Genomic DNA, 72,089 nt, shown 5'->3' with positions numbered 1-72,089 from the left:
CTTCCTTCTGTGATATCTGACTCAGTCTCACTCAAGATGTTGCTTTCATTGTGGTTGCTGTTGGAGATGTTGATATTGGGATGCTGGGATTGACTTCTATACAAATGGTCATACTTCCTACTGAAGGTGAGAATCCTTCCACATTCGTAATCGGCATAGTCTCTGTTCATTTTCCTTTGTTTTCTGATTTTAATTTCTTCCTCATATTTGTTAAGACGTGCCTTCATATTATCTTGCATTTTATTCAACGCATCTTTGTCCATAGCTTGTGCTAATTCCTCTACAATTTCCTGGATCTGTTTCAATAAGTCTTCTCTGTCAGACCATGCAAATTTGATTAGAATTTCCATCATTATGCGTGAACTGGCAGCCGAATGATCAGACCACTCCTTCAACATTATAGGGTTTGGTGCTTCGTATGTGGGGGTTATAAATATCATGAGTCCTCGGGGTGCCATGGCTTGGTCCACGTAATTTTGGAGCGAGATTGCCTCCCACCATTTCGATACTTCCTTGCGCTTGAGTTTTTCTAGTTTCTTGATCTTTTCTTCTAAGCTTTGTTTTTGTGGATCTTGGCTCTTTGTTCTGTTCATGTTACTGGAATTGGTGGGTTTTCTGCTAAAGAGAGTCAGGGCAGCCGCCCTTCTCTCAGCTTCTTCCTCCATATTACTCTCTGGTTAATCCAAGAAAACCTGTGTTTAAATAGTCGTCAATCTCGTGTTGAACTCGGTGTCATATGTGACTCACAATCCCCTCTCCTAGAATAGGGAGTTCACCTTGCCTGGTAGAATCCACACGCTGTCGATTCGAGTTGACGCTGTTGATTCTAAGAAACACACGTACAAACTGTTTGTTGCGGCTGTAACCCAAATTGCTGTAAACCGGTCAGCGTCTTCTCACTCAAGATATATTGCCGGTTATACATGGTTAAAGTCAGCCGAAAGTACGTATCAGCCGATCACCCCTCACTAGACACACAGTCGTCCCCACAAGCAGTCTCTACCCGCACCCGGACCGTTAACCCCAGAGGCAGAAAAAAGAAATGAGCACGGCGTGCGTTCCCAATCTCTACCTCAGAAGGGACAGATCAGAGCGCGACAAGGACTTACCAGGGGGTTGACTTTGCCGTACGTGGTTTCGGGTGTAGTCGGTCGTGTTTTCTTCTTCAATGTCAGCGTCAGCGGCCGGTCCAATGTATCCCTCGTTATGCAAAATAAAACACGAGAAGGCTCCTGCCGAGATACTGGGACCCAATGAGGGGTGGCGTACACTCCGGCGGAGCGTGCCGGTGATCGTGTGTCAAAATCCTTTAGCAAACTTCACTCGTACGCTCTCAGGAAAGGAGTCCAATGACACAAATGCTGGAACACAGGTTTATTCCACACAACGCGTTTCGCTTTGCGGCTTGTTCACGTGTAGAAATTGCAGAGACCAACACACCGTGATAAAGTAAATAGTGAACATAAAAGAGGGACCAACAAACCGAAAGTCAAAATAAACGGTGGCCATCTTAAGTTAGTCAAATGCCAAGGACACACGATCCCAAACAGAAAAGTTTCCATGACTATCACAATATTTACAGTGTTCTGCATGACAGAAAAGGAAAATACTGCAAAGGAATGTAATCAGAATGTCCCAAAGTAATGGCAAGTGCCCCTGTCTAATGAGAGAGTATCAAACATTAATCATATCTCGTTTGGCAATATGCATCACTCTAACAAATGATGGTAATATCCATATGAATTTCAGTGACTTTCAACACAGGTCAAGTTTCTGCTGGCATGGTGCCAAATCACAAGGACAATGTCTAAAAGTACTTGCTGGTTATCCCATCTGGAGTGTTCACAGATAGTATAAAAGTGAATAACATACAGGGTCTCAACTAAGGAGTGCAAAGGTTAGGTGCGCCCGTGAAGGTGAATGTTCGTGAGAGGGCCCCTTCCTTTCCTCCTGTAGAGAAAAGAAGAAAAGATAAGGTAAGAATTAGAAAAAACTAAAAATAACAAGAAAATTTCTACTCTGCTGTTGTATCACGCAGTCAAATTACAACATGTCTCAATATGTTCTTAAACACATTTAGAAAACCCAATTAGAATAACAGTAATCCACAGAACCTCATGTGAGTATGGTCATTCTTTCAGGTGTACTGCCAATTCCTCATCCATGTTAAGACCACCCGGGGTCTTACTCTGAAAATCAATTATGTACCGTGATTCTTTCTTTCTCAGAGCCAAAATCCTATTGCCCCCTCTCGGATGCATAGGAACATGTTCCAAAATCATGTAGCTACACTCCGAGATGTTAGAAAAATGTTGCTGTTCAAAGTGTCTAGCCACTGGGTATTTAGGATCATGATTAGTAATGGCTCGTAGATGTTCCAAGACACGTTTCTTAGCAGCACACGTAGTGCTGCCAATGTACCACAGCCCACATGTGCACATAATAACATAAATGACAAAAGTCATCCCACAGGTGAGGAATTGAATCCATTTTTTAGTTACACCATTGTAGGTCACCGTGTTTCTATATGTGCTGTTTTTACAGGCCTTACAATGGCCACATGGGTAAAAGCCAACTAAACCATGGTGTGTGCTAGGTGTAACGCACGTCACATATGTCCTCCATATCGAGTGTCGGGGAACACATTTCCAAGTATGTTGATTTTTTTCTGAGAGAGTATGTTTGCCAGTTACCCAGTTACATCAGGGATACAAAAGATTTCTTAGGTCGCATTGAGAATCTTGTTTGGTGCCCCAATTATCTGTTTGTAGTTTTTGATGTTCATTCATTATACACCAACAAGGCATTGAAGCATGTGAACATTTTTTGTCCAATCGTGCTCTTAGATACAGGGAACACACCAAAATGGTTGTAGAGATGATACTTTTTTGTCTTCAAAACAACATTTTTTCTTTCAATGGCGCCCTCTACAGGCAGATCAAAGGTACTGCGATGGGGTCGTGCTTTGCACTGAGCTTTGCGAATCTCTTTATGGGATTCTGGGAACAGGAGATTTTCAGAAGCACGACCCTGTCAGGGGATCTCTCCAAAATCGTCATGTGGCTTCACTACATTGACGATCTGTTTATTGTGTGGAGTGGCACCAGAGAAGAAGCAGAATCCTTTATTGAGAGATTAAACACCAATAGCTATAACATCCTCCTAACTGGTAACATCAGCAGCACTACAACCAAATACCTTGATGTCAAATTGGAGATTGTAAATGACACTGTTCGTACCTCCCTTTTTCGGAAAGCCACCGCAGGGAACAGCATCCTGCATGCCCTCAGCAGCCACCCTGAATCATTAAAATGGAGTATTCCATATGGCGAGCTGCTGGGGGCTAAGAGGAACTGTAATTCCAACATACCCTTTGTGGTGGAGACTGGCAACATAGTAGAAAGATTCTCCAAAAGGGGGTATCCACAGTGGGTGTTGAACAAAGCACTCAAACGGGTAGCAGATGTTGATAGGAGTGATACCCTTGGTGAGAAATCCGTTGTTGTTCCAACTCAAGAAACTGATGTCACACGGATGATACTCACTTACAACTCTGAGTCTGAGAAAGTCAAGAGGATAATCACCAATAACTGGGATATCCTGAAAACTGATGTTATACTGGGGAACTCGATACTTGAGAGACCTAATATAACGTACAGACGTAGCAAAAACATACGGGATTTTGTTGTGAGAAATGATGTGACGTGCGTTACACCTAGCACACACCATGGTTTAGTTGGCGTTTACCCATGTGGCCATTGTAAGGCCTGTAAAAACAGCACATATAGAAACACGGTGACCTTCAATGGTGTAACTAAAAAATTGACTCAATTCCTCACCTGTGGGATGACTTTTGTCAATTATGTTATTATATGCACATGTGGGCTGTGGTACATTGGCAGCACTACGTGTGCTGCTAAGAAACATGTCTTGGAACATCTACGAGCCATTACTAATCATGATCCTAAATACCCAGTGGCTAGACACTTTGAACAGCAACATTTTTCTAACATCTCGGAGTGAAGCTACATGATTTTGGAACATGTTCCTATGCATCCGAGAGGGGGCGATAGGATTTTGGCTCTGAGAAAGAAAGAATCACGGTACATAATTGATTTTCAGAGTAAGACCCCGGGTGGTCTTAACATAGATGAGGAATTGGCAGTACACCTGAAAGAATGACCATACTCACATGAGGTTCTGTGGATTACTGTTATTCTAATTGGGTTTTCTAAATGTGTTTAAGAACATATTGAGACATGTTGTAATTTGACTGCGTGATACAACAGCAGAGTAGACATTTTCTTGTTATTTTTTGTTTTTTCTCATTCTTACTTTATCTTTTCTTCTTTTCTCCACAGGAGGAAAGGAAGGGGCCTTCTCACGAACATTCACCTTCACGGGCGCACCTAACCTTTGCACTCCTTAGTTGAGACCACGTATGTTATTCACTTTTATACTATCTGTGAACACTCCAGATGGGATAACCAGCAAGTACTTTTAGACATTGTCCTTGTTATTTGGCACCATGCCAGCAGAAACTTGACCTGTGTTGAAAGTCACTGAAATTCATATGGATATTACCATCGTTTGTTAGAGAGATGCATATTGCCAAACGAGATATGATTAATGTTTGATACTCTCTCATTAGACAGGGGCACTTGCCATTACTTTGGGACATTCTGATTATATTCCTTTGCAGTATTTTCCTTTTCTGTCATGCAGAACACTGTAAATAGTGTGATATTCATGGAAACTTTTCTGTTTGGGATCGTGTGTCCTTGGCATTTGACTAACTTAAGATGGCCACCGTTTATTTTGACTTTCGGTTTGTTGGTCCCTCTTTTATGTTCACTATTTACTATATCACGGTCTTTTGGTCTCTGCAATTTCGACACGTGAACAAGCCGCAAGGCGAAACGCGTTGTGTGGAATAAACCTGTGTTCCAGCATTTGTGTCATTGGACTCCTTTCCTGAGAGCGTACGAGTGAAGTTTGCTAAAGGATTTTGACATACGATCACCGGCACGCTCCGCGGGAGTGTACGCCACCCCTCATTGGGTCCCAGTATCTCCGCAGGAGCCTTCTCGTGTTTTATTTTGCATAATGAGGGATACATTGGACCGGCCGCTGACGCTGACATTGAAGAAGAAAACACGACCGACTACACCCGAAACCACGTACGGCGAAGTCAACCCCCTGGTAAGTCCTTGTCGTGCTCGGATCCGTCCCTTCTGAGGTAGAGATTGGGAACGCACGCCGTGCTCATTTCTTTTTTCTGCCTCTGGGGTTAACGGTCCGGGTGCGGGTAGAGACTGCTTTTGGGGACGACTGTGTGCCTAGTGAGGGGTGATCGGCTGATACGTACTTTCGGCTGACTTTAACCGTGTATAACCGGCAATATATCTTGAGTGAGAAGACGCTGACCGGTTTACAGCAATTTGGGTTACAGCCGCAACAAACAGTTTGTACGTGTGTTTCTTAGAATCAACAGCGTCAACTCGAATCGACAGCGTGTGGATTCTACCAGGCAAGGGGAACTCCCTATTCTAGGAGAGGGGATTGTGAGTCACATATGACACCGAGTTCATCACGAGATTGACGACTATTTAAACACAGGTTTTCTTGGATTAACCAGAGAGTAATATGGAGGAAGAAGCTGAGAGAAGGGCGGCTGCCCTGACTCTCTTTAGCAGAAAACCCAATAATTCCAGTAACATGAACAGAACAAAGAGCCAAGATCCACAAAAACAAAGCTTAGAAGAAAAGATCAAGAAACTAGAAAAACTCAAGCGCATGGAAGTATCGAAATGGTGGGAGGCAATCTCGCTCCAAAATTACGTGGACCAAGCCATGGCACCCCGAGGACTCAGGATATTTATAACCCCCACATACGAAGCACCAAACCCTATAATGTTGAAGGAGTGGTCTGATCATTCGGCTGCCCGTTCACGCATAATGATGGAAATTCTAATCAAATTCGCATGGTCTGACAGAGAAGACTTATTGAAACAGATCCAGGAAATTGTAGAGGAATTAGCACAAGCTATGGACAAAGATGCGTTGAATAAAATGCAAGATAATATGAAGGCACGTCTTAACAAATATGAGGAAGAAATTAAAATCAGAAAACAAAGGAAAATGAACAGAGACTATGCCGATTATGAATGTGGAAGGATTCTCACCTTCAGTAGGAAGTATGACCATTTGTATAGAAGTCAATCCCAGCATCCCAATATCAACATCTCCAACAGCAACCACAATGAAAGCAACATCTTGAGTGAGACTGAGTCAATATCACAGAAGGAAGTGTATCAGGAGATGAAATCACCACTAGGAAACAAGTCAATTTTTTAGACGAGTTCAGGGTGATGCAGCAAGATCGTGAGAATGCAAGAGAGCATGCGTCACCAACACCGAGGGGAAGAGGACGCGGACGAGGGAAGACAAGGGGAAACGCCGCAACCGCAAAAAACGACTTAAACAACGCTGGGAATACCGACAAAACAAAAGGCGCCATGGGAAATCGAACAACGCGCTCAAACAAAACATACTAATGGATGCTACAATGGTAAATAAAACAATTATGAACTCATCAAAGAAACATTTGACTAACTTCGAAAAAAGAACTCTGTCCTTCTACACATTTTAATTATACTGACACAAGGATCGATACCTTTAAGTTTGTGCGTAAACTTAAGCTTAGGAAATGGCACAAACTTAAAAGATTGGGGCAACCTGCTAGAGTTGTGTCACATGCCGATATAGATGGCACCAACTTGAATTTTGAGATTGGTGATGTGGACGCTTTGATCACTATAGCGGAGTTGGATACCCCTGAGGCAACTGGAGACACACACACTAGCACGACACAAGTATTACATGACATGCGATTAGAACAGAGCGCACCAGCCAAAACCGATTTCAGAGTGAAATCTACTTTTATGCCTATACTTCCCCATGACAGTGTAGACACCTTCCATGAATGTGTAATTAAGGGGCTCACTGATCTGAGACACAGGTGTGGGAATAATAATGAGAGGAACCACAACAACATGTCCATAAATCAACGTAAATTTTTGAAAAGCCTCCATGATGATACCTCCATAGTCATCCGCCCCGCGGACAAGGGGGGCAATATTGTGATTTTAGAAAGGGATGACTACATCAGTGAAGCTATGCGTCAACTGAGCGATAGCAATTTCTATATACCTGTGTCCACTCAGATTTACAACCAGAGTATCACTTCTATCTGGGATAAACTTGTGAACTGGAAAGATAAGGGTTTACTCACATGGGAGGAATATTGTTATCTCAAAAGAGACTATCCTAAACTCCCAATCTTGTATCTTTTACCAAAGATTCACAAGCACGCTACCAAACCTCCTGGGCGCCCATTTGTGTCCTCCATAGGGAGTGTCGGGGAACACATTTCCAAGTATGTTGATTTTTTTCTGAGAGAGTATGTTTGCCAGTTACCCAGTTACATCAGGGATACAAAAGATTTCTTAGGTCGCATTGAGAATCTTGTTTGGTGCCCCAATTATCTGTTTGTAATTTTGGATGTTCATTCATTATACACTATCATTGATCACCAACAAGGCATTGAAGCATGTGAAACATTTTTGTCCAATCGTGCTCTTAGATACAGGGAACACACCAAAATGGTTGTAGAGATGATACTTTTTTGTCTTCAAAACAACATTTTTCTTTCAATGGCGCCCTCTACAGGCAGATCAAAGGTACTGCGATGGGGTCGTGCTTTGCACCGAGCTTTGAGAATCTCTTTATGGGTTTCTGGGAACAGGAGATTTTCAGAAGCACGACCCTGTCAGGGGATCTCTCCAAAATCGTCATGTGGCTTCACTACATTGACGATCTGTTTATTGTGTGGAGTGGCACCAGAGAAGAAGTAGAATCTTTTATTGAGAGATTAAACACCAATAGCTATAACATCCTCCTAACTGGTAACATCAGCAGCACTACAACCGAATACCTTGATGTCAAATTGGAGATTGTAAATGACACTGTTCGTACCTCCCTTTTTCGGAAAGCCACCGCAGGGAACAGCATCCTGCATGCCCTCAGCAGCCACCCTGAATCATTAAAATGGAGTATTCCATATGGCGAGCTGCTGAGGGCTAAGAGGAACTGTAATTCCAACATAACCTTTGAGGTGGAGACTGGCAACATAGTAGAAAGATTCTCCAAAAGGGGGTATCCACAGTGGGTGTTGAACAAAGCACTCAAACGGGTAGCAGATGTTGATAGGAGTGATACCCTTGGTGAGAAATCCGTTGTTGTTCCAACTCAAGAAACTGATGTCACACGGATGATACTCACTTACAACTCTGAGTCTGAGAAAGTCAAGAGGATAATCACCAAAAACTGGGATATCCTGAAAACTGAGGTTATACTGGGGAACTCGATACCTGAGAGACCTAATATAATGTACAGACGTAGCAAAAACATACGGGATTTTGTTGTGAGAAATGATGTGACATGCGTTACACCTAGCACGCACCATGGTTTAGTTGGCTTTTACCCATGTGGCCATTGTAAGGCCTGTAAAAACAGCACATATAGAAACACGGTGACCTACAATGGTGTAACTAAAAAATTGACTCAATTCCTCACCTGTGGGATGACTTTTGTCATTTATGTTATTATGTGCACATGTGGGCTGTGGTACATTGGCAGCACTACGTGTGCTGCTAAGAAACGTGTCTTGGACAATCTACGAGCCATTACTAATCATGATCCTAAATACCCAGTGGCTAGACACTTTGAACAGCAACATTTTTCTAACATCTCGGAGTGTAGCTACATGATTTTGGAACATGTTCCTATGCATCCGAGAGGGGGCGATAGGATTTTGGCTCTGAGAAAGAAAGAATCACGGTACATAATTGATTTTCAGAGTAAGACCCCGGGTGGTCTTAACATGGATGAGGAATTGGCAGTACACCTGAAAGAATGACCATACTCACATGAGGTTCTGTGGATTAATGTTATTCCAATTGGGTTTTCTAAATGTGTTTAAGAACATATTGAGGCATGTTGTAATTTGACTGCGTGATACAACAGCAGAGTAGAAATTTTCTTGTTATTTTTTGTTTTTTCTAATTCTTACCTTATCTTTTCTTCTTTTCTCTACAGGAGGAAAGGAAGGGGCCCTCTCACGAACATTCACCTTCACGGGCACACCTAACCTTTGCACTCCTTAGTTGAGACCACGTATGTTATTCACTTTTATACTATCTGTGAACACTCCAGATGGGATAACCAGCAAGTACTTTTAGACGTTGTCCTTGTGATTTGGCACCATGCCAGCAGAAACTTGACCTGTGTTGAAAGTCACTGAAATTCATATGGATATTACCATCGTTTGTTAGAGAGATGCATATTGCCAAATGAGATAAGATTAATGTTTGATACTCTCTCATTAGACAGGGGCACTTGCCATTACTTTGGGACATTCTGATTATATTCTTTTGCAGTATTTTCCTTTTCTGTCATGCAGAATACTGTAAATATTGTGATATTCATGGAAACTTTTCTGTTTGGGATCGTGTGTCCTTGGCATTTGACTAACTTAAGATGGCCACCGTTTATTTTGACTTTCGGTTTGTTGGTCCCTCTTTTATGTTCACTATTTACTTTATCACGGTGTTTTGGTCTCTGCAATTTCTACACGTGAACAAGCCGCAAGGCGAAAGGTGTTGTGTGGAATAAACCTGTGTTCCAGCATTTGTGTCATTGGACTCCTTTCCTGAGAGCCTACGAGTGAAGTTTGCTAAAGGATTTTGACATATATAACTTTTCTTCAATAGCGTTTTGAACAGTTCAAAGTCCGCCTTGGAGCCCGGGGGAATCACGTTGGTGGTGACGAGGGTATTCAGACCTCGCTTTGGGCTGCCTGCACTGTCAGTGTAGTCCCCGCCGCAAGTACCCCCTGAAAACCGAGGCTGAGGTGGTACAGGGGAGCTGAGGAGGACACTTGATGGATTACAAACCTGGAAAATGTAAACCGTCACACTTTATTTTTTTTAAATTTTTTTTTTGGGCACACTTTGCTGTAACTCTGCCGAGCACAGTGGATCTCTACTCATCGATCCCTCCCCCCAAGCAACACCCCCGGGGACTTTCTACACAGGACTCTGGGACTGGTAGTTTCCTTCTACGCATGGGACACTGCACAGGTGTGCTGCACTGTGAAGGGGGCGGTGCGAACTCGTTACCACGAGTTCTGATAAGGCGGCGCTCAGCAGCAGAGTGCATCTCATCAATGGAGGCTTGTGGCGCTGACGACGGCCAAACATCGGCTAGAAATGCATCCACCAAATCTGTCCATTAAAGAGCCTCCAAATGTTCCCCTGGGTCTCTGCTCTTCTTTGCTGGGAGGAGTTCTGTGGCAAGTAATTATGCGTTGGCCAGTGATGCATTCCAGAGATCCCTGCCTCGTTTGGGCTTGAACATCTCTGGCACACGTTGTGGCAGTTCCCTGCTACAATAACTTTTCTTCAATAGCTTTATGAACAGTTCAAAGTCCGCCTTGGAGCCCGGGGGAATCACGTTGGTGGTGACGAGGGTATTCAGACCTCGCTTTGGGCTGCCTGCACTGTCAGTGTAGTCCCCGCCGCAAGTACCCCCTGGAAACCGAGGCTGAGGTGGTACAGGGGAGCTGAGGAGGACACTTGATGCATTACAAACCTGGAAAATTTAAACCGTCACACTTTGTTTTTTTTTTGTGTTTTTTTTGGGCACACTTTGCTGTAACTCTGCCGAGCACAGTGGATCTCTACTCATCGATCCCTCCCCCCAAGCAACACCCCCGGGGACTTTCTACACAGGACTCTGGGACTGGTAGTTTCCTTCTACGCATGGGACACTGCACAGGTGTGCTGCACTGTGAAGGGAGCGATGCGAACTTGTTACCACGAGTTCTGATAAGGCGGCGCTCAGCAGCAGAGTGCATCTCATCAATGGAGGCTTGTGGCGCTGACGACGGCCAAACATTGGCTAGAAATGCATCCGCCAAATCTGTCCATTAAAGAGCCTCCAAATGTTCCCCTGGGTCTCTGCTCTTCTTTGCTGGGAGGAGTTCTGTGGCAAGTAATTATGCGTCGGCCAGTGATGCATTCCAGAGATCCCTGCCTCGTTTGGGCTTGAACGTCTCTGGCACACGTTGTGGCAGTTCCCTGCCACAATAACTTTTCTTCAATAGCGTTTTGAACAGTTCAAAGTCCGCCTTGGAGCCCGGGGGAATCACGTTGGTGGTGACGAGGGTATTCAGACCTCGCTTTGGGCTGCCTGCACTGTCAGTGTAGTCCCCGCCGCAAGTACCCCCTGGAAACCGAGGCTGAGGTGGTACAGGGGAGCTGAGGAGGACACTTGATGGATTACAAACCTGGAAAATTTAAACCGTCACACTTTGGGGTTTTTTTTTCTTCTTTTTTTGGGCACACTTTGCTGTAACTCTGCCGAGCACAGTGGATCTCTACTCATCGATCCCTCCCCCCAAGCAACACCCCCGGGGACTTTCTACACAGGACTCTGGGACTGGTAGTTTCCTTCTACGCATGGGACACTGCACAGGTGTGCTGCACTGTGAAGGGGGCGGTGCGAACTCGTTACCACGAGTTCTGATAAGGCGGCGCTCAGCAGCAGAGTGCATCTCATCAATGGAGGCTTGTGGCGCTGACGACGGCCAAACATCGGCTAGAAATGCATCCGCCAAATCTGTCCATTAAAGAGCCTCCAAATGTTCCCCTGGGTCTCTGCTCTTCTTTGCTGGGAGGAGTTCTGTGGCAAGTAATTATGCGTCGGCCAGTGATGCATTCCAGAGAACCCTGCCTCGTTTGGGCTTGAACGTCTCTGGCACACATTGTGGCAGTTCCCTGCCACAATAACTTTTCTTCAATAGCGTTATGAACAGTTCAAAGTCCGCCTTGGAGCCCGGGGGAATCACGTTGGTGGTGACGAGGGTATTCAGACCTCGCTTTGGGCTGCCTGCACTGTCAGTGTAGTCCCCGCCACAAGTACCCCCTGGAAACCGAGGCTGAGGTGGTACAGGGGAGCTGAGGAGGACACTTGATGGATTACAAACCTGGAAAATTTAAACCGTCACACTTTGTTTGTTTTTTTTTCGCACACTTTGCTGTAACTCTGCCGAGCACAGTGGATCTATACTCATCGATCCCTCCCCCCAAGCAACACCCCCGGGGACTTTCTACACAGGACTCTGGGACTGGTAGTTTCCTTCTACGCATGGGACACTGCACAGGTGTGCTGCACTGTGAAGGGGGCGGTGCGAACTCGTTACCACGAGTTCTGATAAGGCGGCGCTCAGCAGCAGAGTGCATCTCATCAATGGAGGCTTGTGGCGCTGACGACGGCCAAACATCGGCTAGAAATGCATCCGCCAAATCTGTCCATTAAAGAGCCTCCAAATGTTCCCCTGGGTCTCTGCTCTTCTTTGCTGGGAGGAGTTCTGTGGCAAGTAATTATGCGTCGGCCAGTGATGCATTCCAGAGATCCCTGCCTCGTTTGGGCTTGAACGTCTCTGGCACACGTTGTGGCAGTTCCCTGCCACAATAACTTTTCTTCAATAGCGTTTTGAACAGTTCAAAGTCCGCCTTGGAGCCCGGGGGAATCACGTTGGTGGTGACGAGGGTATTCAGACCTCGCTTTGGGCTGCCTGCACTGTCAGTGTAGTCCCCGCCGCAAGTACCCCCTGGAAACCGAGGCTGAGGTGGTACAGGGGAGCTGAGGAGGACACTTGATGGATTACAAACCTGGACAATTTAAACCGTCACACTTTGTTTTCTTTTTTGTTTTTTTGGGCACACTTTGCTGTAACTCTGCCGAGCACAGTGGATCTCTACTCATCGATCCCTCCCCCCAAGCAACACCCCCGGGGACTTTCTACACAGGACTCTGGGACTGGTAGTTTCCTTCTACGCATGGGACACTGCACAGGTGTGCTGCACTGTGAAGGGGGCGGTGCGAACTCGTTACCACGAGCTCTGATAAGGCGGCGCTCAGCAGCAGAGTGCATCTCATCAATGGAGGCTTGTGGCGCTGACGACGGCCAAACATCGGCTAGAAATGCATCCGCCAAATCTGTCCATTAAAGAACCTCCAAATGTTCCCCTGGGTCTCTGCTCTTCTTTGCTGGGAGGAGTTCTGTGGCAAGTAATTATGCGTTGGCAAGTGATGCATTCCAGAGATCCCTGCCTCGTTTGGGCTTGAACGTCTCTGGCAAACGTTGTGCCAGTTCCCTGCCACAATAACTTTTCTTCAATAGCGTTTTGAACAGTTCAAAGTCCGCTTTGGAGCCCGGGGGAATCACGTTGGTGGTGACGAGGGTATTCAGACCTCGCTTTGGGCTGCCTGCACTGTCAGTGTAGTCCCCGCCGCAAGTACCCCCTGGAAACTGAGGCTGAGGTGGTACAGGGGAGCTGAGGAGGACACTTGATGGATTACAAACCTGGAAAATTTAAACCGTCACACTTTGTTTTTTTTTTTTTGGTTTTTTTGGGCACACTTTGCTGTAACTCTGCCGAGCACAGTGGATCTCTACTCATCGATCCCTCCCCCCAAGCAACACCCCCGGGGACTTTCTACACAGGACTCTGGGACTGGTAGTTTCCTTCTACGCATGGGACACTGCACAGGTGTGCTGCACTGTGAAGGGGGCGGTGCGAACTTGTTACCACGAGTTCTGATAAGGCGGCGCTCAGCAGCAGAGTGCATCTCATCAATGGAGGCTTGTGGCGCTGACGACGGCCAAACATCGGCTAGAAATGCATCCGCCAAATCTGTCCATTAAAGAGCCTCCAAATGTTCCCCTGGGTCTCTGCTCTTCTTTGCTGGGAGGAGTTCTGTGGCAAGTAATTATGCGTTGGCCAGTGATGCATTCCAGAGATCCCTGCCTCGTTTGGGCTTGAACATCTCTGGCACACGTTGTGGCAGTTCCCTGCCACAATAACTTTTCTTCAATAGCTTTATGAACAGTTCAAAGTCCGCCTTGGAGCCCGGGGGAATCACGTTGGTGGTGACGAGGGTATTCAGACCTCGCTTTGGGCTGCCTGCACTGTCAGTGTAGTCCCCGCCGCAAGTACCCCCTGGAAACCGAGGCTGAGGTGGTACAGGGGAGCTGAGGAGGACACTTGATGCATTACAAACCTGGAAAATTTAAACCGTCACACTTTGGTTTTTTTTTTGTGGTTTTTTTTGGGCACACTTTGCTGTAACTCTGCCGAGCACAGTGGATCTCTACTCATCGATCCCTCCCCCCAAGCAACACCCCCGGGGACTTTCTACACAGGACTCTGGGACTGGTAGTTTCCTTCTACGCATGGGACACTGCACAGGTGTGCTGCACTGTGAAGGGAGCGGTGCGAACTTGTTACCACGAGTTCTGATAAGGCGGCGCTCAGCAGCAGAGTGCATCTCATCAATGGAGGCTTGTGGCGCTGACGACGGCCAAACATTGGCTAGAAATGCATCCGCCAAATCTGTCCATTAAAGAGCCTCCAAATGTTCCCCTGGGTCTCTGCTCTTCTTTGCTGGGAGGAGTTCTGTGGCAAGTAATTATGCGTCGGCCAGTGATGCATTCCAGAGATCCCTGCCTCGTTTGGGCTTGAACGTCTCTGGCACACGTTGTGGCAGTTCCCTGCCACAATAACTTTTCTTCAATAGCGTTTTGAACAGTACAAAGTCCGCCTTGGAGCCCGGGGGAATCACGTTGGTGGTGACGAGGGTATTCAGACCTCGCTTTGGGCTGCCTGCACTGTCAGTGTAGTCCCCGCCGCAAGTACCCCCTGGAAACCGAGGCTGAGGTGGTACAGGGGAGCTGAGGAGGACACTTGATGGATTACAAACCTGGAAAATTTAAACCGTCACACTTTGGTTTTTTTTTTCCTTCTTTTTTTGGGCACACTTTGCTGTAACTCTGCCGAGCACAGTGGATCTCTACTCATCGATCCCTCCCCCCAAGCAACACCCCCGGGGACTTTCTACACAGGACTCTGGGACTGGTAGTTTCCTTCTACGCATGGGACACTGCACAGGTGTGCTGCACTGTGAAGGGGGCGGTGCGAACTCGTTACCACGAGTTCTGATAAGGCGGCGCTCAGCAGCAGAGTGCATCTCATCAATGGAGGCTTGTGGCGCTGACGACGGCCAAACATCGGCTAGAAATGCATCCGCCAAATCTGTCCATTAAAGAGCCTCCAAATGTTCCCCTGGGTCTCTGCTCTTCTTTGCTGGGAGGAGTTCTGTGGCAAGTAATTATGCGTCGGCCAGTGATGCATTCCAGAGATCCCTGCCTCGTTTGGGCTTGAACATCTCTGGCACACGTTGTGGCAGTTCCCTGCCACAATAACTTTTCTTCAATAGCTTTATGAACAGTTCAAAGTCCGCCTTGGAGCCCGGGGGAATCACGTTGGTGGTGACAAGGGTATTCAGACCTCGCTTTGGGCTGCCTGCACTGTCAGTGTAGTCCCCGCCGCAAGTACCCCCTGGAAACCGAGGCTGAGGTGGTACAGGGGAGCTGAGGAGGACACTTGATGCATTACAAACCTGGAAAATTTAAACCGTCACACTTTGGGTTTTTTTTGTGTTTTTTTTGGGCACACTTTGCTGTAACTCTGCCGAGCACAGTGGATCTCTACTCATCGATCCCTCCCCCCAAGCAACACCCCCGGGGACTTTCTACACAGGACTCTGGGACTGGTAGTTTCCTTCCACGCATGGGACACTGCACAGGTGTGCTGCACTGTGAAGGGAGCGGTGCGAACTTGTTACCACGAGTTCTGATAAGGCGGCGCTCAGCAGCAGAGTGCATCTCATCAATGGAGGCTTGTGGCGCTGACGACGGCCAAACATTGGCTAGAAATGCATCCGCCAAATCTGTCCATTAAAGAGCCTCCAAATGTTCCCCTGGGTCTCTGCTCTTCTTTGCTGGGAGGAGTTCTGTGGCAAGTAATTATGCGTCGGCCAGTGATGCATTCCAGAGATCCCTGCCTCGTTTGGGCTTGAACGTCTCTGGCACACGTTGTGGCAGTTCCCTGCCACAATAACTTTTCTTCAATAGCGTTTTGAACAGTTCAAAGTCCGCCTTGGAGCCCGGGGGAATCACGTTGGTGGTGACGAGGGTATTCAGACCTCGCTTTGGGCTGCCTGCACTGTCAGTGTAGTGCCCGCCGCAAGTACCCCCTGGAAACCGAGGCTGAGGTGGTACAGGGGAGCTGAGGAGGACACTTGATGGATTACAAACCTGGAAAATGTAAACCGTCACACTTTGGGTTTTTTTTTCCTTCTTTTTTTGGGCACACTTTGCTGTAACTCTGCCGAGCACAGTGGATCTCTACTCATCGATCCCTCCCCCCAAGCAACACCCCCGGGGACTTTCTATACAGGACCCTGGGACTGGTAGTTTCCTTCTACGCATGGGACACTGCACAGGTGTGCTGCACTGTGAAGGGGGCGGTGCGAACTCGTTACCACGAGTTCTGATAAGGCGGCGCTCAGCAGCAGAGTGCATCTCATAAATGGAGGCTTGTGGCGCTGACGACGGCCAAACATCGGCTAGAAATGCATCCGCCAAATCTGTCCATTAAAGAGCCTCCAAATGTTCCCCTGGGTCTCTGCTCTTCTTTGCTGGGAGGAGTTCTGTGGCAAGTAATTATGCGTCGGCCAGTGATGCATTCCAGAGAACCCTGCCTCGTTTGGGCTTGAACGTCTCTGGCACACATTGTGGCAGTTCCCTGCCACAATAACTTTTCTTCAATAGCGTTATGAACAGTTCAAAGTCCGCCTTGGAGCCCGGGGGAATCACGTTGGTGGTGACGAGGGTATTCAGACCTCGCTTTGGGCTGCCTGCACTGTCAGTGTAGTCCCCGCCACAAGTACCCCCTGGAAACCGAGGCTGAGGTGGTACAGGGGAGCTGAGGAGGACACTTGATGGATTACAAACCTGGAAAATTTAAACCATCACACTTTGTTTGTTTTTTTTGTTTTTTTTGGGCACACTTTGCTGTAACTCTGCCGAGCACAGTGGATCTATACTCATCGATCCCTCCCCCCAAGCAACACCCCCGGGGACTTTCTACACAGGACTCTGGGACTGGTAGTTTCCTTCTACGCATGGGACACTGTACAGGTGTGCTGCACTGTGAAGGGGGCGGTGCGAACTCGTTACCACGAGTTCTGATAAGGCGGCGCTCAGCAGCAGAGTGCATCTCATCAATGGAGGCTTGTGGCGCTGACGACGGCCAAACATCGGCTAGAAATGCATCCGCCAAATCTGTCCATTAAAGAGCCTCCAAATGTTCCCCTGGGTCTCTGCTCTTCTTTGCTGGGAGGAGTTCCGTGGCAAGTAATTATGCGTCGGCCAGTGATGCATTCCAGAGATCCCTGCCTCGTTTGGGCTTGAACGTCTCTGGCACACGTTGTGGCAGTTCCCTGCCACAATAACTTTTCTTCAATAGCGTTTTGAACAGTTCAAAGTCCGCCTTGGAGCCCGGGAGAATCACGTTGGTGGTGACGAGGGTATTCAGACCTCGCTTTGGGCTGCCTGCACTGTCAGTGTAGTCCCCGCCGCAAGTACCCCCTGGAAACCGAGGCTGAGGTGGTACAGGGGAGCTGAGGAGGACACTTGATGGATTACAAACCTGGACAATTTAAACCGTCACACTTTGTTTTTTTTTTTGGTTTTTTGGGCACACTTTGCTGTAACTCTGCCGAGCACAGTGGATCTCTACTCATCGATCCCTCCCCCCAAGCAACACCCCCGGGGACTTTCTACACAGGACTCTGGGACTGGTAGTTTCCTTCTACGCATGGGACACTGCACAGGTGTGCTGCACTGTGAAGGGGGCGGTGCGAACTCGTTACCACGAGTTCTGATAAGGCGGCGCTCAGCAGCAGAGTGCATCTCATCAATGGAGGCTTGTGGCGCTGACGACGGCCAAACATCGGCTAGAAATGCATCCGCCAAATCTGTCCATTAAAGAACCTCCAAATGTTCCCCTGGGTCTCTGCTCTTCTTTGCTGGGAGGAGTTCTGTGGCAAGTAATTATGCGTTGGCAAGTGATGCATTCCAGAGATCCCTGCCTCGTTTGGGCTTGAACGTCTCTGGCAAACGTTGTGGCAGTTCCCTGCCACAATAACTTTTCTTCAATAGCGTTTTGAACAGTTCAAAGTCCGCCTTGGAGCCCGGGGGAATCACGTTGGTGGTGACGAGGGTATTCAGACCTCGCTTTGGGCTGCCTGCACTGTCAGTGTAGTCCCCGCCGCAAGTACCCCCTGGAAACCGAGGCTGAGGTGGTACAGGGGAGCTGAGGAGGACACTTGATGGATTACAAACCTGGAAAATTTAAACCGTCACACTTTGGTTTTTTTTTTTTCTTTTTTTTGGGCACACTTTGCTGTAACTCTGCCGAGCACAGTGGATCTCTACTCATCGATCCCTCCCCCCAAGCAACACCACCGGGGACTTTCTACACAGGACTCTGGGACTGGTAGTTTCCTTCTACGCATGGGACACTGCACAGGTGTGCTGCACTGTGAAGGGGGCGGTGCGAACTTGTTACCACGAGTTCTGATAAGGCGGCGCTCAGCAGCAGAGTGCATCTCATCAATGGAGGCTTGTGGCGCTGACGACGGCCAAACATCGGCTAGAAATGCATCCGCCAAATCTGTCCATTAAAGAGCCTCCAAATGTTCCCCTGGGTCTCTGCTCTTCTTTGCTGGGAGGAGTTCTGTGGCATATATATATATATGTATGTATATATATATATATATATATATATATATATATATATATATATATATATATATATATATATATATATATATATATATATATATATATATATATATATATATATATTACCTACTGGTAGTCACCAGTAGGTAATTATAGTTAGGACCTAGTTTCCATAGGATATCCGCAACATTCTATTGGGAATAACTTTGGCGCTGGTGGACGAATGTTTGCGAATTTCTCAAAGAAGCTGGCCCGCTCCGCTCCCCTCCTTCCTTAAAAGCTTGGGGGGGATTCGTCAAGTGGGGGCTGAGATAAAAGGGGGGTCCCAAAACGTGTTTTCCCCATGTTATTTTCCATAGGACGTTTAGACACGGCTACAGCCGGAACGGCTGAATGGAATTATGATTAATTTGGCAAAAAGGTAGAGTACGGCTCGCAGATCACGCTTTTGTTTAAATGGTGTAAATCCGCCCAGTAGTTGCTGAGAAAATTAAAGTTGAAATCAATTATATATCTATAAGCGCGCACGGGTGCGCGCACTAGTGCGGCTGTGCGCGAGCGGAGCTCTGATTTGCTGTTTGACGTCTGTCAACATTCGATTCGGAGGAAATCAGGAAGTGTTGACCGTCATTTTGTCAGTGCGAGTGAATATATTGTAGAGAACAAATGGTCAGAACTTGGAAAGGGGACAAGGTAGAGAGTCTTTGGCCCCGTCGGTTTTCTCAGGGGGTGCAGTATGGACCCCCAAAGCCAAAAAGATTTTCTTTTAAAGTTGCTGGGTGTGCGCACTGGCTCGTGCACTGCTATTTACAAGAGTGTGAAAAACTATAGCAGAGAGCGTGGAAAGGGGGCAGGGTGGAGACTCCCTGACCTCCTAGGTTTTCTCAGGGGGTTCATTAAGGACCCCCAAAGCCAAAAAGAAACTCCTTTTTTTTACAAAAAAGTTGCGGGGTGCGTGCACCCGGTCGCGCACGGCGACCAAAAAAGATTAAAAAATGGAGTTTAATTACAAGTTTGAGTGTTTACATGTAAGTTGGCTCTAAAAAGAGCCGTTGTGTTAATTGGGTGTTTTTTGTACCTACAAGTAAGTACCGATGCAGAGTCTCATGTTACAGAGGAAGATTCTATTCCCCTCATCCGTGAAATGAACACCATCTCTCCTATAGATGCCTTGCATGCTGTAACGGAAGTTGTTGTGGTATATAGAACCCATGCTATACTCTCTGAGGAAAGCAGAAACAGATTTATTTGCATGTTGCCTTGCTTTCTCAATCTGTGGACAATGTTGATTGGACCAATTCCATTTCTGTCTTTGGCATATATTGGAATACACAAAGGCAGTTTGAGGAAAAAGTGACATCAATTGCCGAAAGGTGTCCTTTAAAAGCATTTCCAGACCTACCCCAGCCAATGTGCCTAAATCATTTCCACCACAGTGCACAATTATGAGGTCCGGTTGTGGAAGATGCATAAAGGTTTTCACCAATGGTATCAATTGGTGACATCTCAATCCTCTCTGGCCAATCCACTTAATGTCCACATTTGGTAAATCAAGGTTGGAAGTACCTCTGTTTGCTGTATATCTTTCACTCCAGTAAATATAACTGTGTCCTATAAGCCAGACATTCATCATTTTCAAGGCAGATCCGGTAGTAATGAGATGGGTTCTGGAAGTGAAATGGCAGTTAGAAGCTGAGAGTTTTGATAAAAAAGTGGATGAGGTTTGGTGCACTTGAAAAACTAGAAATGATTGGTTGATTCTTACAATTCAAGATTGAAGACTAGGGTGCATGTTAATGTTTTTTTAAAACGAAAAATGCTATTGGTTGTGGAAAAAAAAGGAAAAGTAACAAAGCAGTAGATAAGCAGGTGTGTTTGGCGGTAAATCAGCCTTGTTGGTTTGCTTTGGAACATTGAGACATGAACTTTTGACCTGTGTCTTCAACCAGGTGCAGAATGAGGTGTTACCATGGTAACAGCGAGAGAAGGCAGAGGGTGAAGGGTGAACTTTATGTGACTTTCAAAATATTGAAAGGGACAACCAACTGAAATGTTCGTTTGATTTTGAAGTTGTGCGGGAACACATATGCTTGGTTATATAGACAAATATGAGTCTGCATTGAGAGGAAATCTGTGCCATTATTCTTTGGTTGCAGTGATAGAAGCATTATTCAGAGTTTCTGCATACGAAAATCTGGTTTGTGACTACCACTGTTCTACATCTAATAAAGCATTGTTAAAGGTGAGTCTCTAATTTTTTTTCTCTCTGTTTTACCTTAAATTATGCTTTAGTCACTATAACTGTTTCACTCCCTCACAGTCTCTGACTGTCCTCATTTTTCTCTCTGGCACTGTTTTCTTTTCTTTGTACTACTCTTCCTTTTCGTTTCCTCACTCTTTGTATAAATTATTTCCTCTCACTTACTAGTTTTAAATTTCTCTTAATATTTTTCATTATTGTCAGTGCTCTTCACTCATTGTGTTATGTAATCCCTCACTGTTAGTTCTTTTTATTCACTGTCAGTCAGAGGCGCAACTAGAGTTTAATTTCGGGGAGGGCTAACGAAAAATTTAGGGGGGGGTTGAACCTTTAATCAGTAGGTAGAGTGAAGCTGCAGGGGCTCTTAGAAGGGGTGAAACAACTGCAAGGCCTAGTAAACATTCAAATGCTCCTTCAAAGACGTGTGAAACGTTCGGGTGCGGCTCTGTGTGTGCCCGGGATCTGTCTCAGTCCGGGCTGCCACACACGACGGGGAGGGGGGCTGAAGCCCTGTGAGTTCAATGGGCGTTGCGCGCCTGCTGTCAGTTCTTTTTCCTAATTCTCTTTCCTTACTTTCTTTCCTTCAACTGTTACTTTGTACTTTTGCAACAATTTTTGGTATACTGAATAAAGCAAAATGAAAAGTTGTGACCATGAGGTTGTACACAGGTTCCTGTAGCAGATGCCTTCATACACTGAGCTACCAGACGCAGCATACATAGATGTCTCTCCCTCCTGCCCTCTCTCTCCCTCCTGCCCTCTCTCTCCATCCTGCTCTCTCTCCCTCCTGCCATCATTCTCCCTCCTGCCGTCTGTCTCCATGTGTCTCTCCCTCCTGCCCTCCGTCTCCGTCCCCCTCTGTTATCTCACAGTGTGTGTGTGTTTGTCTGTGTCTGCTTTCAGTCCGGGCTGAGACAGCTTCATCAGCGCGTACACGCAGATAGCCGTAGGAAAGTACTTGGCAGGTTTTTAAAAGACCATTTAGATAATTTTCAAGCTTTGTTGAAGCGGCACTGAATCTCCACTCTGACATTTACCGCTCGCTCGGCCCTACAGAGCAGAGGGTTTCTCATATTTCACCTCTTAGTGACCCTGCATCTCCACTCTGCTCTGTGGTGGCTGGGGGAGAAGTGATTGTCAGAGTGGAGATGCCGGGGCGCTAAGAGGTGAAATACAACAAAGCCTCTGCTCTGTGGGGGCGGGGGAGCAGTGATTCTTAGTGTGAGTGAAGCGCTGCTGCGGCTGTGTTTGGAAACACGAATAAATTATTTTTTTAGCAGAGGTACGATTGTTTGCAAGGTCCGCGGGCTGTCAAGGAAGGCTTGCCGGGCCGCTACCGGCCCGCGGGCCGTACTATGAGTACCCCAGGCTTTGACAAACCACAACATGAACTTAGTACACCTCAGGTTACGTGGAACACATGAATACTGTTTCGTTATACAATAATTTCAGTGCAGAATAAGGAGTAAAAGAGGACACGTGCATATTTGAAATGTTTATTCACTAATGCAGTGCTCTCAAGCGCAGTATCTTACCTAATACAAGCAAAAATATTATAAGAGTAAAAGTAATCAGCATAGTCACTAGTCCATAGAACACAAACGGTGCAAGGATAGTATGATGCTAAATGAATAGGGTTTAACAAAACCTAATTGTGACCCTTCCTCGCTAATATATTATATTATATCTAAGAAGGTCTGTTTTGAGTTTTAGTAGAGTGGCCCCATAACTCAAAATCCTACTGGTTAGGGATCACATCATTAGCAACCAGCTCTCTGCATGCGAAACATTATAAAGTGTGTTTGTATGCTGTTGTGCAAGGCAATATAAAATGCGCCTAAAGCCAGAACTTGGCTGCAGCTGCATGTATGTTATCTGTGGGGACGTGGGAAGATCAGTGCTCATAACAACTACTGTATTGAGATATCTTTGAAGGTTTCAGCACTCGCTGTACAAATACAGCTCGCCAAGCAAGGCTGATATCAGTGTAACAACATATTATTGTGGTATGAACCGAAAACATTTCACTAGGCTGAAAAGTAAAGCAGCAGATGTGTGTCGTGCGCAAAAAGCAGTAGAAAGGAAAAATGGTGTTTAAACTCATAAAAAGCTCATGCTAACTTAATACAGTAATCAGGCGACATCTATCAATATATTACCCTCCTTTGATTCGAGCACGTATCAGATAAGATAAGATAAGATAAGCGACTCAATTGTTTAAATCAGAGTTCAATAAAATGGTCAGTTCGAAATCGAGTAGGTGAGGAAAAAATATTTTGTCCACATAAAAAATTAAAATCTCACCAGCATGAAATTGTAATGTCCATTGTTAGTAAAGCCAATAGGTCTGCTTATATAAAAAAAGTTCATAAAAGTTCGGAAAAATAGTGAGAGAAGAAAAAAATGATGACATCAATGGCTTCAATAGGTGTCAGCCTAAAACTGAGTACGCGAAATAAGCAGCAAACCGCTTCTAAAAGGAAGTCACTGTTATCATCCGAAAACAACTCAGCCATCCAATTCAATAGAGGAAAAGAACATACATGCTCTTCAATTACTGGAGCCTCTAGTACCATCAAAGGACAACTCGGTGGGTTTTCAATGAAGCTGTGTGCCAAGAAATCTTGCGCCGCTGCGAAAATATTTCAACGACCCAGAACTCCATGCATCGCTGCAAAGGCCATAATCCCTCCGTCAGAACAAAGCAATTCATGAGCAAGTGACGGACTCATGAGATGATTATAATTGACTTCAGGAGACACCGAATTGCAGAGACACAAATCCAGGGCCCACATGAAATCACAGCTCAGGCAATGAAATACAGGCTGGACACAGGTGAAATAGGAAAATCGAAATGATGATCCATATGATGTACTCAAAGTGGCAAGTGGCAGCAGACCGTAGTACTCAAGCATCCTGTGGCGAAACAGCCCTAAGTGCTCCAGCTCATTTGCAAAGACAGGACGGACATCCATTTTGTAATAAACAAAATAGTAACAAAAAATGAGCAGCCAGTGCCAGCAAAACAGGAAGTCCACCAAATAGACTGGAGAATATCGAGTGAAGGTAAGCAGGAATGACTCTAAATATTTTCTTCAAAGAAGTCACTAAACCACTGCTCACTACTTTAAAAAAAATGAGCGAGCCCCGAACTGGAGGATGCGTTAAAGATTGTGTGAATCAGCTAACGTAAATGTAAAGGAAGGTCAGTATTTAATAAGGCATACACTTCTGTGCGAGTGTTAGCTGAGTGAAGGGAAATGTTTGTGAGCAGATGTCAGGGTAACTTCTTTTTGTGACAATAAGGCTTTTATTCAGCTCATCTTACTGAACTTTGAATTCAAGGCCGGAATTTTCAGCCAGATGGAAACATCAAGGTTCTCATGCGGGGGTGGATAAAGCACATTCTTACACAAAAGGACATGCTCAGTGACTGTTACAACGTAAGCTATGCCGTTCAATAACTCATAGCAATCCTCATTGTTTAAAAGTATATAACTCCCGTTAACCAATAAGGTAAAAGTCGGGACTATAGCAGGCACCGGTGTACCTTTTGAAAACACATGCTACATTAGGGCGGTCTTGCTTACATAAACCATGTAATTGGATGTGTCTACACATCAACGAGTGATCTGGTGTTTCTGTACACTCTTTTCTATTCAGATTAACCTCTTTCCGGTCCTTAAGGCATCTATAAATGAAAGGGAGCGACTAGACTTCATGCAAGTAGGAGGTACTGAGCCGCTCGTATCTGCCTATGGCAAAATACTTCATGCAATTTCAAAACTGAATAAGCGCGAAAGGTAAAGTAATTAATCCGTGGATTAGGCACTTTGCAGCTGTGGCTTCTGGCACTAAAAAGGTCAAAGACTGTAGGCGTTTAATGTGCAACATCGAAAAAGAAGAATGTCTCAAGGAAAGCAAACGTTGTTTCTTAGTCAAATTAAAGGGTGGAAACAGAGAGCAGACATTAACATAGGGCCAAGGCAGTTTTCCATGCTTCAGCGTCTCCAAGGTCCACGCAAACTGCATAACAGAACGCAATTGATTTGGACCATGGTATGAAGCAGATACTTCATCATGTACTTTTTGAACAACAGATAAAACAATATTATCTAATGCGTAAATTCGGGAGGAAAGGGTATTAATGCTGTTGTCCACAACTGTCTTTTAGATCTAGCGTTAGCCGGGCCTTTTCATGAAATCATTTAAGTGAACCTCGTCGGTTAGTTTTCATGGGTACTTACAAACTTTCTCTCGGGGGCCAAATTTACAGTGTGGTTTGTGCCCGAGGGCCGCACTGGTGGAGGCGGGGTGAGAGAGGAAGGGGGCGGGGCTAAAGCTAAACAAAAACTTGTGACTATGAGGTTCAACATAGGTTCCTGCAGCAGATGCCTTCATCCACTGAGCTACCAGACCCAGTATATATACATCTGTCTCCGTCCTTCCCTCCCTCTCCATGTCTCTTCCTGCCCTCTCTCTACATATGTCTCTCTCTCCTGCCTTCCCTTTCATATCTCTCTCTCTCCTGCTCTGCCTCTCCCTCTCTCTCTATCCTGCCCTCTCTCTCCATCCTGCCCAGTCTGTCCCTCTTACTCTTCCTCTCCCTCCTGCCCTTCCTCTCTATGCTGCCCTCGCTGTCCCTCCCTCCCTCTTCGTCCTGCCCTCACTGTCCCTCATGCCCTCCCTCTCTCTCCTGCCGTCCCTCCTGCCCTCCCTGTCCCTCCTGCGCTCCCTCTCCCTTCTGGCCTCTCTCTCTCTCTTGCCCTCCCTCTCCCTCCTCATCTCTGTCTCCTTCCTGCGCTCCCTCTCCATCTCTCTCTGCCTCCTGCCCTCCGTCTCCCTCCTCTCCTTTTTCTCTCCTGCCCTCTCTCTGTCTCCCTCCTGCCCTCCCTCCCACTCTCCATCTCTCTTTCCCTCCTGCCCTGCCTCTCCATCTGTCTCTCCCTCCTGCCCTCTATCTGCTTACTGCCCTGTTTCCCTGTTGCCGTCTCTCTCCCTCTCCCTCCTGCTATCCCTCACCCTCATGCCTTCTACGTCCCTTCTACCCTCTCCCTCCCTTTACATCTTCATCTCTCTCTTCCTTCTGCCCTGTCTCTGTCTCTTGCCTTCTCTCTCCCTCCTGTACTCTTTCTCCCTCTCCATCTGTCTCTCTCACTTCTGCCCTCCCTTTGTATCTCTCTCTCACTCCTGCTTCTCTCTCTCTCCCTCCTGTTCTGTGTCTCCATCCTGCCCTCCCTCTCCCTCCTGCCCTCCGTCTCCCTCCTGGCCTCTTTATCCGTCCTACCCTCTTTCTCCCTCTGCATTTCCATCTTTCTCTCCCTCCTGCCCTCCCTCTCTCTCCTGCCCTCTTTCTCCCTCCTGTCTTCTTTCTCCCTCTCCATATGTCTCTCTCACTCCTGTCCTCCCTCTGTATCTCTCTCTCTCTCCTGCCCTTTCTCTCCCTTTTGGACTCTTTCTCTCTCTCCATCTGTCTCTCTCACTCCTGCCCTCTCTCTCCGTCCTGCCCTCCCTCTCGCTCTTGTCCTCCCTTTCCCTCCTGTCCTTCCTCTCCCTTCCCCTCTGTCATTAGTTTTGTGCAAGTAGTGATTGCCAAAATGTTGGAAACAAAAGAAATCTCCCTAATTAGCAGAATCTAAATATAAATCTAGTAAGCAAATTATTCACCCAAATTTATTTAAAAACAAGCTTAACTCACAGTGTGATCTTGGTGATCCATGGTGATTCATTTTGGCAAGTAAGACGCCTAACAGACATGCTGCGTAAGATTCTCTAGCAGTATTTATCATAAATATTGCATGTAGCATCCTGGTCATGTGTGTAAGATCACACTGTAAGTCAAGCTTGATTTTAAATGAATATGGGTGAATAATTTGCATATTTGATGTGTTTAAAAATCATTTCTTGTAGTTAGTTAGCCTTTAGGATATGTACTGGTAGAAATATTTTAAGGCAGCATGTCTGTTAGGTGTGTTACTTGTCAGAAAAGCTCTATGCTGCGTAATAAACATGTGTGTAATATGGTATTACAATTTGAGGTTTTTTTTGTTTTTCTTAGTGTTTCCTGCTGAAATCCAAGAATCTGGAGTATAATTGATAGAGTTTTGAACCTTCAAAACCATTTATAAAGGTGAGTTGCAAATTTGTAAAGGGGATCTATTTTTGTGCAGATTACAATAATAAGCAAAATTTCTGTCAATGTTTGCACTATTTCTCTTGTGTTCTACCATTTTATCTTTTATGTGTAGCATGTCTGTATCTGCTTGCACTATTTATGTATGTTGTCGTACTATTTTACTGTCTCTTGGCAGCATCTTTTTATGGGACTGGTCCATGTGTTCTTTTCCTTGCAGTCCTGTTTTATCTATCCTGTGACTGTAACAGTTTACTGTTTGTGTGCATTATTTCTTGCTAAATCTGCATTATCTCTGTAACTCATGCTGTACCATCTGTCTGCACTCGTTCTTGTGTATTTTCAGAGGCGTATTATGATATGGCTGTTGGTGTGTTTTATACAGTCCTACCATGATAAATCTTTTCCCTGTCTGTCTGTAGTTTCGCAGTCTCTGGATGTACTGTTTTCTCTCTGTCTTCTCTATCTGCGTCTCTGTGTGCTTAATATAGCCTCTGTATGTAACATTTCAGTGTCTGTTTCTAGCATTTTTTCTTTGTTGTACCATTTTATCATTTGTGTGTACCATGTGTGAGTCTGCTTGCACTATCTCTGTCTGTGCTCATACCATCTCACCGTCTCTACTGGCAAAAAACAGACCATATACATGTAAGCAAGAAATAACATTCCTTTTTCATTTCAACAGCACACCCTGGATCTTTATTCCACAGCATAGAGACTTTTTGGCAACAAAGAGGTCTAGGAGACATGCTGCCCAAGATTCTCTAACAGTACATATCCTGAAGCGTAATTGTGTTCCAAACATGATTTTAAAACATATCAACTAAGCAAATTATTCACCCACATTAATTTAAAATCAAACTTAACTTGCAGTGTGATGTTAGACACATGACCAGTATGTTACATGCAATCTACCATGTCTGTATCTGTCTGTACTATGTGTCTCTCTGGTTATATCATCTCACTGTCTTTCTACATCTTCTTTTTTTGTAACTGCTCCATCTGTTGTTTAACTTGCAGCAGTACATCATCTATTCTCTGACTGTAACAGTTTACTATCTACCTGCGTTATTTTATTTTTTGAGGGGCACCATCTTTCTATATCTGTGCCTGTAGCATCTGTCTGCACCCTTTTATATGCATTTGCAGAGGTTTATTATGATATGGTTGCTCATGCTTAGCATGACATTGTGTACATGCTGTGTAATTTAGATGCAGATTGTGCTGTTCAAAGGTAAAAGCAACTGTCTTTGTGGCAAGTAGTAATCTATTTACTGAATTTTCATTTGTACATTGTGAGTCTCACCTTCAGTCTGTATACAGTTTGAATAGCACTTTATTGTGCTAAACTCAGAAAATCCATCCCTAGAAATAAATTATAAAGTCTTTCAATAGTTCTACAGTCCAGAAAACCCATAAAGAAAACTCACAGTAAGACCCCGTTTGACTGCAGTAATTATTTAAATAAATTGCAAGGGATAGTGTTATGTGTGTAGGATCACACTGTGAGTCTGTTTTCGAGGAAGGTGGTACATTAATGTGTGTAGTTAATGTGTTTAAAAGTATGGTAATGTATGTACTTATAAAATTTGTACAGGTAGTTTTTAGTTATCTATTCATGAAAAAGATTTAATTTAGTCTTTATATTTTTTTGAAAGGACCAACATCATAATCTAATTGGTGGAATGGAAAACCATGAAGAAAACGTTGGTTTACAGTTTGAGATCTTAAGTGATTTATTAGAGGAAGTTAATGAAGGAGTTATTCTAGAGGAAAATGAAACTGAAAATGACAATTTCATGGATGAGACTTTGGATAGTGCTTTTCTAGAAATGGTAGAAGTTTTGGAAGGAGAAGATCAAAATTTTCATTATGATGAAAACGAAATAGCAGATGAAGTTATGTTGCAAGTGTTATTAGAATATGAAATGTTAAATGAATAAATGTATAATTTATAATAAAACATTTTTGGAGTCAGTCATCTTGTAGTATTGATCGTTGATTTACTCAATGAAAATGAGAATAAATGTTTTGATGAAGTGTGTTAGAGATTACGGTCAGAAAGATTAATTTCACTACACCGGCTGAAAATCACTGTACTGTTCTTAAGCCTGAAATACTATTGTCAGCAAATACGTCTATAATGTTGACAGAGCAATGCACTGTCATAAAGTCAGAAACAGCACTCACTATATGATTTCCTACTTTGTTCAAAGACTGTTGCTATGCCTTTATTTTACTTATAAAGTAAACCAGTGTTTACATTATTTAGTGGTTATAATTTCTATGTTATATGTTAGTAGAGGTCTATAACATTTTTCTTCTTTTCTCACAACAAATTGTAATTTTGAACAGAAACAAAAATCAATATGCCGACCAAAAATGAAAAAAGAAAGCACTATAAACGGACATATCATTCCAAGAGAAAAGAATTAGAAGAATTACGTAATGAACAAAGGACGGATAAAAACAAGAGTGCTCCTGGTAAGACAAGCAAGGCTTTTATAAAAAAATTATCTCAAAGGAACTTTTTTGGGGATAATGTGGAAAAGGAAAAACAGTTGTCAGTATCTACAAGGAGAAATCAGAGAAAAAAGAAAAATGTTTCCCAAGTCTGTGGTATTAAAAGACGTACTAATCAGTTTGCGGAAATCAGGAAGCGTATGTTTTATAATAGAGTAGTTTCGAATTTATTAAAAAAGGAAAAAAATTGTAAAAGGAAATCTGCTTTTTATAAGAAAAAAATATATATTGAGGATATTGTGGAACGCGCGTTTGAGACAACATTTTTTTATTTGTTTTAGTAATTAATAGAATAAATACACTGAATAAGGCAATCAAGTTTTAAAAGCTAAGAGTAAATGGAAAAGAGTAATTAATCGGACTAATTTTTGTGATGTTTTTTCTGGAAAATGGATGCATAGTTCAAGTTGTGAGCCATTTTTTAATGAAGAGAGTTACTTTCAAACTAATGATTTGTTGCATGCAGTTGACACCAGTGGTCTAGCATATGAGGTGAAGGACGGTTGTCCTATTGAAAAAGAGAAAATTGTGCCTAGAAATACAGAAGAGGTGATAGCTGATGAGGTTTTAGGGAGACGTCCTAAGGCTCCTGTCTACACTTGGAATTGTAGTAGTATTTGCAGTGTACGACAGGATTCAATTGATTTCTTTCGCAATTTCTTACGTAAGTATGCTAAGAAAAGTCTTAAGCAAAAAGTTAAAATGTTGTAAGAATTAGACCCTTGCAGAGTGAGAGAAAAAACAGGTCTGCAAGGGCATTCTCTGGCTTGTCTTTCTAAAAAAGTATGCCAGAGTGTTTTTCACCATTTCAGGATGTTAGCAGTGCATCATACCGAAGTAAGGAAATTAGTGAGAAGGTTGTATTATGCAAAAAGTCCTGCACTTAAGCTCAAACAGTTAAATAGTGCTCTTTTGCATGGATCTGAATTAGATGTTAAGAACATCTGTGAAGAAATTGAGGTTAGTTACTTTTGTCCTGAAGAAGACAGTGCAGAAACTGATACAGTAATAGAAGGAAATGTGATAGAAAATGTACAGAATTTTAATACAGAAAATTTTGAACAGGAAATAACAAAGTTTAAGGTCATTGCAGGTGAAAAACCCAATTATCCTTGTGTGTATTGTCGACGCACTCATTACAAAAATCAAACTAGGTTAGTTGATTTATATTTAAAAAGTGAAAAGGAAAATAATAGTGTGTGGAAAGATTTCGCAACTTATTTGTTGGTAGAAAACTGTTTTGATTTGTGTTTTGATCAACGTATTTGTAAATATTGTTATAATAAATTAAATGAAAATAGAATGCCTGCTAGAGCTGTACATAATATTTTTGAGTTGATAAATATTCCATCTGAACTGAAGGATTTAAATACCTATGAGACTATCCTGATTCAATGAGTGCATCCATTTCAGGCTATTGTTCGTATGGAGCCTAAGACAGGGAAATTAAATCCTTCAGATTTACAAAGAGGATTAAAGGGTAGAGTTGTATATTTGCCTCTTGATTTAAAGAAAAACATTGAGACAATTGGTGTTGAAAATGTAGAAGAAGAACCTCTAGTTATTCTAGTTAATGGTGTGCCTACAAAGAGTAAGAAAATCTGGCAAGATTTAGTGGATGTTAGAAAAGTCAAAAAGGCAACGTTGTACTTGGTCAAAAACAATAAATACTATAAAAATGTATACGTAGGAGAAGAGGAAATTAATGAAGAAGAGGATAATCATTTGTCTGTTGGACAAATTAAAAAAGTGGATGTGTCCAGAAGTGAACATTATAGTGTTCATCCACTGCGTTCCAAAGAAGCAATGGGGAATGCTATTGAATTATTTCAGATGAAAAAAGCAAAAGGAAGTCCCATTAGTGTATGGGAAGAAATCTCTGAAGCTCGTTGTTTTCCTCAGTTATTTCCAACAGGTCAAGGTGCACGATATGATGACCGACCTATGCAGAATCCTGCATCTGAATACCGGACAACGAGATTATATGCAGAAGATCCGAGATTTCGTCAATGTATTCTATATTTGTTTCATCTTCTGTTTGAGAGTGACTTATCTGGACTTTCTTATGCAGTGAACCATATCCTAAAAAGTGGAGTACATCTGCAAAATGTTTCAGCAAAGGAATTTATGGATAAAGTGCAACAGAAAGACACTGTTTTGGATTCTCACCTAATTAATCTAATGGCATGTCAGCGTGGTACTAATGAGTATTGGTACCTTCGTCATGGAGATTTGAAATGCATGCTAAGAAACTTAGGAGCACCTACATGGTTTTTAACTCTAAGATGTGCTGAGTATGCTTGGGAAGATTTACTTGAATATGCAAACATAGAAAATATAGAGTACAAGACACCTGGAGAACTGTGCTCTTTGGATCCAGTTAATGTTTGCAGGTATTTTAATCATAGATTTGAAGCTATGATGTCTTTTATTACAAAAAAAAAAAACCTCCTCTTGGCGAAGTTCTGGATTTCTTTTGGAGAAAAGAGTATCAAGCGAGAGGTGCTCCTCATATTCATATGCTATTATGGATCAAAGATGCTCCCAAATTTGGAACAGACTCAGATGACACTGTACTATCTTTCATTGAAGAATATGCAACATGTGATATACCTAAAAGTACAACTGATAAGGACTTAAGAGGAAAAGTGTTACGATTTCAAAGCCATCGTTGTGGCAAATATTGTAGTCGAAAATTCAAATCAAAGGATAAATTCTATACCAAATGTCGCTTTGGATTTCCACGACCAGTAATTTCAAAAGGAAGAGTGAACAATTTTATGTCATCTTTGCGACATACTATCACAAGAAGATTACCCAAAAATACCTTCAATTTAAGAAGAAGTGAAGAGTCCAAATACATAAATGACTATAACCCAGTCATTTTGTCCACGTGGAATGCTAACATGGATATTCAATATGTTGCAGACAACTCTATTGCTGTGGCTTGATATGTAACATCTTACATCACCAAATCTGAAAAGATGGAACTTAAGGATATGTGGGAAGACATTTCTCATGAAAAGAGCCTAAGTAAGAAATTGTATACCTACAGTTTGAAGATGTTATCTCATCGAGTAATTGGAGCATATGAATGTTGTGATCGATTATCATCAGCAAGTATTTATGCAAAATCTAGAACAATCCTGTGGGTGAGTTTAGGTCTTGCAGGAACACGAAACCGAGTTTTGAAATCTGTTCAAGAAATTTAATATTTAGCAGAGAAAGAACCAAACAGTACAGACATTCTGAAGACAAACATGTTGGATACATACTATCCAAATAGAAGTAATCTGCTTGAAAACATTTGTTTGTATGAAATACTACAAAACTACACTTTTAAAAGGAATATTACTGAGAATATCGATAAAGGTGTATATGCTGTGATTGGATATGAAGGATGTCTGGTGAAACAAAGAAAAGGACATTTGATTAATCACCAAAAACTGAGTTCCGAAACTCCTGACGAAAGAGAATTTTACTACTTAGCTCTTTTGCAACTATTTAAACCATGGCGTAAAGAAGAGGAACTACTTGGTGACTTTGAAAGTTATGAAGATTCATTCAACGCATCTAAAAATAGTATAGAATGTCCTGTTTTTAGTAATTATCTGCAAATGTTAAACGATGAAATAGAGCAAGAAGCAACAATTGCAGCGGAGATTGCTAGAGACAGTTCTCAAGATAGTCAAAGTTCTGCTTCGTTGAGTCAAGATCCACTAGGACAAGCAATTATCCAAAATGAAGCAGCCAATGCCATGGATGAGGTGGAAAGAGCAATGGAACAAGCTCAAGAGGATGTAATAAACTTAGAAGAATTGGAAAAACAACTTAATCTTGAGCAAAAACAAATATATGATGAAGTGACAGAGCAGATTGAGCATGGTTTTCGTCATGAGAAAAAAGAATGCTCATGTATGTCATTTCAACCTGTACGACTATATGTGAGTGGAGAAGCTGGAACTGGTAAAAGTTTTCTAATTAAAGGAATTGCCACATATCTACAGCAAAGAACTGAGTCATCAGTCTCTTGTGTTGTTACTGCTCCAACTGGGTTGGCAGCACACAACATTAAAGGGATTACTTTACATCGTTTATTGATGCTGCCAGTTGAACATGAAAATAAATTACAATACCACAAGCTATCTGGAGAAGCTTGTTGTGAAGTTTCTAGAGTCCTTAAAAAATGAAACTTCTCATTATTGATGAGGTAAGCATGGTATCAAATTTAATGCTTGCTTTTGTGCATTTAAGAATGCAGCAGATTCTTAAAACAGAGTATGATGTATTATTTGGAGGCAAACATGTCATAGTTTTTGGAGATCTACTGCAGCTGACTCCTGTAAAAGGACAACCTGTAATTAAAACTGTTACACATGAAGACACCAGAAAGTGCGTGGGAAGTATTGGAACTGTTAATATATGGTCACATTTCAAATATGCTGAACTGATTCAAAATATGCGACAGGCAAAGGATGCTAAATATGGAAATATTCTTCAAGATATAAGAATTGGAAGACTAAGTGAACATGCGAAAGAAACGTTACAAACACGATTACTTTCCAATTTTTTTCCAAATGAAAATAATGTGGCCGAGAAAATATATACTAAAGAGGCAGAAGATAAGTCAGTTATATGCTTGATGCCAACTCTACAAGAATGTTCAATGTTCAATGAAAACATTTTGAAGTTAGAAAATCAAGAAATTAAGAAACTGGAAGCTAAAGATAGAATAGAGCATGAAGGAAGTACTATTATTTTGTCAGAAAGGTTGAAGTTAAAATTGGATTCTCTACAGAAATCTATATCTAAAACTGCTGGCTTAGAAAAGAATCTGTATGTATGTTTAAATTGTCAGATTATTTTACGAAGAAATTTAGATGTGGAAAGAGGTTTGGTGAATGGAGCAATGGTAATGTTGTTGGTTTTGTGAATTACCCAAATAGAGATGAGATAGAATTTTTAAGAATCAAATTTGATGGAATTGAGGAAGTTCAACAATTCAGTTGCTGTTCAACTCGATTTTTGCTTGTGAAAGACGTATATGTCCGTCGCAAACAATTTCCTATTTGTTTGGCATATGCAGTGACTATTCATAAATCTCAAGGTTTAAGTGTAGATAGTGCTTTGGTAAATATTGGAAGTACTGTGTTCAAAGAGGGTATGGCCTATGTTGCTTTATCTCGAGTTAGAACTTTATCTGGACTGTATCTAATTGATTTTGATGAGAGAAAGATTAGTGCAGATCTAAATTGTGTGAAGGAGTATAACAGGTTGAGAAGAGAATATGCTCCAAGTTTACCTCAATATCCTTTAATTGAAAAGTGTGTGGTAGGTCGAAAAAGGAGATATGAGGAAAAATGTAGTGAAGTGGTAGAGAAACGAAAACAAATAGATTAACCTGTGATTGGTAGCAGAAAGAAAAAGGTTACTACTGAAGAGATTGTTGGATTTAAATTTGAAAACAGTTCTGGTGTCAACTGCTATGCAAATGTAGTAGTTAATGTTGTTTTTTTTCTTAAAACTTTACAGCAACAGATTGTAGAAAATCGTGACCAAACATTTTGTTGTTCATTAAATTCTGTGTTTGAAAAATGTAGCAGTGATAATAGTGAAATAGCAAGTGTTTCAGAACTTTCAAATGTTTTAGACATATGTGCTGGACTAAATCAATTTTCTCAGAATATTCAGCAAGATTGTCAGGAATTTATTATGTATATGCTTACAGTTTTAGAAGATGAAGGTGTAGATATTGATAGTCTTTTTGGCCTTTCTTATAAATGGCAACATAACTGCGACAATTGTTCATTTTCAAGTAGTACTGACATAGACACTGAAAGATTTATATATTTAACATTACCAGACTGCAAAGCAGTGTCTTTCAATAGTCTAGTTAGAGATACGCATCAAAACATGCTCTGTTCTCAATGTAACTCAGAAATGTTATCACCATTATTTATCCAAAAATATGGACAGTATGTAATTTTAATGTTCCAACGATGCAGAGCTGATGGAACAAAATTGACAACTTCAATAAAAAATGTTGTGGCTTCTCAAATATCAATTTCTAGAAGAACATTTGTAACTGTAACAATTATCTTTCATGATGGTCCTTCAACAACATCAGGACATTACACCGCTTATTTGAAATCTCCAACAGGGTGGACACACTGCAATGATAGTCAATTGACTTTTAAGAAACGTTTGCCTTTTGACTTACCAAATTCTTATCTGGTGTTTTTGCAACCCAAATTTCAGTAAAATTAGTTGGTGTAGGAAGATTACTGCTGTTAAGAAAAGATATTCTGTTGTTCAGAAGTATCATGTGAGTGACAGTGACCAAATTTAAAAATGAAATTTGTATTTGGCATAGTGATAGTATCAGGTACAGGTTTAAGTAATGTTTGATGGTACAGAGTACGTTGCAACTTTTGATTCTAAAGCTCGGGAAAAGAATGGTTAAGAGTACAATTAAGTAATTTGGAAAATAAGGACTTTACTCATACTATTTGGCCACGCGGAAAAGTATGAGAGAACAAAATTACTACTTGAGATAAATGTTGTTTGAACATGCTGGTATGGAAGTTTATTGAGAGGTATTTAAAAATAAGTGATATTGTTTTATTACTTTGTGATCGTTGAAGATGTAGTGCTCTTACATAAGAAATTGCGAATTAGAGAAAAACATTTAAGACATGTTTTTTTCAAATATATACATTATGTTTTCAAATCTTGTATGGGTTTTTTAAACACAATCATTTTGATTGTGTTTTTGTTTGCCCGCTGTGATATGATGAGTAGTATTGAACTCACTGCTTATAGTGAAAATCAATATATTCTGAGAACAGCAAAAATAAACCAAATAACATATTGTACAAGTTATTTTGTTATATTGTATTCAGGAACATTTATTATAACTGATTTGTTTATTGTCTTCCACAGATATTACATTTAAAAGGTAAGTACGACTAATAACAAAAACCTTATCATTAGTTTTTTATTTCTCTTTGTCCCTATACTTCCCTCAGTGCCGCTTTCTTACCCGTACTCCTTTCATCCCCTTTCTTTGTGAGTGCCCTTCTCTTACGCTCACTCCCTTTAACTCATCCACATTTTATCATTAACCTTTCTTTGCTCCTTCCCTGAGTCCTTTTTTGTCACTATTTCCTTCAATCCCTGTATCGCTTCACTTTCTTACTCCCGTTGTCTCATGCTCAGTCACCTTTATGCACCCTCTATCACGTCTGTTTTCTCAACCTTAATGCTCTTCTCTTACCCTACCATAATCCTTGTTCCATTACTCCCATCACTTATCCTCATTTCCAATACTTTAATCTATACTTCACTCTCTTTACTGTACTTTATTTCTGTTTATCCGTCCCTTACAGTCTTTCCCTCTTTCTGCCCTGTTAACCTTATGTCACTTACCCTTCCTCACTCTGTTTCTCTTAGTGTCCTTTCCTTATTTTATCAATCTCCTTAACTCATTCCCCTACCCTTAGTCTCTTTGTTTTAGACACTGTTTCTTTCGCCTTCCTTCACTTATGATACTCTCCTTTCCTCCCTCACCATACTTTCCTTTACACAGTCATTCCTTCAGTGCCATTCTCTCTTTCACTCAATTATCTTAGTCATTGATTTATACACTACACATTCTGTCTCTCTCTCTCCCTCACTCTTCCTTTCTTTCACTTTCTGTTTCCTGCACTCCTACTTTCTTTTGTTTTATGAAATGTAGATTATTACTCTATTTTTTCTTTTCTTCCACAGATAGTATGTTTTTAAAAGAAATTTACTATTACTTTGTTATTATTTGAAAGGTAAGTATGACAATCAAAAATACTTTTTCATCATTCTCTTACTTCTGTTTCTCTCTTGCTCATTGTTAAATCTATCTCTTATTCACCTTCCTTAACTTTTTTTACTTTCCTTTAGTTTCCTTTACTTATTCCCATTATTTCCCTTCTATCTTGTTTACAGTCTTTTAATCATTATTAATACTGTTTTTTCAGCCTCACTGAGCTTGTTTAACTACCTTTTTCTCTCTTAGTCCCTTACTTACTTTAATTCCTTAGGCGCAGATTTAGAAGGCCATTGCACCTCTTTTATAGTGCCTGTGCGTCAGTTTTGTTACGCCGTGGCAGCGCAAAAGAAGCAACATAGTGCAGGCAAATACATCACGTTCTAAAACCGTGCAGCCCATGAAACCAGTGTCAGGTTTCATGTGCATTTTCCATGCAGCAGTGGCTGTTGTGCCACAAGAACCCCCTTGAAAAGTGATTCAGTGAAATCTAAAAGATTTCACTGAGTCACTTCAGCAACTCTGATGTGTCAAAAACATTGCACCTATTGAAGCAACTGTAAAGGTTGACGTACCATGTTACAGATAGAGCAAGTTTGAAAAGTGCTGGAGTTGCGTTGTGCATGGAACACAATTTCAACACTGTGCAAACTTTCAGCCCTAGATATCACACGCATTTGTTTATTCCTGCGCCATGGTGCACCGCTTTGCAAATGTGGTGCATCATGACTGGTCCAAGGAATAACGTGTGTTGCATCTTTCCTGGCGCATCTCTGCTGTTTTGCAAATATGTGTTGGGTAATATAAATCTGTGTCTCTGTTGCATTCCCTCTCTACGCTTTTCTAAGTCCCTTCATTCCCTTACTCAATTTTTAAATCACTTATTTCCCACTTTTCACTTTCACTTACCTCCTTTTTATCATTCTCAAATCCTCTTTCTTCATCATCTTTCCATTTGTTTTACTTTCACTCCCCTAACCCTACTCTATATATCTCTCTTTTTGTACCTTACTGTCCTTCCATATGTCCATTCTCAGTCTCCTTTTGTGACTCCTTCACTTTTACTTTCATTTCCATACTGCTCTTCTCATAATTTTTAATTTCCCTTAATTCACTACCCTATCTTTAGAAATCTTGGGGCACATTTACAAGCTCTTTACGCGTCTTTTGTGCTATCATTGCATCACTTTTGTGATGCAGCAGCGGTGTAAAAGATGCGCCATGGTGCGGACTATTTACAACGTGACGCATCTGGGAGATGTGTCACGTTGTAAAGACCTGCGCCTTAAGGAGGCATTCTGGTGCAGGGGGGGACGTTCCTGTGCAGGAACGCTTGCTAAAACTGGCTGAGTGAAATCTAGAAGGTTTCACTGAATCACTTTTAGGTCAATGCTATGTGAAAACCCTGTGCCTACTTGAAGTAGGCGTAAGGCTTGAAGCAGCATTAGTTGAATGGGCCCGCCAGGAGCATTGCTGAAGCTACATTGCTTATGCGATGCAACTCCAACAATGCAACACCTTACGGCATAGATGCATCACGCATGTGTGCTGTTTTTGCCCCATGGTGCGCCACATTGTAAATATGACACATCAATGGTGGTGCACGGGTGGTTTTTCTTGTCGTAGTTCACTTGGCGCATTCTTGATGATTTGCAGAGATGCGCCATGTAACGTACATTAGCCCCCTACTTTTAGTCACTCTTTTACTTCACTTTCTTCAGTCAATATACTTCCTTTACCTCAGTCATTTGCTCAGTCCCTTACTACATTTTTGTCATTAATTTCATTTACTCATTTATACACTACACATTCATTCAAAAGAAAGATGATATTAACAACCTGAAGTATCGCTGCTTTCTCGGCACAACTCGCCGATAAAGGGGCGATACTTAAAGCGGCTTATTAAAAAGGGCATTGCAACTCCTGCCACGTCCAACCACATGCAAAATGTGGTTAGAGGTGGGAATAGCCTATCACCAACACAGGCGTTCGGAGGAAAAGACCTGGGTTAAACTTGTTTATCGCAGGTCTCCCAACGCCTGCTCTGACCAGGCGTTAGGCATTGTCAACATGGGGGTGTGGATCATAAAGCAGAATCCACCCCCCCATATTAACAAGGCACACATTAGCGTGTGAAAACAACGCTTCTTTCAATGCGCTAATGTTCACTATCGCCGGCTATCACAGGATTCACTATCGCCTATGTGTTGCGCGTTGATAATAACGCGCTAACACGGTGAAAAAATCCGGCGATAGTCAAATATGCGATGTGCGTTTTTTAACGCACATCTTGTTAATATGACCCATAGCTCTTTTTGGAAAAATGAGTTAGTTCTGAAAAGAACTTTTTGTTTTGTTTTGTTCTTTTTTTTTTTTAAGTTTTATATTTTTTTGTATTTTCAAACTGGGACAGAAATCTTCAACCACAAAACTGTTCAACAGGAACAAAATAAATGCAAACTTTGGAAAAATGTATCTTGTCTCGGAGCATTGATGTTCGTTAATTCTCCACTCGATCAGAGTGAGGCTCTGCTCGCCGTACACAATAATGTTAAAACATTTGTTGCACCTCGTGTGGACTTTTGTTAAGAATGGTCTTAAGTCCATCGCTGCAGTGGATGGAGATGCAGGTCGTCCTCCAGATGATGTGCTAGCCACAGCTGGTGGTATTTGTGTCGCCAGAGCTCTTGTAGATGCCTGTGCAAATTGCACAGGGTGCACTTGTCTGACATGCCTTATCATAGTATGAATTGAAAATGAGTACTTTTTTGATGGATTTCCTCTTGATAGAACAGTGCCACATATAGTACAAGTGACTTTCGGGGCATTCACTTTATTTAGTTCTACAGGATAAGTGAAAAATTTCCATATGAAAGATTCCTTCCTTTTTCTTTCAGGCAGCCGATAATCTTCCTCAGAATTGGATGATGAATCCTGTCTTGCAGCCATTTTAGAAAATTCTCCGGAAAGTTTAAAGGCTCTTTCTCCCGTGAGAGTAAAACAGATAGTGAGGGAAGTGGGTGGGGTTGTTGAAAATTCTAGAACAGAAACTACTATGAACCAATAAAAAGTGTTGTTTGCAAGTCACATGACTTGACGTGCGCGTACCGGTACGTGTACGCGGTGCGAGCACCCGGTCACGCACGACGCTTCAAAATGGCGTTTTCCACGATTTACATAAAAGTTTGAAAACGTGAAAAGGAGGCAAGGTAGACAGTCCCTGACCCCCTAGAGTTTCTCAGAGGGTCCCAGAAGAATTTCGACGGGCGAAAAAACCCTTTTTATTTTGTTGAAAAAATACTGGGGTGCGCGCACCCGGTCGCGCACGTCAGTTTAAAATGGCGTTTTGCTCCATTTACATAAAAGTTTCAAAACGTGAAAAGCAGGCAAGTTAGACACTCCGTGACCCCGTAGAGTTTCTTAGGCGGTTCCAGAAGAATCTCGACAATGCAAAAAAACCTTTTTCTTTGTTAAAAAATAACGGGGTGCGCGGTCGCGCACGTCGGTTTAAAATGGCGTTTTGCCCGATTTACATAAAAGTTTCAAAATGTGAAAAGGAGGCAAGGTAGACACTCTGTGACTCCCTAAAGTTTCTCAGGGGTTCCATAAACAACTCCGACAGGCAAAAACCCCTTTTTTTTTTCCCCTTCGTGGTTCTTGCAAATTCACAAAAAAAACCATAGGTTTTACATACGTTATAGTTACGAATTAGCATTTAAAAAACTTTGCAAATTCACTGAAAAAACCATAGGTTTAACACATGTTATAGTTAGGAATTAGCATTTAAAAAACCTTGGAAATTCACTGAAAAAACCATAGGTTTTACACACGTTATAGTGAGGAAGTAGCATTTACAAAACCTTTAAAATTCACTGAAAAAACCATAGGTTTTACACACGTTATAGTTAGAAAGTATCATTTAAAAAACCTTTGAAATTCACTGAAAAAACCATAGGTTTTACACACGTTATAGTTAGGAAGTAGCATTTACAAAACCTTCGAAATTCATTGAAAAAACCATAGGTTTGACACATGTTATAGTTAGCTGGACATTTCACTCATATAAAACCATTGAAATTCCCCCGTTATAGTTAGTTTAGCTAACTATAACTCGCGTGCCCGCAATGCACTGCTGATGACGTCACATATTACATTACTCATGACATGGTCAGTGACATCACTCATGACATCACTGATGACATCTCAAATGACATCACTGATGACATCACTGATGACATCATCCTTGTGAAAGAGTGGCAGACCTCCTCTCAGAGTAATATAACCCTTGATACACACATTCAAAAATAGAAACTAAAATTTTCAAAAAAATGGAGATACCAATTCCAGTTAGAACAACCTATTTAGTAATTCCAAAATCTACATACACATCCAGTCATTCACTAACAGTTCTATATAGGCACTCATACATGTACTCACTCATCATATGTACTCATACACCTATACATCTTATTACACCCGGACACTCATCTATAGAGTTACTCACACACAAACTTACACATGCAAATAAATTATCAAACATCCATTTACTTGCATATACAGCTATACACCCACCACTACACTTACTTCTACAGAATCATACACATACTTACTCTCTTAAACAATCACTTATAGAAACACATACTTATTTATACAGGAACTCTTACAATCTCTCGCTCTCACATATACTCACTTATATACATCAATACCCACATATACTAGTTTAACACATATGTAGTTACTCATAACGATACTATTGAGACAGTGATTCACTCACTAACACACCCATACACACACTCACACACCCATACAGTCCTGCACACATGCTGTCTTCAAAATACATACAAACAGTGAGTCACCCATTCATGCATCTATGCGGTAAGTAATACCCCCATCAAACCATACAGACATTCATACTGATACTCTAAAAACCAACTAATAATCCATATCGACACTCATGTAGCTAGTCACCAACCCATGCAACCACTTATACACAAAGTGAAACAATGATACAGATATTTTCATCTTTAAACATTACTCGCTAATACATGTATTCACTAAGATACACTTAATAAGTCAGTTATACAATCATTTTTACAAAAAATAACATCCATTTAGACACTTATTTACACATTTTTTCTTCCATCGACCTTTAGATATACATATAAAAAACATATTTATTTTTCAGAAATACAAACATTCACTGGATGATGTCATCAGTGATGTCATCAGTGATGTCATTTGAGATGTCATCAGTGATGTCATAAGTGATGTCACTGACCATGTCATGAGTGATGTGATATGTGACGTCATCAGCAGTGCATTGCGGGCGCGCGAGTTATAGTTAGCTAAACTAACTATAACGGGGGAATTTCAATGGTTTTATATGAGTGAAATGTCCAGCTAACTATAACATGTGTCAAACCTATGTTTTTTCAATGAATTTCGAAGGTTTTGTAAACGCTACGTCCTAACTATAACGTGTGTAAAACCTATGTTTTTTTTAAAGTGAATATATATATATATATATATATATATATATATATATATATATATATATATATATATATATATATATATATATATATATATATATATTACCTACTGGCGGTCGCCAGTAGGTATATATAGTTAGGATTTTTTCTCTATGGGTTTTTTGAAAATTCTATGTCTAATAACTTTGGCGTTTGTGGACGGAATTGGCTGAAAGTTTCAGGAAAATGGCACATTTTGTTTCTGAGCAGCCCTTAAAAATTTGGGGGGGGTTCGTCCAGTGGGGGCCGAGAAAAAAGGGGGGTCCCAAAACGTGTTTTTAACATTGAGTTTTCCATAGGGCGGTTGGCCTCACTTTTAGCCCGAACGGCTGAATGGATTTGCACGAAACTTGGCAAAATTGTAGGGACTGGTAGCCCGATGTGCCTTTTGTAGGTCTCAATATATGTGCTCCAGTGGATTTTGAGAAATTAACGTTTAAAAAAAGATATATATCTGTAACAGCGGACCGGGCAGCGCTCTGGTTCGCGGACTTTTCGCGCAACGGAGCTTTGTGAAGCGAAGCTGATTGGTTCTCCGGCGTCTGTCAACATTCCAAACAGTCCGTAGCGGCCGCCATCTTGTCTCTCGGTAGGATCGAGAGACAAGAGGAGGTCAAAACAAAGGGGGAAATAACTATAAGGGGGCATAATAGATCCTCGCTGACCCCCTAGGTTTGATGTGGAGGTTTTAAAAGGGCCCCGCGGGGCAAAAAAAAATAATAATAATAATAATTGAACGGCTGAATGGATTTGCACGAAACTTGGCAAAATATTAGGGACTGGTAGCCCGATGTGCCTTTGCTAGGTCTCAATATATGTGCTCCAGTGGATTTTGAGAAATTAACGTTCAAAAAAAGATATATATCTGTAACAGCGCTCCGCTTCGCGTAACGGAGGTTTGCGAAGCTGATTGGTCATTCTGTCACTGGGCTATAGTTGGGCTACATCTGGCTGATATTTGGGCTACATTTGTTTTTTTGTGTGTCTGGCGGCCATCTTTGGGCTACATTGGGCTACATTGGGCTTCATTGGGCTACATTCGGCTAATTAGCAAATAGCTCATCGCAAACTAGGAATGGTAAAGAATCGCTATTTATTCCTTAAAGTTCGCTATTTAGGAAATGCAAAAAACTTTGATGATATATATGGCGGTTCATCTCTAACAAGATAAGAAGCATAGGGATACATTTATGATGACTGGCGCATCACCAGGGATGTGTTAGTCATTCTGTGCCGCTGTTCCGTCACCTATGGTGTGCTGCATTTACAATGCGGCGCATCATGGGGCAAAAACAGCACAGATGCGTGATGTATCTGTGCCGTAAAGGTGGCGCATTGCTGGAGTTGTATCGCAAGTGTGATGAAGCTCCAGCAAGGGTCGGGGGTGCCCCTGTCGCAGGGTTTCTGTTCTCACACAGAACTGTGGACAGAGGATTGGAACCTCGGCGAATGCATTGCTGGAGTTGTATCGCAAGTGTGATAAAGCTCCAGCAAGGGTCGGGGGTGCCCCTGTCGCAGGGTTTCTGTTGTCACACAGAACTGTGGACAGAGGATTGGAACCTCGGCGAATTAGGGTGTCCCAAAACTCACGTTAGTAATCAAAAACTCCTTAGCAAGCTAGGTACAGTGTCACATTGGATATAACAAACTCTCAATGTTTAGACAATCCAGAATATGAACTTATAGTACCTCAGGATACGTGGAACTCATGAACAGTCGGTCGTTATAGATTTCTTAGAAACCAGAACATGGAGTTAAGAAGAACAGATGTGTATTTGAAATGTTTATTTACTAATGCCGTCTTCTCAGGCATAGTACCTTAGATAATAAAAGTACACATATTATCAGTAGCAAAATTACCAGCATAGTTACTAGTACATAAAAAGTGAATGGTGATAGTATGTTAACATGCTGTAAATGAATAAGAGTTAGCAACACTTATAAGCAGCCGCGGGCCGTGGAGGGAGTTACGGTGAGGCAGGGAGGCGGGGAGGGGGAGAAGCAGGGTGGAGAATACAAGTACACATATTATCAGTAGCAAAATTACCAGCATAGTTACTAGTACATAAAAAGCGAATGGTGACAGTATGTTAACATGCTGTAAATGAATAAGAGTTAGCAACACTTATAAGAAGCCGCGGGCCGTGGAGGGAGTTACGGTGGGGCAGGGAGGCGGGGAGGGGGAGGGGCAAGGTAGAGAGGGCTCCACCCTGCTTCTCCCCCTCCCCGCCTCCCTGCCCCATCGTAACTCCCTCCACGGCCCGCGGCTGCTTATATCTCACCCTCCCTAATACACATATTATATTATTTGCTAAGAAGGTCTCTTTGTGTTGGTTTAGGGCGTGCCCATACTTTAGTGTCTTAGATTTGAAGGAATCACATCACCATACACCAGCTCTCTCTTCATGTGAACCGCATCAACTGTTGTGTATGTGTGTTCGGCAAAGCAATATAAAACCCGCCTCATGCCCAGAATTGGCAGAAGTTGCACTTATGTTATGAGTATGAAGTCGTGGAGATCAGACCTCATAACAATTCTGTATCGTGTTGTTCTTGAAACTTTAGCACTCGCTGTACAGATATAGTTTAACAAGTAAAGCAGATAGTAGACCAATAACATATTATTCTCATGTAAACCACGATGAACTACTAGGTGGAAAGCTAAAGCAACAACTAAGTGTCGTGTGCAGAAGTTGCAAAAAAGGAAAAATGGCGTTTAAACCGGTAATGAGCCCATGCTAACTTAACACGGTGTAAAGATATCCAGGACCTAGATGACACCTCCTCATGATCCGGAAACGAACTGAATAAGATAATAGAAGTGCCATCTCATGAGAGCAGATTGCAAGTTTATATGTGGACGGTCCGCAAGGTAAAGCATTAAAAACTAGGAAAATTTAATGCTAAAGAAAAATAAAACAGCCAAGTACTTTATCGAGTCTTAAGCCAATAGGCAAGGTAAATAATAAAAACTTGACAAATAAGTCAATGAATTGTCAATGAAATGCTAGTACTCAGCATATCAAACATGAAAAAGGTCTATGACATAACTGTGTATGCAAAATAAGCTGCAACAGCCTCCAATAGGAAGTCACCGTCTTCATCCGAAAACAGTTCAGCCATCCAATTTAAAAGCGGAAAAGAACATACGTGCTCTCCCAGCACCGGATCCTCTATCACCATCAGAGGACAGCTCGGTGGGTTTTCAAGAAAGCTCTCTTCCAAGAAAGACTGTGCTGCCGCCAGTAAATTCCAGGGACCAAGTAGTCCATGCATCAATGCCACAGCCATAATCCTTTCGCCAGGACAAACCAACTCGTGAGTAATGATAGGAGTCATCAGCTGATTAAAGTCGACGTCAGGAGAAACCGGTCCGCAGAGACACAAATCAATGGCCCAATCGAAATCACAGGTCAGGCAGTGAAATACAGGCTGGACACAGGTGAAGTAGGAGAACCGAAAAGATAATCCATATGCCGTGCTTAATATCGCCAACGGCATTGTGCCATAATATTCTAGCATGCGATTGCGGAACAGTGTCAGCAGCTGCAGGGTCGGAGGTTGCATAGGAGGGACATCCATCTTTAAAAATGTAAAAAAGCACAAGAGCGTCCGCTGGTAATGCAAGTAAAAATGCCAATCCACGAACCAGAGTGCAGAAAATACAATGAAAGGAAGCAGGGATGACTCCAAAGATTTTCTCAAATGAAGTCACGAGACCACTGGTAACAACTTTAAAAAAGTGTGTCAGGGACTTTGTGGAGGATGCGTTAAAGATAGTCGGAAACATGTTGCTGAAATTGAAAGGCAAATCTTAATTGAAAAGGGTGTGCACCTCTGTACGGGTGTTCGCTATGTGAAGTACGAAAGTTTCACGGGCCGAACTCAAGGCCACCTCTCTCTGAGACAAAAGAGCTCTTATTCTTGCCATGCCGTTGAAACGTGTCCCAAGGTTGGTATTTGTGGCCAGATTGAAAACTCCCTATGTTCATGTGTGGGAGGAAATAGAACATTTCTGCAGCAAATAACCCGTTCACTTACTGTTACGATAAAAGGAATACTTTTAATTAACTCAGAACAATCTTCATTATTGAGCATCAAATAACTACCATTTTCCAACAACTTGAACGTGGGGATGATAGCAGGAACTGGCGTGCCTTGCAACACGCAAGCCATATTTGGTCGGTGTTTGTTGCATGAACCGTGTAACTGTATGTGCCTACACATTAGTGAATGATCTGGCGTCTCAGTGCATTCCTCTCCATTCAGATAAACTTCTTGATCATCTTTGAAACATCTGTATGTGTATGGAAGCGACCAGACCTCATGAAGAAAAGCACTACCTAAAGGTTCATAACGACCTATTGGTATATATTTCATACAATTTGAAAACTTATATAAAGCAAAAGGCAGCGTTATTAAACCGTGGATAAGGCATGTTGTCAAAAAACCCGCAATCCTCTGCTGATGATGTCACTGAGCATGTCATGAATGATGTAATATGTGACATCATCAGCAGTGGATTACGGGTAATAGTATCTCTAGTTTACTCCCCTATAGCTGTCTTTATTTTAACATAAGTGTGTGTTTCCCTCCCTTATACTTACTGTTTTTGGTTCGCTTCCAGTTCGCGTACCGGCAAGCGAACTAGGAAGCGAACTAAGAGAAATAGAGGTTGGCACAGTTCCAAATATTGTACCAATTTTTTAATAACGGGGAGGTAGTTCTGAAAATAACTTTTTTTTTTATTTTTCTGAACATTTTTTTACTGTTTTTGAATTTTTCGGAACAGTTTTATATTTTTTTGGGTTTTTCTTGGAGGGGCAATGAAAACGATTCATTGTAAAGGGCTCAACAGGAGCAACAAAACAAAAAAAAGAAGTATTTATTATTTTGGGCGTTTCGGACAAACTTGCATATGATAGTCAATAGCTCTGTTGATCAGAGTGATGCTTCTTTCTCCGTAGGAAATGAATCCATCGCAAAATACGCAGGTGTGTTTTACTTCACCAAATCTCATTTGTATATTTGGCACCATCTCCCTGCCCTCTGGTCCCGTTACTTCCGGTACAACAGATCTTCTGGCCATAATAGGGAGATTATCTAGGTCGTTCCGAAACTGTGCAGCACTGTAGTTGTTAGGATGCCACCTAGTCATATGGCGATGCATTGTGTAGTTTCCGAAACTGTATTTTTTGTCGGTCCCTCTGGACAGTCTATCTTGACATATAAGGCAAGTTACGTATCTTGCATTTACTTTTTTCTGACCTTTGGGAATTTAAAAAAATTGCCAAATGAAGTTTTCTTTCCGGTGAGACGTCCTGGGCTGCTCAGGCAAAAACTGCCTCTCTTCGTGCTCGTCCTCCTGTTCCTCTTCTTCTTCTTCTTGTTGAATTATAACTTGAGCAGGTGGTCCACTCTTCCTTGGATGTGGTGGAGGTGGTGGGGAAGCACCAGCTGAAGCTACTAAAGAAGCCATTGCTCAGTGATCACAAAGGGTCTTTCTCTCACAATGATGAAAGTCAGAGTGAGGAAAGAAGGAGGGATTTTCATCATTTGGGAAAAACAAGAGTTCTCAACCAATCAAAAGTGTTCATTTTAGATTATATGACCTAGTCTTACATCATTAGGAAACCAAAAGTGAAATGAACCAATGAAAAGTGTTATTACCAAGTCACATGACTTGCTGTGTTTACGTTAAGCGCTTTGCAGGGCCTCCCGGTTTGCTTCCAGAAACCTGCGCTTTGCGACTCGCTTCGCGTACCAGTTCGCTAACGTAGTACGTCATATGACGTATCACGCGACAACGTGAAACGTCATGCGGACGGGAGGCGTCACGATGTTGTTTTGTAACGCGGCACTTGCGGTAAAGAAACGTTTACCGGCTCGCGGTCTATTTCGCGGCATCAAGGTCAGCTAACGGGAAGCTTCCCTATTTGCGAAGCGGGAACGAAGAAAAAAAAATATTTAAAAAAAAAATTATTCATAAACATATAAAATATATTTTTGGATTTAAAGAAGAATACATTTTACAGCTACAGATATTAGCTGTTAAAAAAACCAATGAAATTCACAGACCATATATAGTTAGGAATTAGCATTTACAAAACCTTGAAAATTCACTGAAAAAACCATAGGTTATAGACCATATATAGTTAGGAATTAGCATTTACAAAACCTTGAAAATTCACTGAAAAAACCATAGGTTATAGACCATATATAGTTAGGAATTAGCATTTAAAAAACCTTATTTTACTCACACAAAACCATTGAAATTCCATATATAGTTAGTTGCACTAACTATATATCGCGCACCCGCAATCCACTGCTGATCATGTCACATATTACATCATTCATGACATGGTCAGTGACATCACTGATGACATCACTGATGACATCTCAAATGACATCACTGATGACATCACTGATGACATCTCATTTGACATCATTCTTGTGCTAATACGATAAACCTCTTCAGACTCTAATATAACCTTAGATACACTCAGTGTATACAGACACTCACACACTGCCACTCATCCATGGAGTTACTCACACACCCAGTCAGTCATGCAAAGAAACAATCTCACCTCCATTTCTTCAACTATACAGTTAAACACACCTTACTTATTGAAACATATACTAACACATATTTACTCTCTTATACAATCCCTGATACAAGTTCACAATGATCGATACAACCACTCACTCATTCAGTGGCTCTCATGCACAGTTATTTATATATGCCAACTCTCACATGTACTGTGTTTTACATATGTACTTACTATGACATGTAGCATTGAGATATCCATTCACTCATCAATACACTCATGCACACAGTCAACTGCCCATGTAGCTGTTTCCACATGCACTCTTGAACTCATACACCTAGTGAATAAACTGCTCACACATCTATGCATAGAGTCTCACACCTTCCAGCCACCCCCACACAAACTCAATCTCCCATAGAAATACTTGGGCAACCAATTAATAACACATATAGCCTCTCGTATAGCTAATGATCAACACATGCAGCAGTTTACAGAACAACAGACATAATGATGCACAAATTAAGACAGTTTAGTCACTAACCCATGCATTCAGTGAGACACATTTAATCACTCACTCATACAGTCAGTCATGCACCTACTAAATCCTTCATCCAGACACTTATACATCCACTCAAGACATATTTTAACTTTACAGAAAAATACAGTCACTGGATGTTGTCATCAGTGATGTCATCAGTGATGTCATTTGAGATGTCATCAGTGATGTCATCAGTGATGTCACTGACCATGTCATGAATGATGTAATATGTGACATGATCAGCAGTGGATTGCGGGTGCGCGATATATAGTTAGTGCAACTAACTATATATGGAATTTCAATGGTTTTGTGTGAGTAAAATAAGGTTTTTTAAATGCTAATTCCTAACTATATATGGTCTATAACCTATGGTTTTTTCAGTGAATATATATATATATATATTAGAGCTCAAAACTTCATTCTGCTTTTTCTGAACGAAGTAGAAGCACTCCGTGGTAAGCAGTCAAAGTAGTTTATTCCAGCAGCAAAGTGTGCACAGACGCGATTCGGACGTCTAGTCCTTCGTCAGTGTTTCAACATCGCGTGTGGTGCGGCGGCTGTATTTGAGTACGTCATCACAACTTACATATTGAAAGCGATGACGGCTCATACACCTTGTTTTTTCATGCAAATCGGGCGGCCATAATGATACTATAACATATAGACATCACAATATTGGGACGAGCTAAAAATACAGCGCAAAGGCCTCCAATAATAACAATAAAGCCGTGTATCGGCATATTGGCCACCCAAAGCCGGTTCTCATTTTAACAATAAAGCCGTGTATCGGCATAACACCAGCTATCAGTTTGCATGTTATAAAACTCTAAGACCTTTTATGTAATTGATCAGGGCAAAAACAGTGTCATTAAATTCATAGCAGGATTCTAGAACATAATTTGTCTCATTCGTTTTAACAACAAATAATCATAGTAGAGTAAGCAGAAAGAAAGAGAAGAAAGCAAAGAAAGCAGTTCATACAGTGTACAAATGGACATCCCCAATTCATTTTGGCTATTCATTATTTTCCCAAATGTGCTGTTAATTCCTCCCCACTATTCATACCCTGTGGGGTCTTGGTTTCTAGATCAATGATGTAACGTGACTCGAGTCTACGTAACTTCATGCGTCTATCCCCCCTCTAGGTTGTGCTGGAACGTGATCTAGCCCCCAGTATTGTAATAGATCCCTATTACTTTGGTGTGCTTTAGCAAAATGGCGGGCCACAGGGTATGTCACATCTTTATTTGTAATTGCGCGTTGATGCTCCAAAATACGTAATTTTACGCTGTTGATTGTGCTGCCTATGTATTTCAGGCCGCACGGGCATGACAGGCAATATACAACAAAAGGGGTCGAGCATGTGATAAACTTTTTAATTTCTCTACCTCTTGGTGGGCCTGGGACCATGTAGGTCACTACTCTCCTACTGTTTTCACACGCTTTACATTTCCCGCAGGGGAAAAAACCCTCATTTCCTTCAGGGTACCGCTACTTTTGGGTTTTAGTGGCATGAGATGGCTTTGTACTATTTTATCCTTAATGGATTTCAATTTGCGGAATGTAATCAATGGACGTTCTGGGACATCCTTGCCTATTACAGGATCTGTTTGTAGTATATGCCAATTTCTGGTCAATATATTTCTTAGGTAATTGGCATCATCAGAGAAGTTTGTTATCATCCGGAATTTATTAGTTGTTTGGGTCAGTTCACTAGTTCTCTCTCTTGGTAATAATAGTGTGCTTCTAGGAATTTTGAGCACCTTCCTGTATGTTTTCTCTAAGAGGATGCTGTCATAGCCTCTAATTTTGAATCTTTCAATAGATTCTCTGGCTGCCTGAGAGAAATCACACTCTCGTGAACAGTTCCGTCGTAATCTCAGTAGTTCTCCATAAGGTATACTACAAACTAAGCTGGGAGGATGGCTGCTTCTTGCGTGCAGTATGCTATTCCCAGCTGTGGGTTTTCTGTATAGACGTGTGTCCAATTTCTTGTCACTACTTGAGCTCTAATATTTACACGCAGTACCGGCGTGTCGAAGCACCCTCCCGAGAGTGCCCTGGGATTTCTTGGTACAGACTGGAGCTTGGATATATATATATATATATATATATATATATATATATATATATATATTATCTACTGGCGGTCGCCAGTAGATAGTTATAGTTAGGACCTATTTTCCATAGGACATCCGCAATATTCTATTTCGAAAACTTTGGCACCGGTTGACGAATCTTCGTGAAATTTTCAAAACTAATGGCCAGCTCCGGTCCGCTCCTATCCTGAAAGTCTCGGGGTGATTGGTCAAGCAGGGGCCGAGACAATGGGGGGTCCCACAACTTGTTTTCCCCATGTAATTTCCCATAGGAACCTTTAGCCGTAGCTACAGCCCGAACTGCTAAACAGAATTACACCAAATTTGGCAAAGAGGTAGTCTTTAGTTCACACTCGTGCCTTTTGCTTAAGTGGTGTAAATCCGTGCAGTAGTTGCTGAAAAAAATCACAATTAAAAGTACATATATATCTAGGGCCGCGGATCCTCCCGTGCACGAGCTTTATGCTAATTGGCTGTCAACACTTCAAACCAGGAAGTGTTGGCAGCCATCTTGTGCCTCGGTAGAACCACACACCCCGGGGACCGCTACCTCCCCGGGGCACTATGTTTTTTAATGTGGGGGACCCCCACAACCCGGGGCTTTAAAAAAGGTGGGAGGGGGCCATGTGGCCCCCCTCCTGGAGCCTTCGATGGCCCTGGGGACCACCACCCCCCAAGGCTGGCTCCTGCAGTGTCCCAGGGTACCCACCTTGGGACACTGCTGTTTGCAATGACAGGGCGGGAGCCTCGTGGCTCCCACCCTACCATTGCAATCTGCTTTGCTTCATCGAAGCAAAGCAGATTGCTTTTCCATAACGGGAGCAGCATGTTTGCTGCTTCCCATGTGGAAAAGCAATGCCGGCTCCAGTAGGAGGCAGGGAGCCGGCTGGGACCGATGGGTGATTGGGGACCTCGTAATATACAAAAATAATTATGTGACCTGCACACCACTTCGATTCCAAATACTAATCTACCTGTTAGTAATCGGTGCAGACCCGCTTCCTGACTCACCCCTGTCAGGTTCTAATACAACTGCAAAAACAGACACAACTGTGTCCTTTGCCGGAATGCACTGTTCGAATTGGCTCAAATGCCTGGGTACTGTACCCTTATTCTTAAACAAAATTCAACATCCGTATCCAAATATATATACATTCAGTAAACCATCAATGTCTTCATGAAACATTTATTACTCAAATGACAGTCTATATGGTGTTTTCCAAAAAGACTTTACTTAATTTGTTCAAAATTCTTCATTTTTGAGTTTTACTTATTAGCAAATCATACCATAATTACAATTCATTTTCATTGTCAACAAAATGCAAATTGATTTGATAACTCAAATCTCATAATACATCATTTTCATATGGCATAATAAGTGTATCACAACTTGCGACGACTCCCTCCCAATGCATTTCGATGCCGAAGCATCTTCGTCAGGGGAATTGTTCTATGGAAAAAGTGCACATCTCATGTAAGATAACATTTACTTAAGTTCACTTAAACCATCACCTTCCTTATTCATGCTTCACATGCTATATCCATGCCTTGCAAATCAGTATCATGCAAATGATAGTGTTCCAATACAACCAAGCCTACTAGCAACTCAAGCACCTTAGTGCAGTTCAAGTGGTGTTCCCTATACATGCTATTCAATTTCATGACAAGTGCAACCCTTGTTTACCGTCACCTAAAACGTGATCTCATTGTGACAGACTCCAAACCATTTATGTGTACAATTTAACAAAAAGTAGCCTGCTCATAACGAAATATAAATACCTGAAAAACGTTCTAAAAAAACGACTCTCTCTGCAAAGACAAATGTACATGACTACTGAATCTTTTCGTAGTATGTATTGCCCATAGCCCCTCCTATTACCATTACACCCCCGTGCTTACTTGTGAGTGACGTTGCGCTCCACGCAAAAATGGTCTCCTGCTACAGCTATCCGTCTGTAAAACGAAGACAATGCTTGTAACTCTCCCGTCTTCAACCACCATTCTCCCTATACCCTCTATACTCTAACCCTTACCTCGCTTCTTAACTCGTTCTTCCTCTCCTCCTCTACGCGCTGCAAGTTTGCTAAGTGACTGCTGCGCATGACCGGACGTATTTTTAAACGTCTGTCATCAACGCGGGACCCACGCCCCGCCCACCCGTTTCAAGCCGTCCCTGTCTACTATGTTCCTGCAGAATCGAGCATCATCCAACAACGTAATCCTAAAGAAACGTGTCCTCAATGTTAGCTAATATTCTAAATTACAATGAAAAATAAAAAATAAAATGTACTAAATTCGTCAAGTGCACCTAAACAATGCTCCTTCCAACCAATAAATATAGAAAAAAGACTATCAAACCTACAACTCTACTGTGAGCCCTCAGTTCACACATTATTGAATGCCCATAGCAAATCACAGTGAATGCGTACTCAAACATGAAACAAAAGGCAATTACACAAAAACTCGGCTGTCACATACCCCTATGTGCTCCTAAAACCGCAAAAAATGAGGTACTGTACAAAAAATTGGTGCCATACAAAAAAATGTGCTATGCACGAATTACAGTCAATAAACATTGGTTGCGCTCCTCAAAAAATTAAATACTGTATTAACAATTACTTTATCACCACGAATACAGATATATACATAAGTTCTCTCATAAATAACATGAAAATTCAATCTTGTCATTTAGCCCACCGGGTTTAACGGTCTGGAGATACCTCATCCAGAATGTTTCTCTCTGGGCAATTCTTACATTAGGATCCACATGGGGTTCGACCAATACCTGCTCTAGTACAGTGTATCTGAGTTGAGGAATCGTATGTTGCCTCTCTTTCCAGTGTTGTGCTAGACTAGATTTTTCATTGCCTGTCCTGATATTCGACTTATGCTCAGTAATCCTGATTTTGATTTTCCTCATGGTGCGGCCTACGTATACTAGGCCGCACGGACATTTAATGGCATATATCACTGAACTGGTGTTACAATCTGACGTGTGTCTCAGTGTAATTTGTTTGCCTGTATGTGGATGCGCAAATATGTTGCCTAATAGTACATTACCACAATGACCACAATTATGACATTTCTGCATTCCTTTGGTTGTTGCTACAACAGGTTTCAATTGTTTACTCTTTAGTAGCTCTTTGAGGTTCTTAGATCTGGATAAAGCGAAAATTGGGGTTTCAAAGAAGACAGTTTTAAAGTCTTCCTCTTGCTCGATGAGTTCCCATCTCCTCAATATACATTTCTTGATCTTCGATGCAATGGTCGAATGTTTCAAAACGCACACCTCTCTTTTTGATGTAGATTTCTCTGCTTTTTGAAGTAAGGTTTCTCGTGTTTTTGATGACACCTTTCTTTTAGCTTCTGTTAGAACTTGCTCCGGATAACCTCTACGACTGTATTGTTGTGCCACATCCTCTATGTCTGTTTGTGCTTGTGCTTCATCACTACTAATCCTTTTGATTCTGATAAACTGAGAGAATGGTAAGTGGTTTTTTAGACTCTGTGAATGAAAGCTAGAGTAGTGTAACGCGTTATTTCTGTCAGTGGGTTTCTTGAATACCTTCGTGTTAAGTCGATTACCCTGCTTAGATATCGTGATATCTAAAAAATTGATAGTGTTCTGATCGATAGTGTAGGTAAATTTAATTCTGGGATGGCATGCATTCAGATTCTCTATGGACTTCTCTAACTGTATCTTAGAACCCTGCCACACAATGAGAATATCATCTATGTAACGTGAGTACATTTTCAAATGTGTCGTCCACTCTGGGTTCTCAAGTATGTGCACATGTTCAAACTTGGCCATAAAGATGTCCGCGTAGGCGGGCGCCCCCGTAAAGCCCATTGATGTGCCTGTCCTCTGGAGGTAGAACCGTGATTGCCAAGAAAAGTACCCATGATAGAGACAAAATTGTAAAATCTCCAATAAAAAGATGTTCAGCGATTCCTCGTATTCACTCCTCAACAGCATCCATTCCACCGCTTCTATACCTTCCTCGTGAGGGATAGATGTATAGAGGGCTGTTACATCAATGGTGGCTAACCATGCTTCACTTTCACCTGATATTTGTAAAGTTGCCAACTTGTTTAAACAATCTGTGGTATCTTGAATATAAGAGACCCACTGTTGTACCAATGGCTGCAAATAGTAATCCAAAAACTTTCCTATTGGCTCATGTATCGAGCCGCATCCTGCCACAATCGGGCGAAAAGGTGGATCATTCGCGTCCTTGTGCAGTTTGGGCAACATGTAGATATGAGGTCTGTTAGGATATTCAGTTATTAAGTATCGATAAGTCTTTTCACTAATCCAACCCAGACTCTTTGCCTTCTTCAAAATGTCAGCGAGAACAGTTTGAAACAGCCCTGTAGGATCTGTATCCAGAGCTATATATGTATCGGTGTCCTCCACATGTGCTGTGACTTTTCGGTTGTAATATGTGGTGTCCATCACCACCAAGGCGCCTCCCTTGTCTGCTGCCTGAAATGTAAGATCCTGATTCTCACTCAATGTTTTGAGTGTTGTCCATTCTTTTCTAGTCAAGTTGGTACTCACCGATTCCTTCTTGTGTATGTCAACCAGATCCTTTTTGACAAGTAATTCAAATAGATCCAAAGTCTTGTGTGAGGTAGGTGGAATGAAAGTACTTTTTGGTTTAAATACCTTAAGCGATGTCTCCTTTTCTGGTAACTGAGGCAAACTATGAAAGAACCATCTGAGTCGAAGTTTCCTCATGAACTTGTATAAAGCTACTTCAGTCTCCAATGAATTAGTTTTGTACGTAGGTACAAAAGACATACCTTTATTGAGAATATTCAATTGACTGTCAGTGAGATTAGTGCTAGAGATATTAACCACCAAATCTTCTACCGGTTTTTCCCTCTTGTTTTGGGCTTCTGTTGTTCTTTCTGAGGCTTGTCCCCTTCTGACCCTTTTGCGCTGCTCCCTTGAGGTGGATGATCGCTCCTCTGGCCTGCCTCTAAAAAAGACTCTCTATCAGTGCCACTGGTGGATGCTCCTTGCTCTGCCATTGAGGTAGGACTCATTGTTGGTGCCGGAGGTCTATTTGGTCGGGTATCCTGTTCAGTCGCCACACTCTCTTCAGATGAAGCTTGTGTTTTTCTGAATGGGCGTCTCTGAGCGTACACCTCAGCCCAGGTGTACACCTCATCCAACTTGTAGTCGATGGTATGCCTACGAAATTTCCTCAATTTTCTCTCATGTACTTCTTTCTCATGTGCCTCTATAGTTTCATTGATGTCTTTCATTGCCTGATCTAGGTCTTCTTTTGTCATACGTGCCTCCAAATCAGTCTTCAAATCTTGAATTTCTGTCGCCAATTCTTTCAATATATCCGCTAGTTCTTCTATTATTAAAAGTATCAGATCAAGCGAACACTTGTTTAAAATCGAATACCATTTGACCATGAATGGTTTATTAAATTTGAAAAGCATTGGTTTTAATGCAATCCTTAATCCTCGCGGGATTAGTGGATTAGTAGTGATGAAGCACAAGCACAAACAGACATAGAGGATGTGGCACAACAATACAGTCGTAGAGGTTATCCGGAGCAAGTTCTAACAGAAGCTAAAAGAAAGGTGTCATCAAAAACACGAGAAACCTTACTTCAAATCATCTACATCAAAAAGAGAGGTGTGCGTTTTGAAACATTCGACCATTGCATCGAAGATCAAGAAATGTATATTGAGGAGATGGGAACTCATCGAGCAAGAGGAAGACTTTAAAACTGTCTTCTTTGAAACCCCAATTTTCGCTTTATCCAGATCTAAGAACCTCAAAGAGCTACTAAAGAGTAAACAATTGAAACCTGTTGTAGCAACAACCAAAGGAATGCAGAAATGTCATAATTGTGGTCATTGTGGTAATGTACTATTAGGCAACATATTTGCGCATCCACATACAGGCAAACAAATTACACTGAGACACACGTCAGATTGTAACACCAGTTCAGTGATATATGCCATTAAATGTCCGTGCGGCCTAGTATACGTAGGCCGCACCATGAGGAAAATCAAAATCAGGATTACTGAGCATAAGTCGAAGATCAGGACAGGCAATGAAAAATCTAGTCTAGCACAACACTGGAAAGAGAGGCAACATACGATTCCTCAACTCAGATACACTGTACTAGAGCAGGTATTGGTCGAACCCCATGTGGATCCTAATGTAAGAATTGCCCAGAGAGAAACATTCTGGATGAGGTATCTCCAGACCGTTAAACCCGGTGGGCTAAATGACAAGATTGAATTTTCATGTTATTTATGAGAGAACTTATGTATATATCTGTATTCGTGGTGATAAAGTAGTTGTTAATACAGTATTTAATTTTTTGAGGAGCGCAACCAATGTTTATTGACTGTAATTCGTGCATAGCACATTTTTTTGTATGGCACCAATTTTTTGTACAGTACCTCATTTTTTGCGGTTTTAGGAGCACATAGGGGTATGTGACAGCCGAGTTTTTGTGTAATTGCCTTTTGTTTCATGTTTGAGTACGCATTCACTGTGATTTGCTATGGGCATTCAATAATGTGTGAACTGAGGGCTCACAGTAGAGTTGTAGGTTTGATAGTCTTTTTTCTATATTTATTGGTTGGAAGGAGCATTGTTTAGGTGCACTTGACAAATTTAGTACATTTTATTTTTTATTTTTCATTGTAATTTAGAATATTAGCTAACATTGAGGACACGTTTCTTTAGGATTACGTTGTTGGATGATGCTCGATTCTGCAGGAACATAGTAGACAGGGACGGCTTGAAACGGGTGGGCGGGGCGTGGGTCCCGCGTTGATGACAGACGTTTAAAAATACGTCCGGTCATGCGCAGCAGTCACTTAGCAAACTTGCAGCGCGTAGAGGAGGAGAGGAAGAACGAGTTAAGAAGCGAGGTAAGGGTTAGAGTATAGAGGGTATAGGGAGAATGGTGGTTGAAGACGGGAGAGTTACAAGCATTGTCTTCGTTTTACAGACGGATAGCTGTAGCAGGAGACCATTTTTGCGTGGAGCGCAACGTCACTCACAAGTAAGCACGGGGGTGTAATGGTAATAGGAGGGGCTATGGGCAATACATACTACGAAAAGATTCAGTAGTCATGTACATTTGTCTTTGCAGAGAGAGTCGTTTTTTTAGAACGTTTTTCAGGTATTTATATTTCGTTATGAGCAGGCTACTTTTTGTTAAATTGTACACATAAATGGTTTGGAGTCTGTCACAATGAGATCACGTTTTAGGTGACGGTAAACAAGGGTTGCACTTGTCATGAAATTGAATAGCATGTATAGGGAACACCACTTGAACTGCACTAAGGTGCTTGAGTTGCTAGTAGGCTTGGTTGTATTGGAACACTATAATTTGCATGATACTGATTTGCAAGGCATGGATATAGCATGTGAAGCATGAATAAGGAAGGTGATGGTTTAAGTGAACTTAAGTAAATGTTATCTTACATGAGATGTGCACTTTTTCCATAGAACAATTCCCCTGACGAAGATGCTTCGGCATCGAAATGCATTGGGAGGGAGTCGTCGCAAGTTGTGATACACTTATTATGCCATATGAAAATGATGTATTATGAGTTTTGAGTTATCAAATCAATTTGCATTTTGTTGACAATGAAAATGAATTGTAATTATGGTATGATTTGCTAATAAGTAAAACTCAAAAATGAAGAATTTTGAACAAATTAAGTAAAGTCTTTTTGGAAAACACCATATAGACTGTCATTTGAGTAATAAATGTTTCATGAAGACATTGATGGTTTACTGAATGTATATATATTTGGATACGGATGTTGAATTTTGTTTAAGAATAAGGGTACAGTACCCAGGCATTTGAGCCAATTCGAACAGTGCATTCCGGCAAAGGACACAGTTGTGTCTGTTTTTGCAGTTGATTGGGGACCTCCCCACGGTCCCCAACGTAGAGGGCCAGGCCCGGGGGATGGGGTCCTCGGGGCTACAAGTGGCCCGGGAGGGGGGCCACGTGGCCCCCCTCCACCATTAAAAAATAAAAATAAAAAACATGAAGAAAAGAATGGCCGGCCCCGGGGAATGGGGTCCCCAGGGCCTTAAGTGGCCTGAGGAGGGGGGCTATGCAGCCCCCTCCATACAAATATTTTAAAAATTGGCCATGTCCCGGGGGTTGGGGTCCCCGGGGCCCGGAATTGGCCACAGGAGGGGGGCCACGTGGCCACCTTCCCTTAAAAAACAAAGATTAGATTTAAATTTGGGGCTCTGGCCCTGGGGGATGGGGTCCCCAGGGCCCCAAAAAAGTAGAAGGAATGGGGCCACACAGCCCCCCTTTTAAAAAAAGAGACGCGATCATCCTTAGGGCCCGCCCCCTCACAAAAACACTCTGCAAACGCACCCTGTGGAGCATTTTAAATTGGGGATTTAATTCCCCTTCAATACTGGGAGTCCCTGGGGGCCAACTAGCCCACCAGGTACCTCCAGTAAGCGCCACAGGGCTGCGTTGCAGAGAGGTGGACCAGACCAGGCCCATTTTTACACCTCTCTGCAACGCAACCTTGTGGTGCTTACCGGAGGTACCTGGTGGGCTAGTTGGACCCAAGGGACCCTCATGATTCAAGGGGACTTAATCCCCCAACTTAAAATGTGCCATGGGGCGATTTGCACAGTGGTGAAGGTAGGGGGCGGGGCCTGAGGTGATATGTGTGCAAACACTCCCTGTGGTGCGTTTTAAGTTGGGGAATTAATTCCTCTCCAATCCTGAGGTCCCCTGGGGGCCAACTAGCCCACCAGGTACCTCCAGTATGCACCAGGGAGCTGCATTGCAGAGAGGTGTTCAGAGGCCATGCCCCTTTTTACAACACTCTGCAACGCAGCTCTGTGGCGCTTACTGGAGGTACCTGGTGGGTTAGTTGGCCCCCCAGGGGACCTCAGGATTGGAGAGGAATTAATTCCCCAACTTAAAACCTGCCACAGGGAGTGTTTGCACACATATCACCTCAGGCCCCGCCCCTTCCTGCACCATTGTGCAAATGCGCCCTGTGGTGCGATTTAAGTTGAGGAATTAATTCCTCTTCAATCCAGGTACCTCCAGTGTGCGCCAGGGAGCTGCGTTGTAGAGAGGTGTTCAGAGGCCACGCCCCTTTTCATACCTGTCTGCAACGCAGATCTGTGGGGCTCTCTGGAGGTACCTAGTTGGCTAGTTTGACCCTAGGGACCATCAGGATTCAAGGGGACTTAATCTTCCAACTTAAAACGTGCCATGGGGCGCGTTTACACACTGGTGAAGGGAGGGGACGGGGCCTGGGGTGACGTGTGCAAACACGCCCTCTGGGGCGTTTTAAGTTGGGGAAAAAATTGCTCTTCAATCCTGAGGGACCCTGGGGGCCAAGTAGCCCACCAGGTACTTCCAGGAAACGCCACTGCGCTGCGTTGCAGAGAGGTGGTGCAGAACGTTTCTCTTTTTACATCTCTCTGCTATGCAGCTCTGTGGCGCTTACTTAATGTACCCAGTGGGTTAGTTCGACTCTACGGACCCTCAGGATTGAAGGGGAATTATTTCTCCAACTCAAATCGCGCCACAGGGTGTGTATTCACAGTTGTGAAGGGAGGGGATGGTGTAGGAAAGTGGCTCTATATATACTGGACCGAAGTAAAATCAGTTGAACTACAAATTCTGATTTACTCACCTGTTATCAGGAGAGATCTCAGTACTTACCAGTGACTTGAATATACTTCCATAGGCTAACATTGACTGATTTCACTTGGAAATTCTTCTAAGTGTGGTGTTTTGGAACTTTAAAATATTCTTGTAAAATCAGCCGAACTACGAAATCCGATTTACTCACCTGTTATCAGGAGAGGCCTCAGTGCTGCATCTATAAGCCCAGCACTGATCCTGAAAAGTAATTCTAACCGTACTTACCAGTAACTTGAATTTCCTTCCATAGGATATCATTGCCTCCCACCCCTGTTCCTGTTTAATAGTTTAATAGTACTCCCGTGAGTCACTGAGCTGATGAGCTCATGGATGAAGCACCCACATGCCTGTGAGAGGTACCTGACCGGAGAAAGATGTTGGCAGCCTACTCAGCAAACTCCACATTTGAAAGACTGTTATCTCTACCAATGACGGTTAAAGATACCAGAAACACGTGTCTAGAGATCAGCACTATCTGCGCCAACTGTGGCGAAACACTCGAACACTCTTGAAGCAAGCAAGTAACTGAAACTGCATTTACCACAATTCCAGGGGCGAACCTTGCTGGGAGGTGAAGCGGTGTGCTCCCACCCCTGTTCCTGTTTAATAGTACTCTGTGAGTCACTGAGCTGACAAACTCGTGGATGAAGCACCCTCATGCCTGTGAGAGGTACCCGACCTGAGAAAGATTTTGACAGCCTACTCAGCAAACCCCAAATTTCGAAGACTAATCTCTACTGATGGCGGTTAAAGAACCAGAAACACGTGTCTAGAGATCAGCACTATCTGCGCCAACTGTGGCGAAACACTCGAACACTCTTGAAGCAAGCAAGTAACTGAAACTGCATTTACCACAATGCCAGGGGCAAACCTTGCTGGGAGGTGAAGTGATGTGCTCCCACCCCTGTTCCTGTTTAATAGTACTCCCGTGAGTCATTGAGCGGATGAGCTCATGGATGGAGCACCCGCATGCCTGTGAAAGGTACCTGACCTGAGAAAGATTTTGACAGCCTACTCAGCAAACCCCAAATTTCAAATACTGTAATCTCTACTGATGACGGTTAAAGAACCAGAAACACGTTTCTAGAGATCAGCACTATCTGCGCCAACTGTGGCGAAATACTCAAACACTATCGAAGCAAGCATGTAACTGAAACTGCATTTACCACAATGCCAGGGGCGAACCTTGCTGGGAGGTGAAATGGTATGCTCCCACCCCTGTTCTTGTTTAATAGTACTCCCATGAACATGGAGAGACCTCAGTGCTGCATCTTTGAGCCCAGTACTGATCCTGAAAAGTAATTCTAACCGTACTTACCAGTAGCTTGAATATCCATCTATAGGTTAACATTGACTGGTTTCACTCGGAAATTCTTCTAAGTGTGGAATTTTGGAACTTTAACATATTTCTCTGAAATCAGCCGTACTACAAATTACGATTTACTCACCTGTTATCAAGAGCGACCTCAGTGCTGCATCTTTGAGCCCAGTACTGATCCTGTAAAGTAATTCTAACACTTATAAATTTACCCAGGCACTCTTGTTGCAGTACTCTAATCATTCAGTCAGTATCCAAGTACTCATGCAGCGAACCAGGCATTAGCACATGGACTGCCTCAAACCCCAGTCCTAACTAACCAACACACTTATAGTTCTGCACTTATACATTCAACAAAAAAACCAATATTTCAGTTGCAAAATTTTAAAAAACATTTTTTTCCATTTATATTAAAAATATATAGTGTAATTTAAAAAATAAAATATGTACAAATAAACAGTTAAAAAACTGTAGAAAATCAGTATAAAAAAATATATGAATATTATTACATTTAAAAATTATAATTTAAAAAACCTTCGAAATTCACTGAAAAAACCGTAGGTTTCAGACATGTTATAGTTAGGAATTAGCATTTAAAAAACCTTAGAAATTCACTGAAAAAAACATAGGTTTCAGGGCTGTTATAGTTCTCTGGACATTTCACTCATACAAAACCATTGAAATTCCTCTGTGATAGTTAGTTGTACTCACTATAGCTTGAGAGCCTGCAATCCACTGCTGATGATGTCACATATTACATCATTCATGACATGGTCAGTGACATCACTGATGACATCACTGATGACATCTCAAATGACATCACTGATGACATCATCCACGTGACAATCAGATACAACTCATCATACACTAGTAACTAGTATAACCTTTCATCACTCACTGTAAAATACAGAGTACCATATTTTAATCCATTGACACACCAATACAAGTTTCTAAAAACCCACTCAGTGATTCCTAGATCTACACACACATCTAATCACGTATCTTTAGATTCACTCATACATGCTGTCAATGATCAATAGAACACTATCAAATATACTTATGCACCTATATCGACATTACACACCAGCACACATCCTATTTACTTATGCAGTCATCCTACTCATTTATGCAAACAATGAATCATACTTACATTTACTCAGCTACACACTTATACAAACACCACTTCATTTATTCATATAGATAGTATCTCATACTTAGTGTGTTATAAAATGAATATTACAAGTATACAGTTATCCTTACAGTCACTCTTACAATCACTGAGTCTTATGTATACTTTTTATATACAACAACTGTCACATACACTGCCTTTTATTTTTCTAGTTTGTTGGACATGTACTATTGAGAGATATATTTGCTCATCACTACACCCATAAAGATATTCACTCACCCAAATAACTGTTATAACATGTAGTCTTAACCTCATATACCTACTGAATCAACTATTCACATATCTTTAGGCAGTCACACCCCCCCACTGAACCACACACACATTAACTCTACCATACAAATACTCAGTCAACTAATCAATAACTAATATAGACTTTCACATAGCTAGTAACACAGTTTAGTCTCTATCCAATATATTTAGTGAGACACTTTAAATTAGTCACTTAGTCAGTCAATCACAGTTCTACTAAATCCTTCATCCAGATATTTATATTTATATATCCACTCATTCTTCAATGCAGATTGCCATTTATATATAATATATATTTAACTAACGAATCAAACCACATTCACTGGATGAAGTCATCAGTGATGTCATCAGTGATGTCACTGACCATGTCATGAATGATGTAATATGTGACATCATCAGCAGTGGATTATGGGTGCGCGAGTTATAGTGAGTACAACTAACTATAACGGAGGAATTTCAATGGTTTTGTACACATGAAATGTCCAGCTAACTATAACAGCCCTGAAACCTACGTTTTTTTTCAGTGAATTTCTAAGGTTTTAAATGCTAATTCCTAACTATAACATGTCAGAAACCTATGTTTTTTTTAGTGAATATATATATATATTCACTGAAAAAAGCATATGTTATGGGAACATTGCAGGTAGGCTCATATTTCACTCAATTTTAGCAGCTATAGTTACTTGAGCTAACTATAACTTACGCCCCTACAATGCACTGCTTATAACGTCACATATTACATCACTCATGACATGGCCAGTGACATCAATGATGATATCTCAAATGAGAACACTGATGACATTACTAATGACATCATTCAGTGAGTGAAAGTGTTTCATAAATGTTTCTGATACTTAAAGATATATACTACGCTACTGCATAAGTTAAATTAATATTCTTTCTAAACTAGTAATGAGTGATATGTTTCTAACCTATGTCATATAAGTGGGTGTGTGACTGTATATATCAGTGTGGTAGCGGATGTTTGAGTGCTGTATGTATGTGAGCGGGTGTGTGAGTTGAAGCATAGGTAAATAAAGAGTGTCTGAATAGCTGTATGGATATGTGAATGACTGCGTGAGTGGATTTATTGGTGATTGAGTGTAATTGACTGTATGGGTGAGTGAGTGGTGCCTTATTGGCTACATGGGTGGAAGAGTGTATGAGTGTCTGTTTTGGTGACTGAGTGGTTGTGTGAATGGCTCTATGGATGGTGAATCGGAGTGTTAGGGGCCATATTGGTAAGTTAGTGACTGTTTGAATGGTTGTATGGGTGAGTGTGTGTGTGTGTTTGTTTTGCACATCAAGTGACTGTGTGACTGGCTGTATAGGTGAGTGAGTGGGTGTTTGACTGCTTGTATGTATGTGCAAATGGGTATTGAAGTGGTTAACTAGATTAGTGAATGGATGTGTGAGTAGCTGTAACAGTAAGTGAGTGACTGTGTGAGTAGCTGTATGGGTGAGTGAGTGCTGGACAGAGCTCAAGCCCCAGGCCCGGTCGCTGCTTCCAAACCCACCCAGGCAAGGGAGAGCCTATCTGGACCCCGATGGGAGCCCTATCCCCTGTCCCCAGCACCCGGACCCTCGCTGGCTTACAGAATGGGACTCCCGTACCCCGGGCCCCACCCGATGGGGCTCAAGCCCCGGAACCAGTCCCATCTTCCGAACCCTAGCCAGGGTGGGAAGAGCCTCCCCGGGCCCCCGGCCCCAGTGGCAGGACCCTCGGCTGGCTTGCAGGATGGGGGGCTGCCGCTACCCAGGGCCTGCCAGACAGAGATCAAGCCCCAGCCCGGTCCAGCTTCCAATCCCTAGCCAGGCTGAGAAGAGCCTCCCCAGGCCCTAATGGAACCCCCCCATCCCCAGCGCCCGAACCCTCAGCTGGCTTGCAGGACAGTGAGGCTCCCACACCCCAGGGCATGCCGAATGGAGCTCAAGGCTAGGGCCCAGTCCCTGCTTCCAAACCCAGCCATACAGGGAAGAGCCTCCCTGGGCACTGTTGTACCTCTGTCCCCAGCACCTGGACCCTCAGCTGGCTTGTAGGACCTGGAGGCTCCTGAACCCCAGGGCCCGCCGGACAGAGCTCAAGTCCCAGGCCCGGTGCCTGCTATCGAACCCATGCAAAAACAATAGTTGATGCACAGAATGCAGAACAATGTCATACATTCACCCCAGTACAGAGATCTGGGCCTAAATCCATCGTTTTTTTGCTCACTACAGCACCCCAGTTCAGACATGGCCATATGCAAACCAGCCTTGAACCTGTGGGTCATGGGAACAGTCCAGCCTGAACTGCCAAGTCATGTCTTCCCTGGACCGTAATCAAGCATCCTAGGACCTGTTTCTGGCTATCAGCCGTCTTCAGCCAGGATAGCTTGACTCCAGTGACTTAGTGAGCACGGGACCCGAGTCAAGCTATCCTGGCTGAAGACGGCTGATAGCCAGAAACAGGTCCTAGGATGCTTGATTACGGTCCAGGGAAGACATGGCTTGGCAGTTCGGGCAGGACTGTTCCCATGAGGCACAGGGTCAAGACTGATTTGCATATGGCCATGTCTGAACTGGGGTGGCTTGGGTGAGCAAAATAACGATGGATTAAACCCAGATCTGTGACTGGGGGTGAATGTTTTGCCATCGTGCAACATTCCATCCATCATCTTGTGTGTTTTGCTGTTCACCCTATGTGGGAAGGGTATGCCCAGACGCGAGTCCCGTGCAGGGTGCCCGCCATTATGTTTGTGGACGACACCCTGCTGCTGTCCAAGTCCCCCATGGGAATACAAAGGGTCCTGGACGGGTTCTCAGCCTTCTGTGTCGAGCGGGGGCTTGAGATCAACGCTGCAAAAACCAAATATATGATCCTCAACCCCCCCCCCTCAACACGCCCCAACCCTACTATAGGTTCACTAAGACTAGAGAGGGTACTCACCTTCGAATATCTGGGTGTAACCATCAATCAGGACATGACGTGGGATGTCCACCGGAATAAGCCTAACATGAAATTGGCCCAGCTAATGGGTGGCATCTGTAGGATGGCAGGCGGGTCGACCTATAAACCTCTTGGTGCTGCCCTCAAAATTTATAAAATGCAGGCCAGAGGGGCAGGGCTACATGGAGGGGAATTGTGGGGCCACACTTCCGTCCAAAATCTCCAAACCACCGAAAATAAATTCATCAGCACTCACATATCTATACAGACACTCACACACCACCACTCATCCATAGTGTTATTCACACACCTAGTCAGTCATGCAAAGAATCAATCACACTCCCATTTACTCACCTATACAGTTATACACACACCATCTCACTTAATAAAACATATACTAACACATACTTACACTCTTATATACTAACTAATGCAAGCCCACACTCATCCATACAGCCACTCACTCTCACACATAGTCATTTATATACTCCAACACTCACATATACTGCCTTTCACATATGCAGTTACTCACACATGTACCGCAGCGGCATCCATTCACTCACCAACACACCCATACACACGCTCACCCACCCATAATAATAATCCACATTTGTAAAGCGCACAATCACCCGTAAGGGTCTCTAGGCGCTGGGGGCCGTCGGGAAGATTAAGCAAGCTATTGCCCAGAGTCACATGGTGTTGGGCTAACCTGCCGCCGGCGCTGGGGATCGAACCGTGATCCCCAGATTCCAGCGTCAGTCGCCCTGGCCGCGGCGCCACACCTCTCCCACTCATACAGCCCTTCACAGATGCACTCTTGAACCCATACACCCAGTGAATCACCCACTCACACATCTATGCAGAATCACACACCCCACCCACCTACACAGACACTCAGGAACCCATCCAACCAGACAATCAGAAAATCAATCAATAACCCAAATACACCCTCATTTAGCTACTCACCAACCCATGCAACCGCTTACACACCAACTGACAAACTAAACTGTGTGAATGTCTGTATTAGTAATTAACCCATGCATTAAGTAAGAAACATGTAATCACTTACTTATACAGTCAGTCACACGCCTACTAAATCATCCATTCAGACACTTATACAACCCCTCATTCTTCAATACACCTTGGCCTATATATATGTAGATATATTTATATATATATATTCACTAAAAAAAACATAGGTTTCACCCATGTTATAGTTAGCTGGACATTTCTCTCATACAAAACCATGGAGATACCAATACAGTTAGAACAACCTATTCAGTAATCCCAAAATCTACATACACATCCACTCATTCACCAACAGTTCTATATAGTCACTCATACATGTACTCACTCATCATATGTACTCATACACCTATACATCCTGTTACACACCTACACTCATATATAGAGTTACTCACACACATACCCACACATGCAAATAAACTATCAAACATCTATTTACTCGCATGTACAGCTATACATACACCAATACACTTACTTCTACAGAAGCGTGCACATACTTACTCTCTTAAACAATCACTTATAGAAACACATACTTATTTATACAGGAACTCTTCCAATCTCTCACTCTCATATATACTAACTTATATACATAAAATTTCAGATATACTAGTTTAAAACATATGTAGTTACTCATAAAGACACTATTGAGACAGTCATTCACTCACTAACACACACATACACACATTCATCCACCCATACAGTCCTGCAGACATGCTGTGTTCAAATAACATACAAACAGTGAGTCACTCATTCATGTATCTATGCGCTAAGTAATAGCCCCCACCGAACCATACAGACACTCAGACACTTATACTGATACTCAAAAAAACAACTAATTATCCATATACACACTCATGTAGCTACTTAGCAACCCATGCAGCCACTTATAGACAAAGTGAGACACTGGTATAGATATTTACATATTTAAACATTACTCGCTAATACATGTATTCTCTAAGATACACTTAATAAGTCAGTTATGCAATCATTTTTACAAAAAAACATCCATTTAGACACTTATTTACCCATTTATTCTTCCATCGACCTTTAGATATACATATGTACAAAATATTTATTTTTCAGAAAGACACACATTCACTGGATGATGTCATCAGTGATGTCATCAGTGATGTCATTTGAGATGTCATCAGTGATGTCATGAGTGATGTCACTGACCATGTCATGAGTGATGTAATATGTGACGCCATCAGCAGTGCATTGCGGGTGCGCGAGTTATAGTTAGCTGAACTAACTATGACGAGGGAATTTCAATGGTTTTGTATGAGAGAAATGTCCAGCTGACTATAACATGGGTGAAACCTATGGTTTTTTCAGTGAATTTCAAGGTTTTTTTAAATGCTAATTCCTAACTATAACGTGTGTGAAACCTATGGTTTTTTCAGTGAATTTCAAAGGTTTTGTAAATGATAATTTTTAAATATACTAATTATTATATTTCTTTCTTTTTATAATAATTGCCTACATTTTTATTATAAATACTTATATTTATTTCATTTTTAAAGTTACATTTCATATTTTTAATGTAAAATAATAACAAAAGTAAATTCAAAAAGAATGCACTGCTAGCGGAACTGCCTCGGTGAATTTGTAAGTGTTTGTTAGAGGCAGATTTACAACACCCTTGTGCCTCTTTTACACCACCGTTGCATCATTTTTCTGATGAAGCAGTGGTGCAAAAGATGCACCACGATATATTGTATTTAGAATGTGACGTATCTGGGAGGTACGTCACATTGTAAATCCCTGTACCAGAAGGACACATTCCTACATGGGGGGGGGCGTTCCTGCGCAGGAACACCTCTAAAAGTGGCTGACTAAAATCTACAAGATTTCACTTTGTCACTTTTGCGCTCATGCTGTGTCAAAACCCTGCACTACCTTGATGCAGGTGTAAGGATTGACACAGCAGTCTGAGCATAGGGCCCCCACACCATTGCTGGAGATACGTTGCACTTCCAACATAACTCAAACAATGCACCACCTTTACAGCACAGAAACATCACATATATGTGCCATTTGTGTCCCATGGTACACCGCATTGTAAATACGGCGCATCCATGGTGGTGGTGTCACGGAGCACAATAACTGACATATTCCTGGGGATATGCCAGTTATTGTATATGTGCCCATTAGTGTTTTAATGGAGTGATAGGAATACTACATACCGATGAATGAGTCACTACAAAACTAAAACAACAGTGACAGAGTGTTTGCTGGAAGTGTAACGATACAAACTAGTAAATTGAACGTATAAAACACAAATTTGCAAGTACATAGAAGACTGCATACATCGTCTATAAGGGTTTGAAGCAGTCTATGGCCTAAGGCCTATTTTAATGCATGAGTACTTAGATAGTGAGTGGATGATTACAAGACTGCAAGGAAAGAACCTAATTGAATTTATAACAGCCTCAGTTGTATCACAGTATACAGATAAACACATACTGCTGAATGGCTCACTACAATATTGAAACAGTAGTGTGAGAATGTTTGCTGGAAGTATTAGGAAACACATTGAGGAATTGAACGGATAAAACATAAGTTTGCTGGTGCATAGAACAGTGCATGCACAGTCTATAGAGGTTTGAAACAGCCTATGCACTAAGGCCTCTTTTAATCCATGAGTATCTAGATACTGACTGGATCATTACACTTCTGCAAAGAAAGTTCCTTACTAAATGTATTACAGCTTCAGTTTTACCACGGTACAATGAAAAAGAACATACTGCTGACTGGCTCACTACAATACTAAAACAGCAGTGTCACAGTGTTTGCAGGAAGTCTAAGGATACAGACTGGGCAATTGAAGGCATACAACACAAGTTTGCAGCTGCATATAAGACTGCATGTATACTCCATACGGATTTTATGCAATCGATACCCTCAAACCCACTTTACATATTTTAAATCAATACAAACATTTAAAGAATATATAACTGAATCTATAACTGCTTCACTTTTAGTACAATAAATACATTAGTAGATAGTGCTCAAACCTTTATGTTTTTTTCAACAATAAATGTATTCTTGTAACATCTTATAATTTAACAGACATCCCAATACAACTTCATCAGATATGGCATTCAGATCAATTTCCTCGTCAGCAGTTTCTGATTTAATGTGTACTAAAATTTCAACATAATTTAAAACTTCCAGAAAATCTACAACAAAGCTTTCATCTTCAAAATCACAATTCATGTCTGCAGCACTAATTTCCCCTTCTTCACTCTCATTGCCTGTGACAGATATAATTAGTTCTTCAATTATACTCAAAGTAATATCCAAAATCTGGTATGAGGCTGTTCTCTTTCCATAATTTTTCCTTTATGTTCTTGCTCCTTGTATAAAAATATAAACAGTTAATTTTATCACTTTTCGTAATATATAATACAAAACTACTGTTTTCACCTATTTTGCCCTACAAAAAATACTATATAAATACTATTATCTAATA

Source organism: Lissotriton helveticus, chromosome 12 (assembly GCF_964261635.1).
Source record: "Lissotriton helveticus chromosome 12, aLisHel1.1, whole genome shotgun sequence".
NCBI classification, from domain to species: Eukaryota; Metazoa; Chordata; class Amphibia; order Caudata; family Salamandridae; genus Lissotriton; species Lissotriton helveticus.
This window is presented reverse-complemented; position numbering follows the sequence as displayed.